At 45.4% G+C, this 58039-nt stretch overlaps 6 protein-coding genes across 11 annotated transcripts in view; 4 read left to right on the top strand and 2 right to left on the bottom strand.

Moving 5' to 3' along the window:
- Nucleotides 1–4141, bottom strand: part of LOC146566354 (uncharacterized) — a 6291-nt gene extending 2150 nt beyond the window's left edge. The window contains exons 1-5 of one of the 4 annotated variants that reach the window (XR_014894208.1): nt 3720–4141; nt 2736–2800; nt 2418–2613; nt 810–922; nt 1–39 (exon numbers count right to left, since the gene is read on the bottom strand). The exon at nt 1–39 is cut by the window's left edge and continues 43 nt beyond it. Coding sequence is in view for 3 of the 4 variants with exons in the window: in XM_085289981.1 (XP_085146107.1) it covers nt 1–39; nt 810–922; nt 2418–2696 (431 nt within the window). In the remaining variant the exon portion in view is untranslated. Of the gene's footprint in view, nt 40–809; nt 923–2417; nt 2697–2735; nt 2801–3719 lie in introns of those variants that run through there. The other 3 variants (XM_085289982.1, XM_085289983.1, XM_085289981.1) reach the window with 3 other exon arrangements.
- Nucleotides 4142–6334: 2193 nt separating this feature from the next.
- LOC146566355 (P2R1A-PPP2R2A-interacting phosphatase regulator 1) lies at nt 6335–14183 on the top strand. Of its 2 annotated transcripts, none has more exons than XM_085289984.1 (9): nt 6335–7183; nt 7886–7970; nt 9081–9137; nt 9276–9322; nt 9394–9451; nt 9698–9762; nt 9841–9896; nt 9980–10064; nt 10149–14183. In XM_085289984.1, exons 1-9 carry the CDS (start codon nt 7095–7097, stop codon nt 10345–10347), a joined length of 741 nt encoding a protein of 246 aa, XP_085146110.1. In that variant the 5' UTR covers nt 6335–7094; the 3' UTR covers nt 10348–14183. The 2 variants fall into 2 exon arrangements, with proteins under 2 accessions (XP_085146110.1, XP_085146111.1); XM_085289985.1 differs by having other exon boundaries at nt 6336–7183; nt 10139–14183.
- A 329-nt stretch (nt 14184–14512) lies between these two features.
- Nucleotides 14513–17918, bottom strand: bacc1 (BPTF associated chromatin complex component 1). Its single transcript, XM_085289986.1, has 6 exons — nt 17597–17918; nt 16836–16930; nt 16502–16603; nt 15854–16083; nt 15510–15614; nt 14513–15428 (listed from the first exon to the last, which is right to left on the bottom strand). Exons 1-6 carry the CDS (start codon nt 17615–17617, stop codon nt 15364–15366), a joined length of 618 nt encoding a protein of 205 aa, XP_085146112.1. The 5' UTR covers nt 17618–17918; the 3' UTR covers nt 14513–15363.
- Nucleotides 17919–17970: 52 nt separating this feature from the next.
- rnasekb (ribonuclease, RNase K b) lies at nt 17971–20016 on the top strand. Its single transcript, XM_085289987.1, has 3 exons — nt 17971–18196; nt 19161–19243; nt 19397–20016. The coding sequence occupies exons 1-3, from the start codon at nt 18119–18121 to the stop codon at nt 19539–19541; spliced, it is 306 nt and encodes a 101-aa protein (XP_085146113.1). The 5' UTR covers nt 17971–18118; the 3' UTR covers nt 19542–20016.
- An 881-nt stretch (nt 20017–20897) lies between these two features.
- LOC146566358 (uncharacterized) lies at nt 20898–32409 on the top strand. The gene is made up of 9 exons (XM_085289991.1): nt 20898–20981; nt 23107–23401; nt 28383–28442; nt 28552–28614; nt 29499–29527; nt 29781–29801; nt 29899–30321; nt 31161–31391; nt 31862–32409. Exons 2-9 carry the CDS (start codon nt 23107–23109, stop codon nt 32120–32122), a joined length of 1383 nt encoding a protein of 460 aa, XP_085146117.1. The 5' UTR covers nt 20898–20981; the 3' UTR covers nt 32123–32409.
- Nucleotides 32410–42191: 9782 nt separating this feature from the next.
- On the top strand, nt 42192–45282 carry LOC146566359 (apoptosis-associated speck-like protein containing a CARD). 2 transcript variants are annotated; one of them, XM_085289993.1, is made up of 5 exons: nt 42192–42227; nt 42357–42490; nt 43236–43533; nt 44414–44461; nt 44888–45278. In XM_085289993.1, the coding sequence occupies exons 3-5, from the start codon at nt 43236–43238 to the stop codon at nt 45139–45141; spliced, it is 600 nt and encodes a 199-aa protein (XP_085146119.1). In that variant the 5' UTR covers nt 42192–42227; nt 42357–42490; the 3' UTR covers nt 45142–45278. The 2 variants fall into 2 exon arrangements, with proteins under 2 accessions (XP_085146119.1, XP_085146120.1); XM_085289994.1 differs by lacking the exons at nt 42192–42227; nt 42357–42490 and adding an exon at nt 42562–42852 and having other exon boundaries at nt 44888–45282.
- Nucleotides 45283–58039: the final 12757 nt, after the last annotated feature.

The raw sequence follows: 58039 nt of genomic DNA on the forward strand, positions 1-58039 counted from the left end.
TTGATGAAGCACAGCTGCAGGTTTCTGTGGTTGTGAAATCTGTAAACAAATAAAATGCTTTATTTTCTTCACAAATGAGAGGGGAAGAAACGGTCATCAGCTAGCTGCATCTCATGGCCGAATCCACAGACGGTAACGGCACGGCCACGCTCGAATAAAAACAGGACGGCAACCTCCCCGTGACTACGGAAACTCAGTGGTTGCCAGGTGACCAAACTTATAACTTCAGACTGCCAACATGTTGCAGTCAGTCTGTAACAACTGTTATTACAGCACAGCACCACTAGGGGGTGTCATTCTACTATCGTGGTAGGAAGAGAGACCCCAGAGTGAGTACAGCCCGTAGCCCTTACAGTCGAGCTGGCTACTAACTTCTCACCTCTTTGTGAGGAAGACCATATCCCTGCAACGGGCTGACGCCAGCATCTGCCTCACCACAATCATTTATGCGACGCCACACGTTACCGGACGGTAACTTTAGCTGGAATTTACCGTGATTTGAAAACGTTCTGCTGAGTCATCGGATTATCAGAGTTTGGAAGAATTATCCGACCGTATGCATCGATTTGATGCTGGAAACAAAAACATCGCTAATTTCTTGCAAAGATGATGAAAATGCATCTGGAGGCTTCACGGTGGGACCTCGCTAACCAGCAAGTGTTGCTTCCTCCATCCTGCATGATGGAGCACCGGTGTAGGAGCGAGCTGGCCTGCGAGGTCACCGTCATCACTGGGCAACACTTTGACAGATTCAAACCAACAAACACGAACTCAACAAAAAACAGAGATTATCCACGACGCTTCATTACCGTGATGTAACAACTGCCACTCGACACCTCCTGAAGTCTTCCTCCTCCTCTTCCCCCCAGACGTTGCTCCACACTCCATCTGGATTTCCCTCCGTCCTCAGCCCCGCCCCTCTCTGCAGGAAGACAACATAACCTGAGGATAATTCTCCACCGATCACCTGACGACTAACCATCAACATCCAGGACTGAAAAATGAAGCATCAAAAGTTGCAGTTCCCCCGATGACCACTAGATGCTCTAAAGGTGCATCCAGGACTTGGACCGGAAGGTTTAGTCTTATTGGTTGCTGTGTTTGGTTGCCTTAGTTTCAGTATTCTGGTTTAGTTACAGAAGTTGACATTTAGTTGCAGGCATTGCTGGCTTTGCACTGGTTTTGTTGGTTCAGTTGCACAAAAACTTAGTGTAGCACTGTTGCTCTAGTTGCAGCAGTTGGTTTAGTTGCTGAAGCTGAGACTATTTTGTGTTGCTGGTTGCAGGGGTTGGTTTATTAGAAGACGTTGCTGTGTTTAACTGCAGGTGTGAAATAATGTTAAATTGTTATGAAACTACAAATATGGTTCCTACTGGCTTTAAAAACCAACCATGAACTAACGTTGGCCTTTCAAAACTTAGTGAGTGACGCCACAGTGGTCACATCCATCTTTTATATACAGTTTATGTTGACAACAAACCACTCAGACTGGTTTCAGATTTTTCTGTGCAGCAAAGCAAGGGTGAAAGAAAAAAGTACTCCAGCAGCAGCAGATTCTCACCAATCACAGGAAATGTAGTAAAAACTAAAGTGTGATGGGTATTAGCCCAAAAAGCAGCACAGATAAGAGGCTGTCGCCCAGAGCAAACAGGAAACTGATGTTGGGAAGTTCTGAGTGATCGTCGTGTCACCAGAGAACGTATAAACATGCAGCTGTGACACCAGGTCGTTGAACCACCTCCTCCTCCTTGTTTTAGCTCGGTGTGGATTACGGCAGCGGCTCTTCAGACACAACAAACACGATCTCATCCTGTTCAGGATCGAATTAAAAAACAGGGGAAACGGCAAAGACTATCAGGAACAAGCTCCTCAGAGACCTGAAGTAAAGAGCAGAGGGGGGGGCAAACCATGCTGGACACTACATTTCCCACAATGCAACTGAACAGCAGCAAACTAAAAATTTGAAGTGAAGCTTCTCTTTCAACCGGCAATGTTTACAGATGGGCAGTTTCCTGCGCTCAGCTCTGCTGGTTTAATTCTGCTCGTATTCCTGCAGATTTTGCTCTCAGGCTCTAACGCTTAGTTCCAGGTTACAGCCTGAAACTATGGAAACCACAGCTGGCTACGGATTGTGTGTGCTGCCCAACCTGTTGCCCAGTGGCTGCTGAAGGTGGCTGGCTGCTGCTAGGTGGTCGCTAAGAAGGCGATGCACCAAAAACCGCCTTGTTTTTGCTTGTTTTTGTTTTTACTTTAAAATTCGAACTAACTGCTGGAATCTCTCGTGGACATTAGATGAACTGCAGGTTTTGGTGCTTGATTTTTCCTTCTTTGTCCAGCGAAGTGCATCATGGGAAATGTAGTCTTTCCCACTGACTGAGAAACAGAGCCTCAAACTCTGAACATTATCTATAGCTAACCTTTGACCTTTCCCTCCGCTCCTGCTCCTGTTTCTCCAGCTCAGCTATCCGCTGGCTCAGTTCCTCCCAGTGCATGATGGGAAGGTCCTGGTCCAGAGAGGATGCCTCCATGGGGTGATCCTGATGAAGCTCCTTCTCCTCCCCCTCCTCTTCCTCCTCCTTCTCCTCAGACGTCTCTTTCTCTCCCTCCATCCTCCTTGAATGAACCAAAGCAAGATCAACAAAAAGTAAACAATAACATGTGTAAACACAGAAAGCAACAAACAGCGTTGTTTTCATTTTAAAACTCTGAAGACCAAAGTGGAAACTCAAACCTACAGAATGTCTGAGACGATTTATCCACAACACTCATTAACATGTTGCAGTTTTTTCTACTCCTGGATCTGTAAGAAGTCACACAGAGAAATACCTTATATGGTTATCTCAGGCAGCAAAGCCCCACCCATTTGCATTCTGTTTATGAGTGGCAGCCAATAATATGGAAGTGGCTTAAAGAGGGAGGGGCTAAAATGCTGTGCCACCGGTGCATATTTTTGTATCTATTTGATATTAAGCAAATATTGGGCCAGTATTGCCGATACCAATACTAATAATGTGGCAACCTCTCAGTGTGTCATAACATATTTGATAATTCTGGACATAGTTTAATGATCACTAAATCACAGCGAATTTAACTTTCCACAACAAAAGTAGTAGTTTGAAGTAGTAGTAGTTTGAAACTGGGATTTTTTAGAGCTGGAATTTGAATGGTCCTGTCAGTGAAGCCCTTTGGCTCAGCTTCTGCTGTTTAAAGGTTTCACAGGCTGTTAATACAATATACAGTCAAAACACAAAGATATTTATCGATACAGTATTAACATCAATGCTATTCTGTACGTTTGATGAACTGAAGGTCCAGTTTAAGATAAAGAGGGCTTATTTTGAACTTTAACTCATGTTAAGCTACTGTAGAAACCCAGGATAAACATCTGGAGCTGGGACTGAGCAGTGGTGTGAGCTAAAGTTATTAATATCATTAATAACCCAGCAATAATCATGTAAAGCTGCACACATGCCAAATACAATCAATAGAGAGCAATAATTAAGGAATAGTTTCAACAATCTGGTAACGTTTAAATATGTTTACGGAAGATTTATTGGTTGTAAATGATCTGCCCATGTGGTTGCGGGTAGAGGTGAATGATCAGAGTTGTGACTGCTGCTCTCTGAGCCCTCCCGGCGGCTGTGGCTCCGCAGTGTCCCGCTGCTGTCGCGCTGCTCTGGCCGCATGTTGTTTAGGAGCAGCGGGGACACCCCACCTACCAGTCACATCCAGGCGGCTCCGGTTCTCCCCGGCATGTCGCCGTCCGTGTGCGGCCCCCCGGGTGCTCCGTGTGCGCCTCCCGCGAAGCTTCACAGTTTTTTCGGGAACCTCGAGTAAAGCAGCTCAAAGTTTCCTGAAACTATTTTAACTCCGTCTGAGGAAGGAGCACCTCCTCCACCTCCCCTTCCGCTCTCCCAGATTTAACCTCTCGTCTGATCGTTAAAGTGACCGACGGCACGAGCGCTAACGGTAACGGGACGGTACTTGGAGTACTCCGGTGTGCGGGTGCGTGCGTGGGGACTGTTAGGTGCAGTCAGGAGCGCGGTGTGGTTGCTTTAGTTGCAGGAGTTGCCCCATCTTGTTGCTGCTGCGATTAGCTTGGCTGCAGAAGTTGCTGTGTTTAATTGTACACTGTTGTGTCAATGGTTGCCTTGTGTGGTTAAGGTTGCAGCTACTGTTACTATGGCTACTTAGTTGCACCAATTACATAAGCTTGTTTTGCTTTAGTTGCTTTTAGTTTTGGAATATTTGCCATCTTAGTTGCAAATTGTACTAGTTGGTGGTGTTGCTGTGAGTTGCATATGCAGGCATTCTCACTGTGGTTGCTGAGGCTGGTTACAGGTGTTGCTGTAGTCGTGTATGTTGTGCTTAGATATTTGGTTTTGGGGCAGAAGTTGCTGCATGCAGAGGTTGGCCAACTGAGGATGTTGCCGTGGTTGCCGTGGGATGTTGAAATGATCTTTGTTGCTGGATGTGGATCAGAGTTGAACGGAGATTCGCTGAAACACACTCTGGGTGCTTTTCAGTAAAATATTGGAATCTTTTAATAACTTCATGTCTGTGTTGGACTCGGTCCAGGTGCGACTCTGGTCCAGGTTCAGGTCCAGCTGATTCTCTCCTCGTGGGAAACATCTGCACAGCGGCAGTGAAGGGGTTACGGTTGCCGGTGTCCAGTTTCACCATATTTTGGAGATGACGACTCAGCGCAGATGAAGAATTCACAACAACAGAGGAAACACCACAACATTCCTGCCATCGAAGCTCCGTCCTGACGCTCCGTGTTACTGAGCTCAGTCATGAGAACTTCCTGTCTGAGCTGATGAGCATTTAAACATAAAATACTAAACACTCAGTTTTTATGACTTTAACTGAGTTTAACTGCTTGAAGACGCCACCCTGGATGTATGACTGCTTCCTGAAAGTTTAGAGACCAGATTACAGATGGTATAAAATGAATAAATGAATGTCCCTCATTTCTTTTCCATCCATCTGTTAAAGTAAACTCAGGAAAAACAGAACTAATGATAATTAATAAAAAAGACAAACGTGCTTTGTTTAAACAGTTACACCATTTTTTAAATTCATTTTTAATTTTTTTAAGAAACAAATTTTTACATTTATTAAGCAAATAAACGTAGCTTACTTTAGCTTCACATTCAAAGTGTGGTTGTCTGGCTGCACCACGGCAGACAAAAAGGCACTTCAGAGGGTCATTAACATCAATCATTGGACATCCTGAAGGACCTGCGCAGCTGTCTCAGTGTACTCAGAGACCAGGTTACATCAAAAAACTATTTTCTGCAGTATTCGCTTGATTGTTACACCCCAGTCTACCGTCGTGTTTTTTTTCATTGACCACTGACAAAAAAGCCTCATTTCTGCTGTTCAATAACAAAGAAATGTAAACTTTTACAAATGATTGCTTAGCTGTGTCTCTAATCAAACCTCTGTAACTTTGCTCTGCTTCATCTTCAGCAGCATCAGGTAATGTTCAGATGTTGATTCATGGTTTTCTTCTGTTTTTCATCTTTCTGTGTTACCTCAGTTACTTTGACACAAAGACATCTGCTGTGATGCTCACACCTCCGAAGTCTCACAAGTGCCAGCTTTGTGTTTATACATGGATATAAAAATATAGACTGTACGGATAAATGACCAGAATTATAATATTTCTCACTGAATCTGAATTGAATCAGTTATAGAAATCGATACCCAGCCCTAGCAATAGCCCTAATCAGTGCTAACAGCTGGCATGACTGCCTCCCTGGACTTTTGGGGAGCAATAATGTGCAACAAACATCCATTCTAGAATTTATTATGTCATACTTTTTTGCACTTTTATCCACTTTAAATTTTACTGCGTTGTGTTTATTTCTGGCGTGGGACAATTTTCCAATGTCATTGTACTATTGTACTAAATATGACTGAAACGACAATAAAGAGTTATCTTAAAATTGTTTTATTTTAAAATCAGAACCAGACAGTAAAGGAAAACTAAATCACTGATCAAAACCAATACCAATGCTTCATTTTACCACTATAAAATTTAAAGTCATCACTGTTAACATTACAGTCATAAATCTTTTAAGAGATAATTTCACACAGAACTCAACTTCAATTTCAACACCCAGTGTGACAAACACTGATATAAACTACAGCTACATGCTATGATGTCACGCGTTGTTCTGTAGATTAGAATAATTAAAAATGATAATAATGATAAATCGGTGTGAGCTGGATTAACCATTGGACAATAAGAAAATGACCAATTCTTCACTAAATTAAAGGCATTTAGATTTTTTAGTGTATTAAATATCGGTGGACCTTATGTTAAAGTGTGGAAACGCTTGTCATGTATGATAATCTCTGAGTTTTGGAGGAAGAAACAGGACAGAACTTTTTATGTATTTGCATGGCAGGCTGCAGTTCCCCCTGTGGCCGGCCGGCGGCGCTGTTTCCACAGTTGGCGAACTGCCTGTATTTGGTTGAAGGACTATGTTGTAAAAATCTTTCAAACTGTTAATTTTCGGAGTTTTCGCGACTCCTCCGCAGGAGTGCTCGGTGGGTTCGGGGCCGGCGTGACCGCCTCTTCCCGGGGACAGGCGGACCGTCCCGCCTAGGACAGTGTGGCGCGGGTGCTTAGCGGTTTTCTGATCTCTGGAGGTTTTTGCTGTTAGCTCCGCAGCTAATCCTAAAAGTCGCATCAGCTGTGCGGATTAAAAGTTTCCCCACAAAGCCGGGCCCAGGAGGAGGCTCTGCTGGGCACATTTAGGGAACTTCATCGCGGCTGTTTCTGCGTATTTTTCGCGGTTTACGCAGTCGTAAAAAATAACGTTAGCGGCGCAGCAAGTGAAGCCAGCTGTGGGTCATAAATGTCGCCGTGGCCCGCAGTCACACGCGGATAATAAGGTTTTCGTAAGGAGATGCGGTAAAGAGAGGCGAGCTTCGCTGTTCAGCCCGCTGACTCGGCGGCTCTGGGTTTGCCGCTAGCGAGGCCTGCGGGTCGGGCTTCCACCGGGCTCGAGTAGAGCCCGTAGCCGCCGTCAAGCGGTTGAAGGCCGGCAGACGGCGCAGTCGGGCCTGTGGACCAAAGTATGGAACGGATGGAAGTGGACCAGTGCGCAGGCGCAGGAGGCGGGGCACTTCGCAGGTCGAACAGCGCCCCCATGATCACGAGTGTCAGGTTAGTGGTTCTACACCACACGTTGAACTCCGTCCAAAAGAACTTAAATTTTAATGTATTGATCACAGAAAGCTCGAAGGTATTATTTTAATAGATAAAGTAAGTCATCTTAATACAACAGTCCTGGTCTTTTATTCGGCTTAATGCCAGGTGTGATGTAATAAAATTAAATGTTTATTTTACTTGTGCTTATTTTCACTTAGATAATAATAGAACTATACAGAAAGATTGTAAACATGGCCAACTTATTACTGTTTTTATGTTTGTTAATCTCCTGCTGTGAATACTAATGTCTTAGCTTGAAAGTAGCAGCCACTATAGTCCATATAATAATTAGTTTAAACTACAGTTTATTTACACATGAAATAATTTGCAAATCTAAAAAATGTAAATATGAGAAATTAAAAAATTCTGTGGCTACTTGGATAAAAATAAAAAACACTCCTGGCATCCTTTTTGATTTTTGTACTTTGAAAATCATTAAACAGATTTTAAAAATGACACGTACCATGAGGGCAGCAAGAATCAGTTTGAACCCTGAACATACGAGAACAAAATTTTAACATAATTGTTCATAATTGTTTAAGATACTGATGCCAATAAATAGTTATTTATATATTTAAATATCCAAACCTCGGCTCTGTGAAAATTACACGAGAGGTTATTGATTATCTTATTTATCACGTTATTGCTCTCTCTCAGTGACGGGATGACGGTCTTCAGTCCCGTGTCCTCGGCTCGGTACAGACGCAGCAGCATCTCCATCAACCCCAGCTGTCCCTCGCAGGTCAGTAGTGCTGCAAAAACTTTATTTACCGGAAAATGTTCATAAGCAGTGCGATAACACAGTGTTTAAGCACACCTGATCTGAAGCGTCAGGTGTTTCCTTTGAGCTGTAGAGGTCGACCGAAACTTAAACCAGAAGAGACAGAGAGCTGCACAGGAACCAGATGTGACAGCTGCACCAGCTTTGAGAAAAACCCTCTGATCTGGATATTAAAGTTTTTATCGAGGGCTGAAACTGGAAGGTCTCATCAACCAATCACAGCTCCCCTAACTGCACCCCATGCCGATGTTTATGACTGCTCGTACGCTTGCAGAAGGAAACAAGGAGCCAACTGCACTCATGTTTTACTGTTCAACATACTTTTAACTCAAAATGTTCAAGTACTGAGGAGAAATTATAAGATAAGCACCACATTTGACCTTTTAATCTGCCGTTGAAACACAGAGCAGAGCTAGTCTCTAATCTGACGATCATCATAGACGCTGGGCCAAACACCACGTTCTCCTCCGACTTCTCTGTAACTTTGTTTTTGTACTTTTGTCTTCACCACAAAGATCAGCAGCAAATATCCAGTCAGGACTTCCTGCTTGGATCCTTGAAGAACTCAGCAGGACTACAAACAGTGATAAAAGTCAGACTAAACTGTGATGAGCACTTTGACTGCATCTGTTCTGAAGTTAAAGGATAAACTGTGGAGATCACTCAGAGTTGGAAAAAATCTCGAGACAGTTTTCAGATCTAATAATAAAACGTTTATTCATGTTGCACCTTTTTAACTTAAGTTCAGACAGCAGGGCCAGAAATACACCAGGATGTAACATAGAATAAAAAGGGTCAGACAATCGATTACAAAACGATCAGTGATGATAGAATCAAATCAAATGACCTTCTCTCTCGACTCAGCCTGATGGAAAAGCACAGTTCCAGCCTTCAAACAAAGATGGCAGCACGGCTTACAAACTCACAGCTCGTGACCTCTGACCTGCACAGTCTGAAGCTTGTCCTTTAAATGATGCTCTCTTCATTTCAGCTTCACGTAAACCTTTCAGTCCACTTTTTATCCGTTTTAGCCTCTTTGAGCTCCTGTTTTACACATTTTTCCTCTTTCAGCTCGTCCCTCTGTCTCCTTTCTCTCTGACCGGATACAGACTCGACCACAAGAGGCAGGTGAGGACAGACTTCCTGCTCTGCTTCCCGCCAGCACGCCACTTTCTTTCTCTTTTTGCTCAGCATCGTCTACAACATGTTTAAGCTATTTTTAAATCAAAGAGCAGTGCTTCAGTGTCTGTGTTTGCTTCACCTCAGGAGGAGAACACGGAGATGACGCTCAGAGGGACTCTGCAGAGACTCGGGTAATCCAGAAACTCTACTTCTATCTTTGAGGTTTAAACAAGCAGTCGGTAACCCTCTGTCTCTCTTCCAGTCCTTCCAGTCTGGTCCCAGTTCCTCCAGGCAGCCAGTGGCACAACCACACATCAGTGGTGAGCTTCTCCACTTCAGCTTTCATGCTGCCTCACTCTTATTTTGATGGTTTACAACTGCACTTCCTGTCAGGATGCTTTATTCTTTTCTAACCTGCTGAGCCTCATGGGTATTGTAGTTTTTAGACCAATAAGAAAGAGCTTTAGTTTCGAATGTAGTTTGAATCTCCTGACTTGGAGCCCTGAAACTAAACCCGATCAAACAGTGAATGAAGTTCATTTAAACTGGAGCTTTTTTTTCTTCAGTGGTTTCCGTCACACGACAGCGGCGTCACGCCCAACTCGTCCCCGAGTCCTACCAGGAGGTTCAGGTTTGTCTAACGCCTAAGCCTGATTTATTGTGTAGTCATTGCGCCACTGTGCTGACGAATGTGTCGATTGCCCCGCAGACCTGCGGTCAGCACCACGGTGAGGTGGCCGGCGTTGACTCCGCTGAAGAGGAAAGGTAACCAACATTTTACTGTGGATCATTCTTATTCTGCAGTCTTGAAACAAAAGTGTGTAAATCTGTGAAAACTCATCCCTCAGGGGGGGTGGAGTCAGATGGACCCCCAAAGAAGCTCTTTGTTGCTGGGGTGACAGACCCCACCCACCACAGCAGCTACACAGTTAGGTGAGGATGACCTGAGAGATGCATTGTGTTCAAAACCTAAAACGTGAAACCTGATCTTCCTCCTCTCTTCTCAGCGTGTCACAGTCAGCGGCAGACTCTCCTCCTGTGGGAGGGTCCATTCCTCAGTCCCACCCCCTGTCTCTCTCGCCCCCACCCGCCTTCACTCCCTTCACCTCCCACCAGCACCCTGGACACTAAAGACCAGCTCACCTCCCGACCCGTCACAGTGGGCACAGACCGCCCGTCAGCAGCTGGAGGAACTTCAACCTTCATCACATCGTAGATCTGTTCCAGTCATCCACCAGTGTCCCTGTAAGCCCCGCCTCTGTAGATTTCCAGCTGTCCCCATTGGCTGATTGAAGATTCATCTCCACAATCATGTCACTTTGTGGCTCCACCCCACTGCCATCAAACAGTGCCGAGAGGACTCGACATCAGTGTCATCGTGACATCATGAAGTAAACTCGGGAAACTTTGTAGGACTGAAGACACGCTGGTTGTGTAATCGGGTTGAACAAGCGCAGCTTGGAGTGAAGGGGTTTGTGGGTAATCCTTACGTGAACATGGAGCAGAAATTAGGACTGAAGAAGAAAAAGGAAAAGCCAGAGGATGTCCCATTCTTTTGCTTCCTTTCTTTAAAAACGCGTTGAAGACGGATCTCGGCTCGTGGAAGGATGAAACCTGGAGGCTCCTGTCCAAACGGACCAATCAGCTGATGCTGTTCATGTTCAACTTCCTGTTTCTCTGTAGTTTATTATTGAGATAGTTCAAATGAGGTCCTGAGTTGTATTCAGGACTTAAACGCAGACCGCTGTCCGGACGGTCTTCGGAGGCACTTCAGGAACATTTGATTTCCTCTTCAATCGACGGGATCGGAATCAAACTTGGAAACTTCAGCACAACTTTTGTTTCCTGAAGTTGCTTTTGTAAAATCTCAGAAATCTTTCTGTAAGGAAGACATAGAAATGATGAGGTTTATTTAGAGGAATTCATGAGTGTTCATGATCATCTGGACTCACAGCCCTTCATCGAATCAAGGATCATTCCCGATCCCAAAACCACATGAAGGTGGGCTGAAGCTCTGCCTCTGAACAACACTTCAGCCTTCGAAGGCTTTTTGTGTTTTAATGAAAACTTCCAGTTATGGGTGAGACTGGATCCTTCTGGTTTTGTCAGATCTCAGTTGGAGGCCGTTTTTAAGCCGGTCTCCAGTAAGAGGAAAGAGGTGGTTTCTTGTTAATAGTGTATCTATATGTGAATACTTTGAGCAGCTGGTGTGCGCTGACCTTCCTTCGGCCTGCAGAAAGAAGCCGTGCTCTTCCTCCTCTGATATACATTTATGATTGAACTCGTTCAACCCACTAAATGTCTGTGAAGGTTCTCAGTCATCCAGGTCATCGTAGTCAAAGGAGCTTGCAAAGAAAAGCATCTGGACTTCTTTAAGTTGCTTTAAGTTGCTTTTCAAGCAACTTAAAGAAGTCCAGACGCTTTTCTTTGCAAGCTCCTTTGACTCAACCCACTAAAGTTAGTTTGCTTGAGTCTGCTCTGATTTATCAGCCACACCTGACCTACAGAGAGTTTAGAGTGTTGAGTGCTTCCTGAGGCCGTTTGACGGGGGAAGCTAGACTGTGCAGGTACAGGCCCCCATAAAGAGAGGGGCCGGTCAGTTCTTCAGCGTTAGCAGCATTTAGTTACATGAAAGCTCACTGACACCAAAGCAACAGTTACCAACATCAGTTGACTTGATGTGGTTTTGGATGTATGTGCCGTGTGGTGTTACCGTGAAGTATTATCCATGTGGTGCATGGTTCAAAGTTCACGCCGCATGTCAGTGAGCAGGTTTGTGCTGTAAGAATATTACAGCAATAAATAAAGGTGATATGGTATTCCTGCTGGAAGCACCAGTTCACCGGTCTGGATATAATGATGTTCCTGTGATGATGTGAGCACAAATCTGAGGTCAGAGGTCGGAGGCGATGCTTTATGTGGACGAGCTGCAGTTCTGCTTCCAGCGTTTGCACAGTGCTGTACAGTTTCCTACGATCACTCATCGTGCCTGAACATGTCTTCATTTGGGAGGAGCAGCGGTCGGGTCAAAGGTCAGGCCTGAGGTTCAGTGAGACATGTTTGTAAATAGTCTCTATAAGCTCTTTGATGAAGTGTCTTTATTCCCAGTTAAAGAGAAAGACCCGCTGAGCGTTGGTCGCCATCGGCGACGCAGACACAAAAGCTTTGTAGTTTTTTTTAGAGGCAGATTATATTTTGCCGTCACCACTTTGCACAGTTTGACCATTTTATCGTCCTTTCATTCAGAGACTGATGACATAACCTCGTGGAAGGATGCTGTCCAGTTCTGCTGCTTTTTCTGTTCTTGCTTTATTGTCACGACTCTGAGTCTGTCCTGTTCCAGACGCTCTCACATGGCGGCTCGGGGTTCGTGAGCAGGCCCACACCAAAGTCTTCACCTGCTAAAATGTCTAAAACAGGGGTGGGCACCTCCAGGCCTCGAGGGCCCCTGTCCCTGCAGGTTTTAGATGTGTCCTTGAAGCAGCACAGCTGATTTAAATGACTAAATTAGCTCCTGCAGTTCTCCAGAGGCCTGGTAACGAACTGATCATGTGATTCAGGTGTGAGATCTGAAACCTGCAGGACACCGGCCCTCGGGGCCTGGAGGTGCCCACCCCTGGTCTAAAAGGAAAAAATAAACTATTATTTAACTTTTTAAAAAAGCAAAACGTGTCAAAAAAGATGTAAATCAGACATTTACTGATTCTTCTGCTGCGTTTTTCATGCAGTTTGTCTGAATCAGGATTCATTTCCAGTTTGAAGCGTCTGAAGCAGGACAGACTTTCCTCAGAGGTCACGACACGCTGCCAAATTCTAGTCGCTGTTCAGACAGACCGTAGCTTTAAGACAACTTCCTGTGTGTGTGTGTGTGTGTGTGTGTGTGTGTGTGTGTGTGTGTGTGTGTGTGTGTGTGTGTGATAAACTTTGCACAAGCGCCATCCCATGCTGTCAGTAGCTCTGGTGAGAGGTGGTGTTATGTAGCGGGACAGAAATGTGACGGACTCTGGTTTAAACGTCTTTGGTGTTTCGTTGTCGAGACTCTCGTCCTGCAGGTGTCTGAAGTCCAATATCATGTTTTTATTTTTATATGTGATGCACGTGTCCCGTGTGATTGGAGGTTTTCGTGTTGGACATGAAGCTGTTATCCGTTACATCCTGACACGGACGGATTTTTATGCAGAGGCGAGGATGTGAGCGCTGTTCTCAGAGGTATTTGCTGAAAGTTTTTCAGTATTGAAGGAGTATTTCACTCTGGCAGAGCGCCGAGAGTCAAACGTCAGAAATGACCCTGGGGGGGCCCCGTAGTTCCCCCGCCTCCATCACACTGTAGAGCTTCAGTTTGACAGCAGCTCAGGCTTCACCTTCATCTGAGTCTCCATCAGTGGATGGAGTCCTCTGAGTTCCAGCAAACAAAACATCCTGTGTGGGAAATAATGTTTTGGCTCAGCCTGACACCACAGCGCCACCTTCAGGGCCCACACAAACTACGCCTTACCTACTGGGTTTTCAGACTGCAGAGGCGTCGCCTGTGATCATGTGACCAAGACTTCCCTGTCAGTCACATGGTAACAGCTGGCTGATACCTGTGTTTCAGTAAACAGGCTCCGCCTCCATGAACATCGAGAGCGACCTTCAGCTGGTTTCATAGTTTTTACTCACGCTCATCAGCAACATTAAATATTTAACTTTGTAATGAAGAGAAAAGCCTGTTTTTATTTTTCTGAAATTATGAAAGTCGGCGAAGGACCAGAGTGAGATACGACTTTAACAAAAGGGCTGCTAAGAGTTTTATTGTTGAGGACAAAGGGAACTAAAAGCACATCACACGTTCACGTGTAAATACTTGGACTTGTCTACGTGGATGAGACGATGTATTTTTATGCAACTGAAACATTAAAGTCTATATTCAAGTGTTCATTCCCTCGAGACGTTCTCACGGCTGTACGAGAAAAAGAACGACTTTAGTGGAAACTGTTCATGTACACACTATAAATATATATAAATATTATATTGTATATGAAAAATACCAATAAAAGAACGTCTGTACCTTCACATCGGCGAGTTTGTTCTCGTCATTGTTACGAGACTCTGGTGTCAACGTGGCAGCGTCACAGAGGGACGATCGCTCAGAGAACCTCTGCTCTGCTCGAGCGACGCACAAAATGAAGCTTTAAAAACAGATTTACTCATTTTATCAGCTTCGATTTCTTCCAGCTTCGACACACTTTAGTAAATATCAGGCGTCTGAAAATCAAGTTATAAACGTTTAAACTTCAGCCTGTCCCAAACCGTCCTCATCAGGTTACGAAACAAACTCGTATCCTCAGATTTGTGTCTGTTGTCCAAAGTTTGCCTCAAAGCAAAGGAAGAAAAACACGTCAAACAGTTGTGAGTCAAGTTTATTCAACATAATTCAAACTGCTTTTACATCAGACCCTCAGCGATAAGGTCACAAAGCTCGCTGCGGATACCGTCGTGGTTGCCATCCACTACCCTAAGGCGACTGAAGGAGACTTCCTGTCACCTGACCCCATGTGCCGAGTCATTTCAAGCCCCTCTGAGCCTTGAAGCTCCACCCACACCACCTCATCAAAAAGCCAGCTGACAGCCGCTCTCCTCTGAACAGGAAGTTGTAAATGCGCGATGATGTCAGCACGATGAGCAGAGCTCAGCAGGACGCCAGCTCAGAGCAAACCGAAGCTTCAGAGCGGTGGTCGCCTTTGTGGGGGGGTCAGAGTCGACCCTCTCAGTGCTTCACACTGAAACGAGCCAATCATGAAAAAAATCACGGCCGCCTTTTTGGTCGGCTTGTTGTCGTAGTGATGATGCTGGTCAGCACTCATAATGCTGGTGTGGGAGGGGCCACGCACTGTGTAGGGGCGTTCACACATCCAGGAGAGCGCTGAACCTCCTACCATCAAATCATGTTTACTCTGAAGGTGGAGGTTGGCCGCTGGCACCACGTCCTGCAGATTCAGGTGGGCGGTGCAGGTCAAAGTCAGGGGTGGGGTCAAATTTGGAGGCTCAGAGGTCAGAGGTGAATCTGCACATGAGTATCTGCAGGCAAACGTCTTCACGATAACGACGCTCACAAACTGACCTGAAACTAAAACTGACTGAAAATAAAAAAAATATCTGCGTCACTACAACAGAAGAAAAGTCCGACTCGAGCTTCATCAGGAAAAAAATAAAACAAAGTGAGAAAGTGAGGCGGCTCTGGAGAGGTCAGAGGTCAGCGGGACAGGAGGGGGAGGTCACTGGAGTTCATGATGAGGCTGGAGTCCAGGTTGAGGCTCTCTGAGGAGAGAAGAGGAGTTTATGGACAAACTGACGTGAGTCTGCAGGAGCTCCACCCCTTCACACCCGCGCCACACTGACCTTGATCAAAGTTCAGCTTCTTATTGGACGAGCCATCTCCGAGGCCTTCGATGTCCACCAGGTCACTGTTGACGTCCGAGTCGTTCAGAGCGCTGAGCGTCACGTCTGCAGGCAGAAGGACAGCTCGGATTAACAGAGAGAACCTCGGAGCGTCTGAGGCCTCGGGGGTTAAAGGTCAGCACACAGTGGCAGGAAGTCCAGAGGTGCACGGTTCTTTATCTGCTCCTGGGCCTCAGCTCAACCTGTCTAAAACCAGCTGCTTTAGCTCCTCCCCCTCTTTCTAACCATCATCGTCCCCTCTCTGTGACATCACACAGATCAAAGAAAAACGCAGCGGATCTCACCTGCTGTCTTTTGCTTCTTGATGGGCGGGGCCAGGGAGGGGCTGCTCTGCATTCCAGTGGAAGCCACGACTTGCGAGGTCGGCACGGAGATGATGGCGGACGCGGCGGGCGCCGGGGTGGGTGTCATGGCGACTGGAGTTTTCTTGACGCTCTTCTTGGGAGACTCGGAGGAAATGGGCACCCGGCTGTCCTCATACAGCTTCCTCTTCACCGTGCTCTTTATCTGAGCTCTGCAGAGGAAGAGGAGCGGCCATCAGCCAATCAAAGTTCATTCTGCCTTTTACATCCTTAAAGGAAATGCTTGAAATTTTTTAACATAAAATATTCAACAGTGAAGCCTTTAAACGTGTCACGTGAGCATTTATTGGCGTATCTATGAGTTTTGCGTCTGCAGTCCTACAACAACAACCCGACACCAAAGAGTCTCACTCGTGTTTCCTACATTCATGTCCTCCGTCCATTTAACACAAACAGCAAACATGAAGTGACCTCCATGCGTTAGCGGAGCCCTCCTTTACTTTTGATTCCCTTCGTGTTGTCACGTTTCCTCCGGCGACCTCGTCTGATTCTCGTTTCCTGTTTTTGTTGAACGATTCTAAAACTAAACGTCTTCATTAATAAAAGGCAAACTGCTCCTTTAACACTCACACTGTGCGCTCTTTGATCACCGTGCTGATGTTGTTGAGGTCGTCTCCAAACCGACGCACAGCCAATCGCAGCATCTCGATCTCTGTCTCCGTCCACTTGGCCCTGAGGACACAAACACGGCATCAGTTCACAGAAAAACTCAAACATGTCGACAAACCGCTCACGTCCAAACACGTGAAACCACGCTGCTCGTTTCCAGCTGTGTTTTATCCCCCCTGCATGTGTGTGAGGCTCACATTCAGTTTATAGTTTACAGTTAGCTGTAGTGTTTGGTCACAACCAACTGACACTGTGTCAGTAATGCAGCCACTTCCTCTGTGTGTGTCTGTCTCACCCTGCAGGGCTGGAGTCGGACACTGGGTGGAGCTGCATGGTCAGCTCTCCCAGCTTGGTGAAAGCTGCGCCAGCTGCTGAGAAGATCTCGCCCACCTGCAGGAAACACAGCCATCAATGCTCCGATTTAAACGGTGACCGTAGACATGATCTACGCTGCACACCACCTTTAACTGCACACTCAGGTGCTACACCACCAGCTGTGTTTCCCTCACTGTAAACATGGAGACCTATCACAACCTGGATCAGGTGTGCACCACATACATATACACTCATTCACTGCATTTCTAAACAATCTGAGGAAAAAGTGAAGCACAAAGCAGATTTACTCTGAGCTGAAACAGTGAGCTGATTTATCAGGACTCTCTCTGCAGTACAGTGGGTGCGATGTGTGGCTGCATCTGAAAGCTGTTTCTGGTTCATCATTTGTCTCTGATAAGAACAACACAGCGTCACTTTTAACACATCTTGCTGTCATGGTGAGGCGATAGTACCGCACTGCTTCTAATCAACTGGATTTCTGCGCAAAAATAAAAAAAAGCTCTGAGTGTTCAGTATGTGCCGAATTTGCCTCTACTTTTTATAATTTAGGGGTGAAAAGATATTAAAGTATATTTCATGAAGCTCTTCTTCATGATGCAGCAACTGAATTAAATTGAGTTATGTGTGCAGCTACATGACCGGTTCTCTACAAGTTGGCTGTTAAGCTCAATTTTTGCACTTACGTAAAAGAAAAAAAAACATAAGCAGGTGAAAGCTTACCTTAGCAGAGGCTGACGTCATTTCTGAGCCTCAGGTGAAAAAAAATATTATTTTGAAACAAACGGTAGCTAGCTGTTAGCTACAATTAGCTCCTATGATCTTAGCTAGCTGACTTCCGTTAGCGGGATTCCCAAGATTTAAGATCCTAAACTCGCGAAGCTGTGCGGGACTCGCGTCCGATGAGAAGTTGCGATTTAATTTGGTCATTTATGAATTACATATTCAGAAAGAAAAATTATAAATATCACAACAAAGACAAACGGGAAACAGAGAATGATGCGCGACTTTGCAACTTAAACGCCATTGGCCAATTTGACAGGAAAAGGCGGAGTGTATGGGCACAGGATATTTCATTGGTCGCTGGCCTGCGGCTTACGAACAGTAGCGACATTCGCCGAATAAAGCCGAGCGGTGAGATCAGCTGACCGAGAGGCTTCGTTCTTCGATGGGTCCTCTTTCAGTTTAGAGTATAATAATAGTAATAATAATAATAATCTTTTGATCGATCAAAGGGACGCGGACATGCCGTCGCTGCTGTTCTGCGGGCCGAAGATGGCCGCGTGCGGGATCGTGATCAGCATCTGGGGCGTCATCATGCTGGTAAGATCACGAAGGGACCGACTATTTCCTGGAAGGCTAAGGAACTACCAGTGGGGACTCTGTATTTGGATTAAATATAATGTTATTATGAGCAATTTCTTGCTGCTAATTTTATTCGAAGTTGGTAAAACTCTCAACGCATTTCAACGCTGACTGGCTAATCACTGAATTCCAGTACTTCTCGGGTACATAGACGGAGCCCACGTAGGCCGATCTGAATGTAGTTCTGCTGGTTTCACCCTCCTTGACCTCCTAAGACCCGAACTCTTCCATGGCATGGATTTTTAATTTCTCTTTGAAATTTGGGCTGATTGGGACCTGATGAATGTAAAAACAAAGAATCACGAGATTTGTTTATTTTTTTACCTGAATTTTGTTTCTAAGAAAAATGAGAGCCACATATGAGGATATTCGTTTAAAATTTTGATAAAACAGTAGCACCATAATGTCCTCGTAAGTGGATATCCTCCCAGCCCATTGTTCCTTCAGTGGGCTGGTTTCAGTCATTATGCAAATGTCCTGTTTGTAAGAGTAATGTTTATAACTTTCCTGGATGACTGAGATGCATCAACACATTTTGCGACTCATTTTATTTCTGTCTGATAAGAAAACTATTCAATCAGATATTTCATTCACCACAAATAACTACAGTTACACTTCCAAGCATTTTTAAGCACCACATCTGAAATTCAAGCACTTTTCAAACCTTGAAAAGACAATATTAAAATTCAAGCATTTACAAGGATTTCAAGCACCTGTACGAACCCTGTTTAAAGGTTCTGAGGTCTCAGGTCTGTCAGTTAAAATATTTAGCAGATCACTTCCTGCTTTTCTTATCAGAATAAATCCTCGGTTGAAGCAGTGAACAGAAAACATTTAAACTCAGTGACGAGGTTCGATTCGTAGCTGTGGCCCTGACGGGTCCCCGAGCCTCATGTTGACCCCGTGTCTTGCTCTCTTGCAGGCGATGTTGGGAATCTTCTTCAGTGCCAAGTCAGCCGTGCTGATCGAAGACGTCCCGTTCACCGAGGATGACATCCATAACGAGTGAGTTGGGGGTTAAAAGCTGCTCGGTCGGTTCGACCCGAGCTTGAGACGCTGCGACGCGTCATAGATGCGACGGCAAATCAGAGGAAGCAGGGTCAGTCTGACCGATGACAAACAGCAGATAAACTCGTCTTCTCCTTTTTTTCCCCGCAGTAAAAATCCCCCTCAGAACATCTACAGTCTCTACAACCAGGTCGGCATCAACTGCTTCATCGCCGCTGCCGTCTACGTGGTGGTGGGCGCCATCTCGCTCTGCCAGGTCCGACTCAACAAGCGGCAGGAGTACATGGTGACATAAAGACCTGCGGCGATGGCCTGACCTTTGACCTCGAGCACCTGGTTCCTGTCCATAAAGTTTATTTATATCTCAACGCTGGAAAATCTGATTGGCTAAGATTAAAAAGGGGGCGGGGTCAGGTATCACCTGGATTATTTATTTTGTATTTACGTGTTTGTTGTTGTTGTTGTTCTGTTGTTGGGTGAATTGTTGTTTCATTCCTTTCCGTTGGACATGAAAGTGACCAAAAGTGTGAAACACTCACGTCTGCTCGCCACATTAATCACATTAACAAGGAAACGGGGGGGCGGAGCCCCGAGGATGCCTCCACCATCAGCTGAGGCGGTTTTATCGTGTCACAAGAACAAAGACGAAGGCGTCGCTCGGGCGTCCTCTGCTCGAACAGATCGGAGGACATGAGGCGGTGCTGTGTCTCTGATGTGGGTCTGTGTTTGCTGGAACATCGTTTGCAATAAAGTGTGTGAGTGGAAAACTACAGGGAGTCGTCTTCATTTCAGTTACTGTGGAAAAATGTTCCTCATGGATTTAAATGGGGTTCGTTTTGTTTGGTTTGGTTTTAATTATGAAAGAAAATTTTTAAGAAACTTCTTCTGTGTTGATCTTTAGTTTAAATTATATATTTTTTACTGGAGTATTTTCAGAATTTGCTTCAGAACAATCTTTAGTTGCCATTAGTTCACATTTTTTGATGCTAAGATGGAGACTTGATGCGTTAGAAGATACCTTAGTGTTAATAGCGATAGGAATTTAAGCTTTCCTTTAAAAATAAAATGGTGTCACCTGTCCAGTGTGTTGAAACAAAATTAAAAACCTAATTAAAAACCGATATGGGGGGAAAAGGATGTCGTCAATGAATTCCTCTACAAATATTAAACCTGGGTTTTAAAATACCCACCAAATCCAAGTTGGGTTAGTGAGTGTGGAATATAAAGCTGTGCTACAATATATCTACTGTTACTCTGTAAACATCTGAAACTAAAATAAGTCTGTTCTTCAAAAACGTCAGGGTAAACCAAACTGAGCCTTGTGAGGTTTTTTTTAATAAAACCTGAATGTGAGTCATCAATATTCCAAAGTCCAAAATTGAATTTCATCTTTTTACTAAAGTGAATGCTGGAGTTTTATAACAGCTAGTTTCCAGTATTAGAGAAGTTAGACGGTGAGTTCGGGCTGTGGAGAAGTGCAGTATCCACACTGTCCATATAAACATGTAATAGAAAGGCAGCTGCTTTACTTTGGGTGTATTTCTACACTGAATAATCTAAGCAGAGCTCTGGTAATAATACTATAATTATTATTATTATTACTAAGTTTTTTAAAAGGGCAGGCACGCGGACGTTGACTCCGCCCCGGTGCGAAAATACCGCCAAACTCAAATGTACGGAGACCGGGAAGTAGCGACAGCAACAGGAAACAGGCTGAGGACGAAAACAAAGAAAGGTGAGCCTTCTTTCACTACTTTATGATTGTTTTACTGCTGGAGAATGAACGAGACGACGCTATGTTAGTGCTCGGTTTCGCGAAAGTCGCTTTTTCTACAGTCGTTGCTTTTTACCCGCTAAATCATCGTGTTACCCTGAACACGTCGCGTCGGGAGCAGGTCGGAGTGTCCGTGTCTGTTTTCACGGACTCTGACGGAGGGCATGCTTTCCGTGTAGACTCTCTGTAGGCGAACACGTTTTATGTGTTTGTGTGTGTGCGTGTGTTAATGCTGTTACTGGAACACAGAGAAAACGCGTTCAACAAAACTTACTTCATTTGATCTGCGATAGAAACTGAAGCGGTTTCCACTTCTCTAAAACCGGGCAGTATGAAAGCAGCAGTGAGGGTTTGTTACGTGGTTAAAGTGTTTAAAACACGTTCAGCGAATCTTCGGTCAGCGAAGCGTGACGTCATCGGGTCGGCCGGTTGTTGCTAGTTTTCTTTGTTTTCTTTGTCATATCGTTAGCTTCATAGCATAATTGCCTAAGTCATTTGACTAAGTCAATGACTTAGGCACTTATGCTATGAAGCTAACGATATGCAAGTTAGCACACGGTCAACATTGCAATGACGTGTTTGATGAGCAGGAGACAGTTACTCAGCAGTATAGCACCGTAATTAACAGTATTAACAGAGTAAATCTATATAAATACACACATGTATAAATAAATGTATCTTGAAGTGGCAGGAGTGAGCAGCACTACATCCTGAGCAGTGCAAGATTTTAGAGTGGCAGACTTAGAATAATAGATTACTTTATGTTAGCTAAATAGTGACAGAATCGATAACTGAGAGGAAAACAAGGACACCAGAACTAAAACTATCAGTTTAAGTCAGTCCTTCTCAAATAGTGTGACCCCTGGGAACAGGCTTTTTTTCCTGTTCTAGAATAAAGTGTAATTGCACATAGAGTACAGTAGGTGGCAGGGTTTGGGTTTTTTTGCACCGGGCATGCACACAGACAGAGCAGGAGATCTGAAGTGCAGTAAACAAACCCTCAAGAAAAATATTTAATAGTGATGAAAAGGCGGAGAGATACGCAGATAATGAAACGAAAGTCCCCCGAAGGCTAAGACGAGGACATATGATGAAGCGTATGTAGCGCTTGTACAAAAGTACAAAGTTGCAAAAGCGAGTGAGAGTTAAAGAATTTGAAGAAAAGCTTTGTGGAGCAGTACAGACTGATATTCATCTTTAACAGGGCTGTCAAACAAAAGAACTGCTGCCTCATGTCCTCTGCTATCTTAGTTTAATTGGTCACATGACTGCATCACATGACTAAAATGTGTCATCGTTTTCACAAAGTCTCCGGTTTCGCTGTCCACACTGCAACGCAAAAGCACCGTTTTCAAACGTGTGCGTTTTTGAGAGCGTTTTCAAAACACGGCGTTTTCCTTGAGCGAAAACGCCGTCTCAGTGTGGACGGGAGGCCAAGAGAAAAGATGCGTTTTCTAAAGAAAACTTATTATTGTGGACGTAGCCTGAGTTTAAGACTGTTGGCAATGCGCAGCACGAAGCCAAATAAATTAACTTTACTTGAGTAGTTAATGCTGCTGATCGATTTAAATGAGCTCATAAAAGCATCTTTACTTTTCGTTTTAAAATGTTCGTGTAGATTAAGTTGCAGCTCAGATGCTTCATGTTGTTCAAGTTCAGTTCAGGAATCTAGATTACTTTGAGTAGGGATAGTGTATCTTGAAATCATTGTAATCTCTTCCACTTTGTGTAACTCACCAGATTCAAATTAGAAAATTTCCAAGTTGATGACAAATTTATTTTAATTTGTAGCATTGTTCCTAAACTTGTTACGGTGCTTGACCGGCAGAAACGGCAGATTCATTGTCTGTTTCACATCGACTTCATCATGCTTTTTTTTTTTCCAGAGTTTTTGAGGTACCATAGTACACATGATATATACATACAACATGTATTCACACTACACAGAGTGGAATAAGAAGCATCCAAAATATAGACTACAAAGGCTCTGTGCTAGTCTATATGTTTTTACAAGGTTTTAGAGGCTTTAATATGCTACATACAACAGTATTAGTATGTTTTGCTTATTATTTTCTCTGTGCCTCAGATGTCATCAATTTCAGAGTCAGAGTGGAAAAAAGCACTGACCTTCATCATTGAGGATTTGGATAAGTCACAGCTCAAAAAGATGCTGGGATGTCTGGATATCCCCAAAGGGAAGAAGACTATCAAGTGCAGAGAAACCATTCCTCAGACAATCATCGAGTGCTATGGAGTGGAAACGTCTATCCAGATAATCGATGAAGCAATGCTCTGGATACCAAGGAAGGATGAAGCAGTCCAGGGCCAGCTGCGCCCCTTTGTTGAAAAACTGAAGAACAAAGAAGACGAGGGGGGAAAAGGTGAGTTCACTCATTGATATTTCTTTTTTTTTTGGTCAGGTGTGACAGGTTTTCCAAAGAATCTCATGTGTAATAGAATAAATCATGTTTAAATATATTCAAATTTGAATCTAACATTTTATTATAATTGTCTTTATTACTTTGTCCTACCAAACTATTCATTGTAAAGCAGCAATTGAACAAATTCCAAATTAGCAGGAGTGGATCGAGCATTTGTGGAAGTTTTTTGTGTTATTCTGGTCAAAAGTAGTAAAGCATAGTACAAAAAGCAATTGGAGTTAAAAAGAAATCGTGGATCGTTACATGGAGAAACCTTTGGAATGCAAGCATGCTGATCCACACAGGTGTTCACAGACGCGGACTACAGCTTTCTTGGCTGCTGCCTCAAAGCACATTGTGCGCTGTCTATCTTGCGTGCTGCACAATATCGTTTATTATTTAGTATCTACTGATATCTACTGCTAGCTAGTTTATTGTGATGGTGCTGTTTTTATTATGTTGCTCTTTGTTGTTTGCTTTCTCTTCTGTTTTTTTTCTCCATACAGGTGACCCAGGTGTTTTTTTTTTCTTTCTTCCCCCCCTTCTCACCGTTTCTTCTCCCCTCTGGTTTTCTTTCTTTCTCTCCCCCTCTTTCTTTCATTCTTTACCCCTGTCCTATCCCCCAGTCATGTCTGTCCCGTTTGTAGCAACCGAAAATAAAATAAATTCATAATTATAATAAAGGTCAATCGAATGGACCAATATGGCAAGGCCATGATGATCCACTTGGTAAAATAAATCCGCTTGGCATCTTTCTTGGCCTTAAGACAACAATTCTGATGCTAAAGATCCAAACGGGACAAAAAAAGAAGAAAGAAATTGTGGAATCAATTCATAGAATAAAATCTATTCTAAACTTCTGACTAGAGCTGGGCGATAGAACGATAACAATATGTATCGCATTGCCCCAAACGCAATTTCATTGTTCTTGACAATGACAATAAATAAATAAATACTAAAAATACTAAATACTATCGCGATATAACTTTTTCTCGATAAAAAAATTAAACTATCGCGATAGACCTCGCCGCTCTTGTCCTCTTAAAAAAAAAAAAAAGCCAATCCAAATTACGTAGCGCAGAGCCGAACCAATCACAGCCGCAGTGTCACATCACGTGACTTGTTACGTACAGCACAAGTGCCAAGCCGCACATGTGTTTGTTTGGGAAGCAGCCAGCCACCGTTCCGCCCGGATAACGGAGGAAATGAGTGTGCCGACTAGAAAAATCAACCGAGCGTGACCAAAGAGAAAACAGATGATGGTTCCAACGCCGGAGAGATTGTCGAACGGAAGAGCCATAGAAGTTCCGTAGTGTGAAGGTATTTCGGCTATTTCAAGTCTGACAAAAAACAGAGTAGCGTGCACTGTAAATGTGCCGAAAGCAAGTCTGGAAATACAATAAACTGGTGCATGTGCTACGTCCACACGTACCCGGGTATTTTTGAAAACGCAGATTTTTCTATGCGTTTGCACCTTTCGTCCACACGTAAACGGCGTTTTTGGTCACTGAAAACGAAGATTTTTGAAAACTCCGTTTTTGCATTTACGTGTGGACCAGAAAAACGGAGAAAACGCAGCGTCAAAGGTGTGCGCATTTTTTGACGTCACACTGTGCGCCACGTTATTGTTTCGGTGAAATGAATTTCTACAATACTGTTAATTCTACTCTCTGCAGTGTTTAAATGCTTACATATACACACAGTTACTGTCCCTCCACACATACGACTCGGTTCTGCTTCTATGCCCCAGCTTTGTTTACTTTTTCCCACCGAGGCTTCTAGACTTCTGATTGGCCAACATTTCTGCACGGTTAGGAATCTAGCTCCACCTGCTGCTTTGGCATGTTCATAGCAGCGTTTTCCTTCATTTCTGCCTTTATGTGTGGACGGGATTATTTTTTAAAACGAAAACGGAAAATCTCCGTTTTTTCAAAAATACCCGTGTACGTGTGGACGTAGCCTCAGTCTCTGACTGGAAGCGCTAATTCGTCATTCGGCTTTTGTCAGACTAAAGTAACTGTTTGAAAAGCTAAGCTATACTACCCCCCCCCCCAATTTTTGCACATGTCGAGGAGCGTGTCAGGCTACATTTCACTGTGTGTTATACTTGTATAACTATGCATGTGACAAATAAAGAACCTTGAACCTACAACAAGGAGAGATTGAGAATTTCCTTTTAGTTCTCAGTTTATTTGATATTGACAAAAGTTAGTCAGTTTTGTCTGTTCTTCTGTAAAACAAACTAAGATTTATTTTTAGAATTAATATTTTGTTTCTAAGTGGAATTGACAATTTAGTTTGTTTCGTTTGTTCTATTTTGAAACTTAAACGCTTTAGCGGCTGCCTTTTGTGTAGTTTGCAATATTTGCCTTTGTTTATCTGAAAAAGTCTCATGTTCCTTAAGTACATCTACCCTGTTGAACTTATTATGGGAAATAAATATTTAAATAAAAACAAGCTGCTGATTATTTCACATTTTACTTGTGAGCAACGGCACATTTAAATCTTACAAATATAGTTATTTGGCTGATATCGTGATAGATATCGTTATCGCCTGAAATGAAAAAAACATATCGTGATATGAAAAAAATCTCATATCGCCCAGCTCTACTTCTGACTCATCAGAGTAGCCGCCTTTGGCAGATATAACAGCTGAACACAGCCGTGGCTTCTTTCTACAATAGAAATCAAATCTTCTCCCATATCTGTTACAGAAGTTCATAAATGTGCGACACTTGTAGGTTGCGTTGCTTTCACTCTCCTGTCTAGTTCATCCCAAACCGCACAGTGGCAAAAGCAGAGTTTTTTTTTTAAAATATTTATATGTATGTATAAAAAAATTCCCACTCGCCCCTGTGGGCGGTTTATCCTTCAAGCTCGGGTCCTCTACCAGAGGCCTGGGAGCTTGAGGGTCCTGCAGTATCTTAGCTGTTCCCAGGACTGCGCTCTTCTGGACAGAGATCTCCGATGTTGTCCCCGGGATCTGCTGGAGTCATGTCACTCTCACTCAGACTCTGGGACCACAGTGTTGTTCCTGTGCAGCAGTTTTCCTTGTTGCTGGCTTTCAAAAATGACAGTTTTGATTTTCAAATGACTCATCAACCAGACCAGCCAATCAGTGGCTTGCAATCTGTTGACATCACATTTTCCAGATGGCCTTGGAATGTTTAGAAACCGCGGCGGAGTTGGTACTAAAAGGTACCTGGTACCATAACCTGCAAAATGGAAAACTTAGCGTGCCGAGCCAAGTAGGTACTAGTGGAAAAAGGCTGTGAGTGAAGGTGCCTATCAGAGTGTGAACGTTACCATGAAATCTGATCGGGGCTGAAACTGATTCTGTTTTCTAAGGAGCTGTTTTGTTGTAGTCGTGAAGAGAGAGACCACATCAGAGGACACGGTGGTTTCATCTGGGTCCAGTGCAAGTTTGTGGATCTCATTGGTGAAATTATTGGAGGTTTTGATGTGATGGGATGTGTTCTCACAAATGGAAGTAAAGTGATGATAAGGTGCTGGGAAACTTTGTAGGTGACTGAGTTTATACTGTTAACAGTGGGTCTGAGTGGGACCGCTTCTTTGAGGATCTTTGGAAGTCCATATATACGGGGTGTAACCTCTCTCCTTGTAGTTGCTGAAGGCAGATTATGACTTTCGTTGGTAAGATATTCTTACCAAAGTGCTTAAATTATGTATTATTTATAAAGCTGCTGCAGATGCAGAGTTACATGTGAGCAGACTGAACAGTAATCACTGCTAGTGTTTTTACGTTTGCTCTGTGTAGGTATGAAAGAAACTAGGGCTGGGCGATATGACCCAAAATTCATATCTCAATATTTTTTAGCTGGATGGCGATATAAGATATATATCTCGATATATTTTTTTAAAGCCATAAAGTAAGAACAAAAAAAGAGTTCTTAGTCAAAGCTGTGTCCCAGATGTCACACAGGCACTTTTATTAACATAGAGCAGATGTACATGAAAAAAACTACTCAAAAATAAATTATGAGCATTTATTAAATAATAATGCTCCATAAATAAAAGAAAACAATGTTGTTTTTGTGCATAACAAAAAGCTCACAATTGTGCAGTCAAAATGTAAACTAAAAGACGCCGAGCACTATAACAAAGACAGATTTCACAGCTGCTCTGTTCCCAACTTGTACTGCGTGACTGACAGCATTGAGTTTGAAATCCGCTTCGCAACCACGTCTCTTAACAGGTGCCATTTATGGTCCTTATACACAGTAGGGTAATATTACGTTGAAGCACAGTACGTATCACTCCGCGAGGCTCAGCCGTAATGCTCCGACAATCCATCAAGCGGTGCAGCTCCGTAGCTTACTAAAGTCGTACTAAAACATTTTTTGACAGATTGCTGAGCGCCGTGTTCCGCATAAAATCGGTTCGCCATCAAGCACAACCAGAATTCATACATAAGGCGCGCTGTCAACTATTGAGAAAATGAAAGGATTTTAGTCCGTGCAGCGCCTCTGGGCTGCATGGCGTTAGCGTGGTTAGCTCGTTAGCGTGGTTAGCTAGCTAACACGTTGACGGCGTCCAGCCCCACGCACGGGGCGATGCGCAGTAACTCGTTAACGGAGATTTGCCGTCTCAATCTTGTCGCTTCCTGCAGGTGAAGCGATGGGGGAGGAGGGGGAGTTGTGTTCAGTGAAGGAGAGGCGAGGCCGAGTAACGTTGCGTAAAGATGAAAGTGGACGAAAGAGAGGCAAACTTGCGGCTCCACAAGTATAATTATAACGTAACATAGATATAAAGATATAAAGGATATTGTCACATCTTATATCTCGTATAAAAACATATCGATATTTTTTAAAAACTCGATATATCGCCCAGCTCTAAAAGAAACAGACTTTATGTTGACTGACTCTTCAGTGAAAACCTGACACACACATGCTCTCACAAGTTGGATTCATTTCTGTTTCAGGAAACAAGAGGAAACGCAGTGAAACTGAATCGGAGTCAGCAGAGAAAACGGCTGAAGCTGGTAGGCAAACACACCCTGAAACTGTGGCAGAGCCACTGAGCTGTGGCCACAATCATGAGAATAAATATTTTATTTGATGTAAGTCTGATGTTGAGCTGTGTGTGTTCAGGCTTTAAGAAGAACAACATTGTGAGTGATTCAAGTTCAGATGAAGAGCGAGAGGCTGAAACTGGTAAGTGCTGGAGGAAACAGTGCTGCTGGATTTTAGTGCTGCTTTCCATCTCAAGAGCTAACTATCCAACACACAGTGATGTCATTTGTTTAAAATGCTCAGTATAAATTTTTTAGATCCATTTCAATTCAGTTTATTTATACAGCACCAAATCACAATGAGTTGTATCAAAGGACTTTATATTGTAGTGTAAAGGCCCTACAATAATACAGAGAAAACCCCAACAATTACATGAAACTCTATGAGCAAGTGGTTGGCAATAGTGGGAAGGAGGGCATCTGCTGAGACCAGTTTGGCTGAGGGGGGAGATTGAGAAACAACACGCTGTGCATGAGGCCAGAGATTAATAAAAACTAATAGTTAAATGCAGAGAGGTCTATTGACACATAGTGAGTGAAGGAAAAACTCAATGCATCATGGGAATCCCCGGCAGCCTACGTCTATTGCAGCATAACTAAGGGAGGATTCAGGGTCACCTGGTCCAGCCCTAACTATATGCTTTAGCAAAAAGGAAAGTTTGAAGCCTGATCTTGAAAGTAGAGATAGTGTCTGTCTCCTGAATCCAAACTGGAAGCTGGTTCCACAGAAGAGGGGCCTGAAAACTGAAGGCTCTGCCTCCCATTCTACTTTTACTGGTACAGGAACCGGTACAAACAGGCTGCAGCCTGACTGTTACCTGTTAAAGTTCGGCTCTGGCTGCTGGACTGGAGTCTGCATACGCTCACCTTTGACGTGACTCTGGGTGTTTGACTAGCTTAGCATTAGCATGCTGTCTGTGCTTGTAAAGAGCTGGCGTTCTGTTAGCAGCATCACGCAGCTGTTTCTGTCCTGGATGCATTTTACACTTTACCTTTGTGCTTTTGTCATTTTACTTTGTTTTACAGATGGACTGAAGAGCCCTCAGTCTGACAAGGTAGAAGTTGTGATTTTTTTCAAAGTTAATGTAATACTGCATGTCACATTACACCAAGTTTTACATAATTTTATTAACTTGTGGACATTTATGCTTTCTGTATGATAGAAGTAATTACACCAAAGAGATCAGCTCTGTGGGCTGGTAGGGATTTGATTCCCACATAACTGTTTGCACATTTCTGAAAACAGTTTCTTGAACATTTACAATATTCAGTCTATGAGTGACTTACTGTTTAACTCTTTCTTTTCAGGAGATAAAAATCCCTTCATGGGTGAGTGAATTTTTGAGTTTTCATTGGATGATCACAGCATCTGACTTGTTTTGTGATGTAAGTTTTGACTGCGAGCTGACTCTCCATCTGCCTGCAGAGGAAATCCATCCATGATGTAAAGATCAGCGGTGACCTTGGAAACAAAGTCATAGCTGGCAAAGTTGTGGCGAAATCTGGTCTGCGTACATACGAAACCAAAAAAAAGGAGAAGAAGTTTTTCTTTTACCTGGGAGTGGCTGATGAAACAGGCAGCATTAAAGTGATGGTGTATGGAAGAGAGCGCTATCAGCGTTTCCAGGAGAAGAGCTGCTACCTGTTCAGAGAGATCATCATGGACGAAAATGTCATGAAAGTGACCAAAAAGAGCGTCATATCAAAGACACCAGCTATTGATGTTCCTGAGAACCTGGAGATGGAAGCTCAGATGTTCGTTTATTCCCAGACTCCAGTTTGCTCCATCGGACAGGCCATCGGATCAGCGGAGAAGACATCAGTGAGTGTTGAAGGAACAGTAAGAGAGGTAAGTGTGACCTGAATCTGCTGCAGTGAAGCTGTGAGGGCGCTCGTCATGTTTAGCTTAGTGTCCTGCTGAAGGCTGTGAAACTCTGATGACATCAACCTTTAAACTAACCTTTAATAGTCTTTGAGTGAAATGGACGGAGGTAGGACTGGGTGATATGACCCAAAATTCATATCTCGATATTCTTTAGCTGGATGGCGATATACGATATATCTCGATCTTCTTTTTTTTAAAGCCATAAAGTAAGAACAAACAGAGAGTTTAGTCACAGCTGTGTCCCAGATGTCACACAGGCACTTTTATTAACATACAGCGTAGATGTACATGAAAAATTACTCAAAAATAAATTATGAGCATTTATTAAATAATAATGCTCCATAAATAAAACAATGTTGTTTTTGTGCATAACAAAGAGCTCCCAACTGTGCAGTCAAACTGTAAACTAACAGACGCTGAGCATAATAACAAAGATTTCACAGCTGCTCTGTTCCCAACTTCTACTGCGTGACTGACAGCCTGGAGTTTGAAATCCTCTTTTATAACGTAACATAGACAATATCGATATAAACGATATTGTCACATCTTATATCTCATAGAAAAATATATCGATATTTTTTAAAAAACTCTATATCGCCCAGGCCTAGATGGAGGTTCTTGTTATTACATGAGTCAAACTCTGGCGCCGAGCAATGAAGCCATCACAGTGGCAACAGCTAAAGTTCCTCTAACAGCAGCTTGAGGCTGAATTTGTGATTCCAAACTTCACAGCAGAAATAAACATGCACAGGAGAGTTGTTGGTCTCTGAGTTGTTGTCATGTTGTGTTGTTGGTTTGTTCAGATCGGCTCCGTTGAAACAGTCAAACTGAAGAACAAACGAAGAAAGAAAGACAAGCGAGAGTTCCAACTTGAGGACAGCACAGGCTCCATCTGGATCACTTTGTGGGGCGAAGACATCAAACAGCTCAGAGGAAAATCACCTGGAGACTCTGTCAGGGTGGTCAATGTAAAGACGAGTCACTACTATGATTCAGTATCGCTGAACTCAACAGATTTCACCAGAATTTCAAAGGTAATTTCTGATTCTGGCTTCAGTTTGAAATGTGTTTTATATTTGGTATTGATTCAAAGCAGAGACTGTCAGCTTTGACCTCCTACTGGAACATTTCCTCACTGTTGTTGAGTCTCTGCTCTCTAGTTAATCCAGCCGTACCTGTTCTAAGTGTCCCCATCAGGTGGTTCACTGTGAGGGTCTCCCTGTGGTCCGACAGACTCATCTCCACCATCTTGGACTCCAGCTGGTGACATCAGTCTTTGCTCTGCTCTGTGAGCTGGAGGGTGACTCCAGAACACGTTCATGTGCTGTTACCTGAGCAGAACCAGGACTGTCTGCTGCAGGACAAGATGGTGGATTTGGAGTTCTTCTGCAGGATGAGACTCACTATGAAATCATCATTGCTCACTTTTTTAAATAACAAGTTCTTCAGTTTTATTGGTTCAACATGATCTCCTGATCTCTACGGTCAATCTGGTGTTTTGCAGGTTCAAAGTGCCACAGTCGAGAACGTCACAATCGAGATCATTGGGATCAAAGACACCAAGAAGACTGAAACAGAGGTGGATGCACAGATCGGCAGCGGAGAGGTGCAGTCCTTTGTGGTGACTTCATCCCTGCTGGCAAAAGCGTTTGGTGTCAGACTGGAGGGCGACTTTGAGGACAGACTGCTGGAGAAAATGCCGTTCTCAGCAGATGTAGAAATAAAGGGAAACAAGATCATGAAGATTAAAGCGAAGGAGAAGTAAAGATGAGTTCCAGTGTTCAGGCTGCAGATTTTGAGTTTCAATAAAAAATGTAAATCTCTCTTGAATCAGTTTTATATTCCAAATCATGAAATGTGTGCTGTTTCTTTCTTCTTTCCTAACTGGTTATTCTTGATTTTTCTTGTCCTCTTTTTTCCTGTGTGTAAGAACTGTACGCTTATATTCATGTTGTCAGTGCTGTAATGCAGTAGATTCTCATAATCATAACTAATGGCTCTGATGTTGAGGATGATGGAATGTTTATGTTGGAATAAAAAAGGCTCTGATTTAACTGTTTGTTCTGTAAATCTGTTTACAAAATCCTCCTGTGTCTGATTTCCTGTCACAGGAAAAGCAACAGTCAGCAGTAAAGTGACACAGATCCTCGTGCAGACAGAAAGCAGGGCGAGCACTCGTGGGGCTCAGAGGCAGTGAGCTCAGCTCTGTTGTGTGACTTTCCCAGCTCTCTGCTTCCATGGAGTCTCCTCATGGGGCCGGCCCACCGTGGATTTTCCACCATGAAATATCATTACCATCCTTTATCTCAGTCTTGCTGTGTGTTAAGCTTCCTCCTTTAGTTGTTTTGAGATTAGTCAGGAAGTAAACACTAAAAAAGACAATATTCAAAATACAAAGATGCAGTTATAACGTAAACTGGGACAAACAGTAAAGGAGCAAAACTAGAGGAGAGTGAAGCCGTCAAAGAAATATTCAACCTACAGGGTGGGCCACTTATATGGATACAGCGTAATAACATGGGAATGGTTGGTGATACTAAAGTCCTGTTTGTGGCACATCAGTATATGTGAGGGGGCAAACTCCTCAAGATGGGTGGTGACCATGGTGGCCATTTAGAAGTCGGCCATCTTGGATACAACTTTTGTTTTTTCAACAGGAAGAGGGCCATGTGACACATCACACTTATTGGTAATGTCACAAGAACAACAATGGTGTGCTTGGTTTCAACGTAACTTTATTCTTTCATGAGTTATTTACAAGTTTCTGACCACTTATAAAATGTGTTCAATGTGCTGAACATTGTGGTGAATTGTCAATGCAACCCTCTTCTCCCACTCTTCACACACTGATAGCAACACCGCAGGAGAAATGCCAGCACAGGCATTCAGTATCCGTAGTTTCAGGTGCTGCACATCTCGTATCTTCACACCACAGACAATTGCCTTCAGATGACCCCAAAGATAAAAGTCTAAGGGGGTCAGATCGGGAGACTTTGGGGCCATTCAACTGGCCCACGATGACCAATCCACTTTCCAGGAAACTGTTCATCTAGGAATGCTCGGACCTGCACCCATAATGTGGTGGTGCACCATCCAGCTGGAAAAACTCAGGGAACGTGCCAGCTTCAGTGCAGAAAGAGGGAAACACATCATCATGTAGCAATTTCAAATATCCAGTGGCCTTGAGGTTTCCACTGATGAAGAATGGACCCACTATCGTTGTGCCCCATATACCACACCAAACCATCACTTTTGTTGGTCCAACAGTCTTGGAGGGATCCATCCAATGTGGGTTAGTGTCAGACCAATAGCGGTGGTTTTGTTTAACTTCACCATTCACATATAAGTTTGTCTCATCACTGAACAAAATCTTCTGCGTGAACTGAGGGTCCTGTTCCAGTTTTTGTTTTGCTCATTCTGCAAATTCTGCGGCCGATCTGGGTCGTCCTCGCTGAGATGCTGCAGTAGCTGGAGTTTGTAAGGGTGCCATCTGTGAGTAGCTAATATCCACCGAAGGGATGTTCAACTAATGCCACTCTCCAGTGACATGTGGCGAGTGCAACGCTGTGGGCTCCGCTTGCTGCCTTTTATTGGAAAAAACAGTTACACAAGTTTGCACAAGCACCTCCCCTCGTAAAACCCCCCTTGGTTACAAAGACAAGGTACTGTGTGTGTGTGTGTGTGTGTGTGTGTGTGTGTGTGTGTGTGTGTGTGTGTGTGTGTGTAAAAGCATGTGCAAGAACTTGTGCGTGTGTGTATGTGAGAATGTGTGTGTGTGTGTCATGGGGGTGCGTTTGTGTGACCTCCTGATCACAACTGTTTCTAACAACATCCTTGGTCATAAAGGGGGTAATCTCCCCCACACCCAATATATGCTTCAATTCCTGTATTGGTTCTCCATACACAACACAGTGAAACCATAAAAAGGGCAGGAAGCTTACCAAATATCAAACAAACCTTCACAAGGGATGTGCCTGTGATAAAATACTACAGCCTCCCCCCAGAACCTCGAGAGGCTGGGGAGGGGGACAAAGGAATGCCTTGATCACAGAGTTTGTGACCCACACCTGTTTTCACAGAGTTCTTTCAATCAGCCAGGGTTTCGGGTTTTTTCACACCTTGGCTCCTGTGATTAGGTAGAGGATCATCAGGGGTCCTTTGTCCCTCTTTGGGGGGAAACTCCTTCTGGGTTTAAATCTGGGACTCTCCACCATTTGACCTTAGAACTGAAGAAGCTTCTCGGATGAGAGGTGAAACGTCTTCAAGCAACTTAAAGAAGTCCAGACGCTTTTCTTTCCAAGCTCCTTAGACTACGATGACCTGGATGACTGAGAACCTTCACAGACATTTTCTTGCTTCCACTTTTTGGCAAATCCAACACTGAACCAGTTTCACGAAACTTAGCAAGCAGTTTGCTGACTGTAGCATGGGAGATGGGTGGTCTCGTAGGGTGTCTTACATTGAAATCTGCTGCAATGACCCGGTTACTGCGTTCACCAGATATCAACACGATTTCGATCCGCTCCTCACGTGTTAACCTCTTCGACATGTCAATGGCTGTGAACAAAGAGAAACTTGTAAATAACTCATGAAAGAATAAAGTTACGTTGAAACCAAGCACACCATTGTTTTTCTTGTGACATTACCAATAAGTCTGATGTGTCACATGACCCTCCTATTGAAAAAACAAAAGTTGTATCCAAGATGGCCGACTTCCAAATGGCCACCATGGTCACCGCCCATCTTGAGGAGTTTGCCCCTCACATATACTAATGTGCCACAAACAGGACTTTAATATCACCAACCATTCCCATGTTATTACGCTGTCTCCATATAAATGGCCCACCCTGCACATCAGTGACAGCTGGTGCAAAAACACAAAGACTGTAGGAAGCTCCGGATTTGGAATATTTGACTGTGAAGTGCAGACCTGTCTACATACCCTGTGAGTTTACTGTTGTTATGGTAACAGCCATGACAACAGACTGTCAGACCGTGTACAGAGAGTTAAAGTGGGGCCTCATCTTTCCTCAGCCCTCAGGCTTTAACATCGGCTCTCCACAAGACTGTGTACTGAGTCCCCGACTGTACACTCTGTACACACATGTACAATTTTGCAGATGATACCACTGCGGTGGGGCTCATCTCTGGGGGAGATGAGACGGCGTACAGAGCCGAGGTTCAGAGGCTGTCAGATTTGTGTGCAACAACAACCTGGGGCCTGGGGCTCGCTCGGGCCCCTTTGGAGGTGGGGTGCCCCCGGCCTCTCGGCCTAGGGCTCGGTCACTCAGGCGCAGCTGGGGGCCGGCGGAGCTCACGGGCGCGTCACTGCAACCCCCCCTGGCTTCTGCTCCGCGGCTGCTGGGCGAGCCCTCATCTGGGACTCTCCTCAGCTCTTACTGGGACAGTGGCGCGGCTGCCCCTCTGTTGGTCTTCCATGGTCTCTTGTGTTCTGGGGGCCTCTGGATGTCTGGAGTTTTGATCTCCTCCATACCCGCTTCACACCCTGGAGGATGGGGCTGTGGCCCCCCCACACTCCCTAGCAGATCATTACATGGAGAAACCTTTGGAATGCAAGCATGCTGATCCACACAGGTATGCACACATGGGTATTCACAGACGCGGACTAAAGCTTTCTTGGCTGCTGCCTCAAAGCACACTGTGCGCTGTCTATCTTGCGTGCTGCACAATATCGTTTATTATTTAGTAAATATTGATATCTATGACTAGCTAGTTTATTGTGATGGTGCTTTGTTCTCTCTATTATTATGTTGCTCTTTGTTGTTTGCTGTCTCCTCTGTTTGTTTGTTTGTTTGTTTGTTTTTTCTCCATACAGGTGACCCAGGAGTTTTTTTTTTTTTTTTTTTTGTCTCTCTTCCCCCCCCTTCTCACCGTCTCTTCTCCCCTTGGGTTTTCTTTCTTTCTCTCCCCCCCTCTCTCTCATTCATTCCCCCTGTCCTATTTATTAAAAAAAAAAAAAAAAAAAAAAAAAAAAAAAATGACAAAGGATGAACTGAAGCTCTGCCATCACGTAATGTCGCATACTGCTGTTTCTGATGTCATTTAAAAAAAAAAAAAAAAAAAAAAAAAAAAAAAAGATTTGTGTGCAACAACAACCTGGACTTCAATACCACCAAGACAAAAGAACTTCAGAAGGAGGAAGTCTGAGCTGCAGCCCAGAGTGTGTGGAAAGGGTGTCCAGTTCCATGTCCCTGGGTAGACACAGACCTCCAACAGAGCTCAAACACCTCTGTGGTTTTGGGGCTGTCCCACATTGTGCAGTTTCTAATTTCATTGTACTGGGTACGACTGTAAAATGACAATAAAGAGTTCTCTCTTATTTATGAATATTTTTTATTTCTATTTATTCTATTTATCCCCTTCGTATATTTTATTTTTATTTATATTTGTCTCTGTATTTATATATATGTGTGTGTGTGTGTGTGTGTATATATATAACATTCTGTAACTGTAACTTCTGTCGGTGCTGTGCTTTTGGAAACCGAATTTCCCAGAGGAACCCACCCGAGGGATTAATAAAGTTCTATCTTATCTTATCTTATAACTCTGCTTCATCTCTGCTTACATGTTTGTGTTACTTTAAGAAGAGACAGGAAGTGTGCTGTACAGCCGTTGTGGGCCAAACCATTCTGTATGAGGATGGGGACTGTGACTCTGAAACTGCCTGTTAAGAGGATTAAAATTTATTTCTGAACAAACAGGGATGCTATAATGTGTGTGTGTGTGTGTGTGTATCTGTTATGATCAGTGTGTATTTGACAAGCAAACGATATAAAAGGTAAGTTGGTATTGTAACGTTCACAAGAACCAGACGGTTGGGTCTCAGTTTGTCCGTTTATTCGCCACATAAGCAAGCGGGTTGCTAACTCAGGGGAGAGCGCCCTCGTGCTACACCTCTCTTCAGCCTGGCACCCACACAACACAGAACCCAGGTCCCCCCTCCCCTTCCTCCACACCACCCTCCCTACTTCCTGCAGCACAACCAAACATGAATCTTAAAAGAACAACAACAGTGTGCAAAGATAACCAACATGTACAATAACACTTAACCATCGTTACACTGCCCCCCCAGCAATAAGTTCCTCGTCCCCGAGGGAACGACACAGTCTCTGAGGCGGGGTGGTAGCCTACGTTCCCTCCTTGACCTCCTGAGCCCCTGAGGTGGGCGCGGAGCGTCGGGGCTTTGGGGTGAAGAGTCCGAGGGAGGGGAACGCAGCCCCGGTCGGGGGCCCCTCTGAGCAGGGTCATGGACGCTCTGTACACGTCCCTCTGGAAAGGAGGGGAGGGACTGCCCTCTGTAGGGGGCCATCCGGTCTCTGTGCAGCGCTACTATCCTCCCCCTAGGAGGCAACTGCACCCTGTAAACAACCTCCCCCACTCGCTCTAGGACGCTGCAAGGCCCCACCCAGCTGCTATCCAGTTTAGGACACCGTCCCTTCTTTCTCTTTGGGCTGTAGACCCACACCAGCTCCCCAGCACGGAAGTGCCTCCCCTTAGTGGTGATGTCATAATTCCTCTTTTGGCGCAGGCCTGCCTTCGCCAGCTGCTCCCGGGCGTAGGAATGTGCAGAATCCAGCCGGTCCTGCAGCTTCCTTGCGTAGTCCCGGCCTGGTGGTGCTTCTGGCGCGTCCGGGGGCTTCCCAAAAGCCAACTCTGCAGGAGTTCTCAGCTCTCTCCCTAACATGAGCAGGGCAGGCGTACATTGGGTGGAGTCTTGCACTGCCGACCTGTAGGCCATGAGGATAAGGGGAAGATGGTAGTCCCAGTCCCGTTGGTGTTCTGAGGTAAGGATGGCTAGCTGCTGGGCCAGCGTCCTGTTAAACCTTTCCACCAGTCCATCGCTTTGGGGGTGAAGTGGGGTGGTGCGGGTCTTCTTGATCCCAAGGCGTTCACACATGGCAGCAAATACCTTGGACTCAAAGTTACGCCCCTGGTCACTGTGGAGGATCTCTGCTGTTCCAAAGCGGCTGAACATCCCCTCCACTAATACATCAGCGACAGTCTCAGCCTCCTGATCTGGGATGGCGTATGCTTCCGGCCACTTGGTAAAATAGTCCATGGCCACAAGAACATAGCGGTTTCCTCTGTCTGTGCGAGGAAATGGGCCCATGACGTCCACAGCTACTCGCTCCATTGGAGCCCCTGCTGGTTGCTGCTGAAGCTGAGCCCGGGACTGGTCCTGTGGCCCTTTGTGTGAGGAACATGCATCACAGCTCCGGCAAAAGTCCTCCACATCCCTCCGCTGTTGACCCCAGTAATAGCCCTGGCGGAGGCGGCGGAGAGTCTTAGAGACCCCAAAGTGGCCGGAGCCAGTGCTCCCATGGCAGGCTTCCAGCACCGCTGACCTCAGCGACCTTGGCACCACAACCTGCCACCTCTCCTCCCCCGTGGCAGGATCCTTCCAGGCACGCTCCAACACCCCCTCCTTCAGCCTGAGAGCTGCAAACTTGGCCCATAGCCCCCTGGTACAGATGGAAAACCCAGTGACCTCGTCCCAAAGGGGTTGCTCCCCCTTCTCCAGCCACTGCAGGACCGGCAGCAGGTCAGTGTCTTGTTCGTGCCGTGCCCTCCACTCCACTGCATCCACCACCAGAAGAGCCCTGCAGGCGAGCTGTGCTGCTCCGTCTATTGTCGTGAGTTCCCGCTCTATTTCCTCTCGCTTCTCACAGTAACGGCAGCCAGCTGCAGCACATGGGCGGCGAGAGAGGGCATCTGCGTTAGAATGGTGCGTCCCTGCTCTGTGCTCCACAGTGAAATTGAAGGCCTGGAGCTCCTCCAGCCAGCGAGCCACCTGTCCCTCTGGCTCCCTGAAAGACATCAGCCACTGAAGGGCAGCATGATCAGTTCTGATAACAAATGCTGTGCCGCACAGGTAGTACTTAAAGTGTCTCACCCCTGCCACCACAGCCAGCAGCTCTCGTCGTGTGACACAGTAGCGCCGCTCACTCCTGTTCAGGACCCGACTGAAGTACGCCACCACCTTCTCACCTTCCGGCCCAACCTGCGACAACACAGCTCCCAGCCCCACATTACTTGCGTCAGTGTCCAGGACAAAAGGCAGGGTGGGGTCAGGGGGGGCGAGGACTGGGGACTCTGTCAGCGATTTGCGGAGGGTGTTGAACGCCTGCTGACAGTCCTGGGTCCAGATGAAGTCACGGTCCTTCTGCAGCAGGTGGAAGAGTGGTGCGGCTATGGAGGAAAAGCCCTTCACAAACCTCCTGTAATAAGACGCCAGTCCTAGGAAGCTTTTGAGCTGTTTCTGGTCTGCTGGTGTGGGCCACTCGGTAATGGTGTGAATTTTTTCCTCCAAAGTGCTGATGCCCTCACGACCCAGCTTGTGGCCCAGAAACTCCACCTCCCTCCTCATGAAGTGGCACTTGTCGGGATGCAGCTTCAGGCCTGCAGCCGCCACCCTCTCCAACACTTGTCTCAGGGCATCCAGGGCAGCATCAAAGGAGCTCCCGTGCACTAGAAGATCATCCAGGTAAACCAGACACCGTTGCCGTGGGACGCCAGCCAGCACACTGTCCATAAGCCTCTCGAAGGTCGCAGGAGCGTTGCAAAGACCAAAGCTCAGGACTTTGAACTGCCATAGTCCCCTGTTAGTGCAGAAGGCTGTCTTCGGTCTGGATTCCGGGGACAGTGGCACCTGCCAGTAGCCACTCCGCAGGTCCAGGGTGGAGAACCAGGAGGACCCGGCTACTAAGTCGAGAGACTCATCAATCCTGGGAAGGGGGTAAGAGTCCTTCTTCGTCACTTTGTTGAGTGGTCTGTAGTCCACACAGAAACGCATCCTAGGACTTTTTTTCTTAGGCACCATCACCACCGCGGAGGCCCACGGGCTATCAGATGGCTCTATGATGCCCGCCTTCATCATTTCACACAACTCTCTGTCTGCAGCCTCCTGATGAGCCAGGGGCAGGCGGCGGGGGCGCACTTTAATAGGCTGGGCATCCCCGGTCTCAATGACGTGCTCTACCAAGTGTGTCAAGCCAACATCACTTTCTTTCAGGGCAAAAATGTCACTAAACTCTTTTAGTACCTGCCATAGACTCTCTTGCTGCTGTGGAGTCAGCCCCTCACAGTTCTTTGACCAGATACTCCTCACTGCTGAGAGCCTCTCCTCCTCCTCCGCTCGCTGTTCTGCTGGCGGGTCTGCAGGGGTCTCTGCGGTGGAGGTGGACGCCGCGGCAGATGCTGTGCAGACCGGGGGGGGAATAAGCGGCACCTTCTTCCCATCAGGGAGTGCGAGGAAGCCTTTGCCTAAGTCCAGTACACCACCAATGGCTCGTAAAAAATCCAGCCCAAGGATGCAGGCGTCCTGCACGTCAGCCACCCAGGCAGCATAAGACACACCGAGGTCCCCCACCTTGAACTGGAACACTCCCCTCCCTCTCATTGGGGCCAGATCACCGGTCACAGTCTTAAGTTGCACATTAGTCGGTTGCACAGCAGCTCCGGGTGGGACAACATCGGGTCGGACCAGCGTTGCATTGGACCCCGTGTCCAGCAGGGCCGTACAGGACACCCCCGCAATCGTCACTGGAACATGGCAAAAGCCGCCAACCTGGGTCCAGCCCACAGCGATGGCCGCACCAGGTGGGGGTGGCGGTGGAGTGGGGATGTCGTTCTCCCAGGCCCGTGTACTCCCGCCTACACGGGCCCATGGGCGTTTCCCTGAACCGCTGCAAGCTTGGGGCACTGCCTGATGAGGTGTCCGACTTGTCCACATCCCCAGCAGCTCTGCGGTCGGCGGTGTGGGCCAGCCCGAGGGGAAGGCGACTGCAGCGAAGCCGCCTGCACCAAACTGCACAGGCCCGCTGGCGTCTCCGTCTGTTCCACAGGTGCTGACACAGCCCTCACCACGTGTGCGTCATCAGCGCCCCCAGAGGATCCCGCAAGCATCTCCCTCTCCAATGCTAGCTCCAGGGCTGCACTGAGTGTGGCCGGACGAGCAAGCTGAGTTTGCATGCGGAGCTCTTTAGGGCTCAGGGCCTGCAGGAACTGGTCCCGAGCTAACTCCGCCTGCACTGATGGTGGCATGCTGTCATACGCCCTCCGGCAAAGGCACTCGACTTCATGGGCCAAAATGCGGAGGGGCTCACCTGGCAATCTGCGTCTGTTGTGGAACTCCGACCTCAGCAGCACTGGTTGGTTATACTGCCCGAAGCGCCTCTGAAGTGCTCCGACCAGAGCATTATAATCTCCCCTCTGCTCCTCGGTTAGCAGCAGCAGGCATGCAGCTGCATCCTCACACAGGCACAAAGCCAACTGGAGAGCTTTATGTTCCTCAGACCAGCCAGCTGCAACAGCTAACAGCTCGAACTGTGCGATAAACACTTCCCATGGCGTCTTGCCGCTGAACTTAGGCGTTTTTATATGCGCTGCAGCTTGCTGGGCGCCGCCATGTTTGTTTACATCACGTGACGGCGCGCCAAGCGAGGTCGACTCCTTCCCGCCGGAATCGCGGCCGCTGTGCGAACAGTTCCCGAGCCTAGTCAAACCTGGAGAAAATCCAGCCTCGGCAGACAGCCGCAGCGCCGTTTCCCTCACTCCATGGGCGGGCGAGCGCGGACGAACCTCCCTCTCCTCCGTCTCCTTCTTAATCCTGCCCGGCAACATCCTCGTCTCGTAACGGCAAGCGTCGCCAGCAACAGGGTGTCGGGCGTTCTGGGGTTCTTTTTTCTTTCTTCACTTCTGACACCAATGTAACGTTCACAAGAACCAGACGGTTGGGTCTCAGTTTGTCCGTTTATTCGCCACATAAGCAAGCGGGTTGCTAACTCAGGGGAGAGCGCCCTCGTGCTACACCTCTCTTCAGCCTGGCACCCACACAACACAGAACACAGGTCCCCCCTCCCCTTCCTCCACACCACCCTCCCTACTTCCTGCAGCACAACCAAACATGAATCTTAAAAGAACAACAACAGTGTGCAAAGATAACCAACATGTACAATAACACTTAACCATCGTTACAGTATGTTCGACCTGCGCGCTGACATCACACAGACGCCGAGTAGTGAAATATGACACTGAGCAGCTTTCCCGCCTTCCTCAAACAGTTTGCTGCTCTGAAACTCGTAAACTAAGCTGCGGCTGAAAACCAGCAGGAGTGAGTATTATTTAAATGCTTTTCCCTGAAAGCTGTTACAAAAGAAATGTTTTATAGTTAAGAATTTTACATTTATAAACTATTGTTGATCTTGTGGTTTGAACAAAGAAATGTGAGAGCAGATTATCGCCTGTTACGGGTTCTGTTTCCTGGTAGTGCGTGTCATTGGCACAGCAGCTCTGTCCTCGGGCAGCATCTCCTCCCATCAGGAAGTTTGTTTCAGGGAAGCTTTTTTTTTCTGCAGACGATGAATAAAGCACCTCTGCAAAAGCCTGTATACAGTGTGTGTCGTATGTACCTGCTCCTTAGTGCAAGGAGGAACAGGATGAGCAGTGCCGGAGCTACAAAATGACCTGCAGCAGGTCAGTGGTGTGACAGACGGGGTCCTCGGGTCCTCCTGGTGAACAACACCCGCCCTCATGGAGAATAGAAAGGCTCAGTGCAAAGGAAACTCTGACTATAGAGCCTCTGTGTAAATGTTGTTGTTTGTGATTCTGATCTGCTGCCGAGTCGATTTCCCACAGCTGGAAGCAGAACACACAGATCACTCTGCGTTTACATGACAGCTCTCAGAGGGCGGGGCCTTTAAACTGCGTTTCAATAAGTGTTAAAACAAGGCTGAAAGTAGAAATGAAACTTCTCAGATGAATGTGAGGTGCAGTGAAAACTGCACAGTGTGCTTTCACCTCTCAGTGTGTTGGGTTCATGGAGCTGGTGTAACAGAGCGTTTCTGTCCGTGTGTCAGATGTCAACGATTTCAGAGGAAGAGTGGAAAATAGCTCTGACCGAGATCCTCGAAGAGCTCGATGGGTCACAGTACAAGAAGATGATGCTTTTTCTGTCGGGTATCCCCAAACATGTAAGGACGGACAAGCCCAGAGAAGAGATGCCCCAAGTAATCATCGAGCACTACGGAGTGGAAACATCTGTCCATGAAATCAATAAAATAATGGATCGGATACCTCGGAGGGACACAACAGTTCAGGACCGACTGCGCCCCTTTGTGGAAAGACTGAAGAAGAAACAGGAGAGTGAAAGAAGAGGTGAGTTCATCCTGTGACCTGATGTTTATGTGAAGTTTCTACAGATGGTCTGTGAGCAACAGCAGAAGCTTTAAAGGTCAGTGCAAGTGATAGTAAAGAGGTTTTTACAGATGTTAAGGTCTTTTTTTCTTTCTTCGTGTTAAAATGAGAATCTAAGATTTAATTATTCATGTTTATTCATTTTATTGTAATTCCACATTTCTTGAAAGGTCGAAAAATGTTTTATGAAAGTGCCAGATACACAGCATCACATGATTAAACCAGGGACCACTGGGAGGGTTTCATGCTTACTTTGTGGAGAAAACTGGTAAAGTGTCTCCAGACTCACAGCTCTCATGTTGCTGAAGATGCAGATAACAGTGAGACTGGCAGGCAGGTTACAAATATAGAGTCATCAGTTCCAATCTGAGGAAGCAACAAGAAAGTATAATTCCACAAACCAGGAGCAGATTTTAGAATTTAAGGAAGATGAAGCTGAGCACATGCAGACTACACACACCTGTAAGAGGGATAATAAAGCACTGGTGAACTCAGTCATAAAGAACAGCAAATGTAGGGAAAGGTTTTCCTTTCAAAAATATTGAACTTTGATTATAATGAAAGTGACACTAAATATACTTCGACATGCTCTGAAATCAGATATGCTAAGAAATGACTGGTACAACATTTATTCAGCTGACAAACCATTAAATTAGATTCTGCAGGCAGCACGTAAGACCAGGATGCAAAACCTCACATTTGCTGGAGTTCCTTCAGGTAGAGCAGGAGTGGGCAGAACAAACAAACTTGAGTCTGTTTACCTGTGTGGGTTTTTGTTGTTGCTATAGTTACAGCGGATGAGAGCAGTTGATTTGTTTAACAACCCAATTTTATTTTTCAGATGCAGGACCATCAACAGGAGCAACTGGTGTCAGAGCTCTGGCTGATGGTAGGCACACAGCTGTCCTCAGTAAATGTGTTTGATTAGAAACAGAAACGTGTCACAGCATTTGTCACGTTCCTGAAGTTCAAACTGCAGACAGCAATGAGACGGTGATCAGGTGAAAAATAAAGAACTTTAATCAAAACTCCTGGGAGGCGAATAATACAGCACAAATGAATCACTGATCAATCACAGACAGTAATGACGATGGAAAAAGGAACAAAGGATAAAATCAGTAAAACACAGGCAGGCCACTCATATAATAATCCTCTGGTCTCATTACCAGAGAACCCAAACAATGACATCAATATTTCTGGATTTTTCTTTAACAAACTTCAGTGATTTATGTTTTTAAATAAAAATGTATTCTTGCATTTTGATATAAAAGCAATGAACCAAGACTCCAATCAGTCGCTGTCATTTTCCCCTCAGGACAAAAACACTTTGTGGATGCACATGAAGCCGAGCTGATCCAGAGAGTGAGCAACATCGAACCGATTCTGGAAGAGCTAAAAGAAAAAATCATCCAACAAGAAGCTTATGATGAAATCAGAGCTCAGCAGACCCCTCAGGAGAAGATGAGGGCGCTCTACAACGGCCCTCTGAAAGCTGGCGATGCCGCCAAAGAAGCCTTCTACCAAAGCCTCAAGAAACATGAGAAGATGCTCATTGAGGACCTCAGCTGAAAGAACTTTGTGTTTTTAACATTTTATATTTGTGTATCTATTGTACATCTGTGGCACCTTATGTTGGGCTTCAATAAATTAAAAATTGTGTGGTAAATCACACACCAGCATGTCAGCGCTTACCTTTCTTTGTTCACAGAAAACAAGTTTCATCCAATAAAACACAAACTTCTACTCAACCAGGAAGTTACCAGACAGTTTTCAGTAAAATCATAATTCACGTCGGCAGTAATGACACCCGGTTACGCCAATCGGAGGTCACTAAAATCAATATTGAATTGGTGTGCAAATTTGTAGTTTTCTCTGGTCCCCTCCCCAATCAGACCAGGGGTGACATGTTTAGCCGCATGTTCCACTAATTACAGTAATACTTAGGCTACGTTCACACTGCAGGCGAAAGCGCATCAAATCAGATTTTTTCTGACCCTCTGCGACCATCTATCCCATCATGCTGTGACAGTGTGAACGGCACAAATCCGATATTTTCAAATCCGATCTGGGTCACTTTTGTATGTGGTCCTGAATCCGATACATATCTGATGTTTCAGAAAGCGACTGCTGTTTGACGGTCAAGTCGCATTAAATTCGTCTTTTACGTCACCGACACAAGACAGGCGCCAATTATCAGCGCCGGAGAAGACATCGCGAACGCTTCCTGGCCATCCGGTGAAACTGTTGGGAAGACAACGTTGGAGAAACGTGAACATTTCATTTGTACTGTATAATCTGCAGATTCTGACAGAAATCTGTAACCATCCTTTGAAGCAGCGCTGCTCTAAAACAGCAATAAGGATCATTATTAGGTTATTTACATTATTATGCAAATAACAAAATAACTTAAAGCAAAAATCGTGAAACGTGAAGTCCGAACTCTTTATATTAAGGCTTGGAGGCCTATCTCCACCCACCACCACTTCCCCTGCCGGTGGCGGACTCCCTCAGGTGTCGGTGTGTTGGTGGTTCTTTGTGTCTGGGGGTGGGCGTCCGGGTGCACACCGGCTCACTCCTTGGCGGCCGCTTGTCGGGGCCTGGGGCCTGGGGCTCGCTCGGGCCCCTTTGGAGGTGGGGTGCCCCCGGCCTCTCGGCCTGGGGCTCGGTCACTCAGGCACAGCTGGGGGCCGGCGGAGCTCACGGGCGCGTCACTGCAACTCCCCCTGACTTCTGCTCCGCGGCTGCTGGGCGAGCCCTCATCTGGGACTCTCCTCAGCTCTTACTGGGACAGTGGCGCGGCTGCCCCTCTGTTGGTCTTCCTTGGTCTCTTGTGTTCTGGGGGCCTCTGGATGTCTGGAGTTTTGATCTCCTCCATACCCGCTTCACACCCTGGAGGACGGGGCTGTGGCCCCCCCACACTCCCTAGCAGATCATTACATGGAGAAACCTTTGGAATGCAAGCATGCTGATCCACACAGGTATGCACACATGGGTATTCACAGACGCGGACTAAAGCTTTCTTGGCTGCTGCCTCAAAGCACACTGTGCGCTGTCTATCTTGCGTGCTGCACAATATCGTTTATTATTTAGTAAATATTGATATCTATGACTAGCTAGTTTATTGTGATGGTGCTTTGTTTTCTCTATTATTATGTTGCTCTTTGTTGTTTGCTGTCTCCTCTGTTTGTTTTTTTTGTTTGTTTTTTTTTTCTCCATACAGGTGACCCAGGAGTTCTTTTTTTCTTTCTCTCTCTTCCCCCCCCTTCTCACCGTCTCTTCTCCCCTTTGGTTTTCTTTCTTTCTCTCCCCCTCTTTCTCTCATTCATTCCCCCTGTCCTATTTATTTAAAAAAAAAAAAAAAAAAAAATGACAAAGGATGAACTGAAGCTCTGCCATCACGTAATGTCGCATACTGCTGTTTCTGATGTCATTTAGAAGAAAAAAAAAAAAAAAAAAAAAAAAAAAAATATATATATATATATATATATATATATATATATATATATATATATATATAAAAACACCCAGCACGCCCCTGCGGGCGGTTTATCCTTCAAGCTCGGGTCCTCTACCAGAGGCCTGGGAGCTTGAGGGTCCTGCGCAGTATCTTAGCTGTTCCCAGGACTGCGCTCTTCTGGACAGAGATCTCCGATGTTATTCCCGGGATCTGCTGGAGCCACTCGCCTAGCTTGGGAGTCACCGCACCTAGTGCTCCGATTACCACGGGGACCACCGTTACCTTCACCCTCCACATCCTCTCGAGCTCTTCTCTGAGCCCTTGGTATTTCTCCAGCTTCTCGTGTTCCTTCTTCCTGATATTGCTGTCATTCGGAACCGCTACATCGATCACTACGGCCGTCTTCTTCTGTTTGTCTACCACCACTATGTCCGGTTGGTTAGCCACCACCATTTTGTCCGTTTGTATCTGGAAGTCCCACAGGATCTTAGCTCGGTCATTCTCCACCACCCTTGGGGGCATCTCCCATTTTGACCTCGGGACTTCTAGGTTATACTCGGCACAGATGTTCCTGTACACTATGCCGGCCACTTGGTTATGGCGTTCCATGTATGCCTTGCCTGCTAGCATCTTGCACCCTGCTGTTATGTGCTGGATTGTCTCTGGGGCATCTTTACACAGCCTGCACCGGGGGTCTTGCCTGGTGTGATAGACCCCAGCCTCTATGGATCTTGTACTCAGAGCTTGTTCTTGTGCTGCCATGATTAGTGCCTCTGTGCTGTCTTTCAGTCCAGCTTTGTCCAGCCACTGGTAGGATTTCTGGATATCAGCCACCTCCTCTATCTGCCGGTGGTACATACCGTGCAGGGGCCTGTCCTTCCATGATGGTTCCTCGTCTCCCTCCTCTTTCTTGGGTTTCTGCTGCCTGAGGTATTCACTGAGCACTCGGTCAGTTGGGGCCATCTTCCCAATGTATTCTTGGATGTTCCTTGTCTCATCCTGGACTGTGGTGCTGACACTCACCAGTCCCCGGCCCCCTTCCTTCCGCTTAGCGTACAGCCTCAGGGTGCTGGACTTGGGGTGAAACCCTCCATGCATGGTCAGGAGCTTTCTTGTCTTTATGTCAGTGGCTTCTATCTCCTCCTTTGGCCAGCCTATTACCCCAGCAGGGTACCTGATCACGGGCAGGGCGTATGTGTTGATGGCCCGGATCTTGTTCTTACCATTCAGCTGACTCCTCAGGACTTGCCTGACCCTCTGCAGGTACTTGGTGGTTGCAGCCTTTCTAGCGGCCTCTTCATGGTTCCCATTTGCCTGCGGGATCCCCAGGTACTTGTAACTGTCCTCTATGTCTGCAATGTTGCCTTCTGGTAGTTCAATCCCCTCAGTTCTGACTACCTTCCCTCTCTTTGTTACCATCCGACTACACTTCTCCAGTCCGAACGACATTCCAATGTCATTGCTGTATAGCCTGGTAGTGTGGATCAGTGAATCGATGTCTCGTTCACTCTTGGCATACAGCTTGATGTCATCCATGTACAGGAGGTGGCTGACAACTGCTCCGTTCCGTAGTCGGTATCCGTAGCCAGTCTTGTTAATGATCTCACTGAGGGGGTTCAGGCCTATGCAGAACAGCAGTGGGGACAGAGCATCTCCTTGGTAGATCCCGCACTTGATGGTAACTTGTGCTATGGGCTTGGAGTTGGCCTCTAGTGTTGTACGCCACATCCCCATTGAGTTCCTGATGAAGGCTCTTAGGGTCCCATTGATCTTGTACAATTCTAGGCATTCCAGTATCCAGCTGTGGGGCATTGAGTCATAGGCCTTCTTGTAATCAATCCAGGCAGTGCACAGGTTGGTCAGTCTGGTCTTGCAGTCTCGGCTGATTGTTCTGTCTACCAGTAGCTGGTGTTTTGCACCTCTGGTATTCTTGCCAATTCCTTTCTGTGTCCCGCTCATGTATTGACCCATGTGCCTGTTCATCTTAGCCGATATGATGCCTGACAGGAGCTTCCATGTAGTACTGAGGCAGGTTATTGGTCGGTAGTTGGAGGGGACCGGTCCCTTCTTGGGGTCCTTGGGGATCAGGACCGTCCGGCCTTCAGTTAGCCATTCCGGGTGTCTCTCGTTAACTAGCAGCTGGTTCATTTGTGCTGCCAGACGCTCGTGGAGTGCAGTCAGCTTCTTCAGCCAGTAGGCGTGAACCATGTCGGGCCCTGGTGCTGTCCAACTCTTCATACTGGAGACCCTTTCTTGGATATCTGCCACTGTGATGGTTACTGGACCCTGTTCAGGGAGGTCGCTGTGGTCTGCCCTCAGATCCACTAGCCACTGAGCATTGCCGTTATGGGTTGCATCCTTCTCCCATATGCTCTTCCAGTATTGCTCCGTCTCTAGCCTTGGTGGTGCTGTTCTCTTATTGTTCCCTTGCCACTGAGAGTACACCTTTGCTGGTTCTGTGGAGAACAGCTGGTTTATTCTCCTGCCTTCTATCTCTCTGGTGTACCTCCTCAAGCGGCTGGCCAAGGCTGTGAGTCTTTGCTTGGCAGTTTCCAAGGCCTCAGGTATGGACAGCTTGCTGTATTTCTTAGGCACCTTATTTGTCACACCTTTCTGCAACTCCGTTAGTTGGCTAACCTCCCTCCGTGCTACTTTGATCTTGCCCTCTAGCCTCCTTCTCCATGGAGGGTACTGCCCCTTGTGGCTGTTCAACTTGTAGCCAAGCATCTCACTGATCACTGCTGCCGTATTGTAGATCAGCTTGTTAGTGTCGGTAATCGTGGTTGTAGGTATCGTCCGTAGTGCTGCATTAACATCATCTAGCAGACCTTCTGAGGGTACTTCACGTAATCTTGGTAACCGGCTACGGGGGATCCAGGTTTCAAGCTTGGCCATGATCCTATTTTTCAGGTCAGTTCCTCTCGCACTCAACGATCCTTCTCCTATCGCACTTGGGGCTATGTACCCAATCTCGGGTGGGGGTGATGATATCTCCCCCCTGACCTGGCGTCCTGACTCCTCCTTGCCGTAGCATTTGTGTTGTACCTCGTCAATCTCTAGCTGTGAGAGCAGTCCCTTCTTTCGAATGTTGGAACACTGAGCTACTAGTTGTTTCGCCGTCATTGTGGATGTTGGGTATCGAAGAATCCATAGGTCCCTCATCCTATTCATGTAGCCCCTTCCGCCGGGGTTACTTGCGTAGTAGCATTCCAACAACGCCCTGTTTTCGTCCCTTGCCCACCGATGCCTTCTTGTTCCAGTAGCCCACTTTTCGTCAGGGTGCCCTGGTTCCTCAACACCTGACGCGGACCTTGTTGATCCGGGCGACGTCCGAGCCGGCATGCCTTCATATTTATCTGTCTCGCTCATGTCTGCGGTAGGCTTGCTTAGCATAGGGGGTCTAGCCTTAGGACCCTTACTGGATACAGACGCCCCAGGCAGGAATCGAACTTGCGATCCTCTGTTCCAAAGGCGTGTAGTCTAACCACTACGCTATCCATATATATATATATATTTATTAAGGCCATCAGTCAAACAATGCTGTTGCTCTGGGTCTAAACAGAGCCCGTTGTGTGTGACGTCTTCTTTTGCGCATGCGCCGCTTTGAGCGTTCACACTAGAGCGCGTTTGCTGTCGCATTTTATTTGTAGTGTGAACGAGCAGACAAAAAAAATCGGATTTGATCAAAAAATCGGAATTGAGCATCAAGACCTGCAGAGTGAACGTAGCCTAAGTGTCGAATTATTATTCATTGAAAACCATCTATTGACATATTCAACCTTTAAAATCTTTGTTCAACTTTTCAAAATGTAATTTTCAGGGAAGAAGAGGAAACGTGGTGAAGGTGATTCAAAATCAGCCGACGGAGCCTGAAGTCGGTACGTAAAAACACCTAAAGGGGTCACAGTGGGTCCGCTGTGGTTTTAGATACTTTCAGTGTGCGTTGGAGCTTTCATGAGATAAGAAGTCTACCATTACCTCCCGTCATGAGCTCTGGGCCGGGGCCAGTGAACTCCTCCCCAGGCTCGCCTCTTGGGGAGTAAATTACATTTAAACAGCAGAAACTCATTTGACCTTTGAAAGTTTACCTCAAAACAAAAGTAACAGTTTCTTCTTTTAAAGGACGGTGGAAAAGCTTCCAGCCTGACAAGGTAAGAGTGAAATCACATTCATCCAGACAGACACATCTGTTAGAGCAAAGAAGTGGAATATTCTCCATGGCCCAGTCACTCACTGATCTTAACCCGAGTTTAGTCTTCACTTGTTGAAGAAAGGCCACCAAACAAACAGCAGCTGAGAGCTGCTGCAGAAACGCCCTGGCAGAGCGAAAGGAGGAAACCCAGCATACGCAGAAGAGTTCAAGACTTCAGGCTGTCATCACCAACAAAGGGTTTTCCACCAAGTATTAGAAATGAACATTTTATGATTACTTATTTGTCGATTACTTTTGCGCCCCTGAAATTAAGGCATTGTGTTTAAAAAAAAAAGAAAAATCAAAGCTGAAAGTCTGCACTTCAACGGCATTGGAGTCGTTTCATTTAGACGTCACTGCAGCGATGTACAGAACCAAAACGAGAAAAAAAAAATATTTTTGGACCAGACTGTATATCCAGCACTGGCAGGGTGACGCCATGGCAACCATTTATTATTTTTCTGTTTACTGCCCGTTTACCATCCCTGCACATGATCTGGTGTTTTAGTGTTTGTGCTGGTGTTCTCAGACTGTTCCTGCTCTCATATCTAAACCTTAGAGGTCAGTTGGTGTTCGCTCGCTCTGTGGTAGAGTATCACTTCCTGTTCCTGCTCAAACACAGTGGTGTTTCTGAGTAGCTTATTTGCTTAGCGATTTAATTAACAACTTTTAAATACATTCTTCTTTCATAGTATAATCTTCACGTGCTTCCTCCGAAGCACACTTTCTGTGTACTCACTACCTAATTTATAGCCAAAGTATTCACTCACTGTCTCTGTACTGTCTCGCTAGCCTAGCTTAGCTCGTAGCCGACTCATTAGCACCATGGCTACTTCACCTGTCCCTCCTGCACTTTCTTGCTCATTGTGTCAGATGTTTAGTTACTCCTCGGCCTCCTTTAGCAGTAATGATATCTGTAACAAATGTAGCATATTTGCAGCGCTGGAGGCCAGGATTACTGAATTGGAGACTCGGCTTCGCACCCTTCATTCACCCGCAGCTAGCCAGGCCCCTGTAGCTGGTGCAGCCGAAAATAGCGTAGGCCCCGCTAGCTGTTCCCCGGCAGGTCCCAAGCAGCTGGGGAATCAGGGCGGCTGGGTCACGGTGAGGAGGAAGCATAGTCCTAAACAGAAGCCCCAGGTACACCACCAACCCGTTCATGTGTCTAACCGTTTTTCCCCACTCGGCGACACACCCGCCGGGGGTCAAACTCTGGTAATTGGCGATTCTGTTCTCAGACATGTGAAGCTAGAGACACCGGCAACCATAGTCAATTGTCTTCCAGGGGCCAGAGCAGGCGACATTGAAGGAAATTTAAAACTGCTGGCTAAGGGTAAACGTAAATTCAGTAAAATCATAATTCACGTCGGCAGTAATGACACCCGGTTACGCCAATCGGAGGTCACTAAAGTCAATATTGAATCGGTGTGCAACTTTGCCAAAACAATGTCGGACTCTGTAGTTTTCTCTGGTCCCCTCCCCAATCAGACCAGGAGTGACATGTTTAGCCGCATGTTCTCCTTAAATTGCTGGCTGTCTGAGTGGTGTCCCAGAAACGATGTGGGCTTCATAGATAATTGGCAAACCTTCTGGAGGAAACCTGGTCTTGTTAGGAGAGACGGCATCCATCCCACTTTGGATGGAGCAGCTCTCATTTCTAGAAATATGGACAAATTTATTAAACCCCCCAAAATATGACTATCCAGAGTTGGGACCAGGAAGCAGAGTTGCAGTCTTACACGCTTCTCTGCAGCTTCTCTCCTCCTGCTACCCCCCCAAAAACCCATCTCCATAGAGACTGTGTCAGCTTCCATAAAGACAAAAAACAAACTAAAAACCAGCAACAAACAACTTAAACATAAACAATCACAAAGAAAGAACAATACAGTATCCACATCTGAACCAAAGAGTAAAACAGTGAAATGTGGATTATTAAATATTAGGTCTCTCTCCTCCAAGTCTCTGTTAGTACATGACTTAATAATTGATCAACAAATTGATTTACTCTGCCTTACAGAAACCTGGTTGCAGCAGGATGATTATGTTAGTTTAAATGAATCAACACCCCCGAGTCATTCTAACTACCAGAAATCTCGAAGCACAGGCCGAGGGGGCGGTGTGGCAGCAATTTTTCACACCAGCCTATTAATTAATGAAAGACCAAGACAGACTTTTAATTCATTTGAAAGCCTGATGCTTAACATTGTCCACCCCAGCTGTGAAACTCAGAAACCAGTCTTACTTGTTATCATCTATCGTCCACCTGGGCCTTACACAGAGTTTCTGTCTGATTTCTCAGACTTTATATCTAATTTAGTTCTGAGCTCAGATAAAATAATTATTGTGGGTGATTTTAACATCCATGTAGATGCTAAAAATGACAGCCTCAACATGGCATTTAATCTGTTATTAGACTCAATTGGTTTCTCTCAAAATGTAAAAGAACCCACCCACCACTTTAATCACACTCTAGATCTTGTTTTAACATATGGCATCGAACCTGAACATTTAACAGTGTTTCCTGAAAACCCTCTCCTGTCTGATCATTTCCTGATAACATTTACTTTTACAATAATTGATTACACAGCGGTGAAGAGTAGACTTTATCAAAGTAGATGTCTTTCTGAAAGCACTGTAACTAAGTTTAAGAATATAATCCACCCACTGTTATCATCTCCAATGCCCTGTACCAACACAGAGCAAAGCAGCTATCTGAACGCTACCCCAACAGAGGTCGATTATCTTGTTAATAATTTCACCTCCTCACTACGTACGACTCTGGATACTGTAGCTCCTGTGAAAACTAAGGCCTCAAATCAGAAGTACCTGACTCCGTGGTATAATTCTGAAACACGTACCCTAAAGCAGATGACTCGTAATCTGGAGAGGAAATGGCGTGTCACAAATCTAGAGGATCATCATTTAGCCTGGAGAAATAGTTTGCTGCTTTATAAGAAAGCCCTCCGCAAAGCCAGAACATCTTACTATTCATCACTGATTGAAGAAAATAAGAACAACCCTAGGTTTCTCTTCAGCACTGTAGCCAGGCTGACAAAAAGTCAGAGCTCTTTTGAGCCAACCATCCCTTTAACGTTAACTAGTAATGACTTCATGAACTTCTTCACAAATAAAATTTTTATCATTAGAGAAAAAATTACCAATAATCATCCCACAGATGTAATATTATCTACAGCTACTCTTAGTACCATTGATATTAAGTTAGACTCTTTTTCTCCAATTGATCTTTCTGAGTTAACTTCAATAATTACTTCCTCCAAACCATCAACGTGTCTTTTAGACCCCATTCCTACAAAACTGCTCAAAGAAGTCCTGCCATTAATTAATTCTTCGATCTTAAATATGATCAACCTATCTCTAATAATCGGCTATGTACCACAGGCCTTCAAGCTGGCTGTAGTTAAACCTTTACTCAAAAAGCCATCTCTAGACCCAGCAGTCTTAGCTAATTATAGGCCAATCTCCAACCTTCCTTTCATATCAAAAATCCTTGAAAGAGTAGTTGTCAAACAGCTAACAGATCATCTGCAGAGGAATGGTTTATTTGAAGAGTTTCAGTCAGGTTTCAGAGCTCAGCACAGCACAGAAACAGCTTTAGTGAAGGTTACAAATGATCTTCTTATGGCCTCTGACAGTGGACTCATCTCTGTGCTTGTCCTGCTAGACCTCAGTGCAGCGTTCGATACTGTTGATCATAATATCCTATTAGAGCGATTAGAACATGCTGTAGGTATTACAAGTACTGCGCTGCAGTGGTTTGTATCATATCTATCTAATAGACTCCAATTCGTGCATGTAAATGGAGAGTCCTCTTCACACACTGAGGTTAATTATGGAGTTCCACAGGGTTCAGTGCTAGGACCAATTCTGTTTACATTATACATGCTTCCCTTAGGCAGTATCATTAGAAGACATAGCATACATTTTCACTGCTATGCAGATGACACCCAGCTCTATCTGTCCATGAAGCCAGATAACACACACCAATTAGTTAAACTGCAGGAATGTCTTAAAGACATAAAGACCTGGATGGCCGCTAACTTTCTGCTTCTTAATTCAGATAAAACTGAGGTTATTGTACTCGGCCCTGAAAATCTTAGAAATATGGTATCTAATCAGATTCTTACTCTGGATGGCATTACCTTGGCCTCCAGTAACGCGGTGAGGAACCTTGGAGTCATTTTTGACCAGGACATGTCCTTCAACGCACATATTAAACAAATATGTAAGACTGCTTTCTTCCATTTGCGCAACATCTCTAAAATTAGAAATATCCTGTCTCAGAGTGACGCTGAAAAACTAGTTCATGCATTTATTACTTCCAGGCTGGACTACTGTAATTCATTATTATCAGGATGTCCAAAAAACTCACTGAAAAGCCTTCAGCTAATCCAAAATGCTGCAGCAAGAGTCCTGACAGGGACTAGAAAGAGAGAGCATATTTCTCCTGTTTTGGCTTCCCTTCATTGGCTTCCTGTTAAATCCAGAATTGAATTCAAAATCCTGCTCCTCACATACAAGGTCTTAAATAATCAGGCCCCATCTTATCTTAATGACCTTGTAGTACCATATCACCCTATTAGAGCGCTCCGCTCTCGCTCTGCAGGCCTACTTGTTGTTCCTAGAGTATTTAAAAGTAGAATGGGAGGGAGAGCCTTCAGTTTTCAGGCCCCTCTTCTGTGGAACCAGCTTCCAGTTTGGATTCGGGAGACAGACACTATCTCTACTTTTAAGATTAGGCTTAAAACTTTCCTTTTTTCTAAAGCATATAGTTAGGGCTGGACCAGGTGACCCTGAATCCTCCCTTTGTTATGCTGCAATAGATGTAGGCTGCCGGGGGATTCCCATGATGCATTGAGTTTTTCCTTTCCAGTCACCTTTCTCACTCACTATGTATTAATAGACCTCTCTGCATTGAATCATATCTGTTATTAACCTCTGTCTCTCTTCCACAGCATGTCTTTATCCTGTCTTCCTTCTCTCACCCCAACCAATCACAGCAGATGGCCGCCCCTCCCTGAGCCTGGTTCTGCCGGAGGTTTCTTCCTGTTAAAAGGGAGTTTTTCCTTCCCACTGTCGCCAAAGTGCTTGCTCATAGGGGGTCATATGATTGTTGGGTTTTTCTCTGTATCTATGAAGCGCCTTGAGGCGACTTTTGTTGTGATTTGGCGCTATATAAATAAAATTGAATTGAATTGAATTGAATTGAGTTTTAGAGCCCTCCCCATCAACCAAAATATTTCCAATCTTATATCCTGTGAGGGCCTTTTTTAAAATTCTGGCTCATTACAGGATCATGGTTTTATTTTGGCGGGGCTGCAGGAATAAGTTTATGCCTTAATATTAAAAACAAACTGGTCTGAGTGCCAGGTTAGCTCATGGTGTGAGCAGATCACCGTTTACCACAGAAGGTGAATGCAGCTGTCCGGGTTGGATTCAAACCTGCGGCCCTTTGCCGTCGGCTCTCTGCCATCAGATCCAATAAAAGGCAACAACTGTCTCAGAAGATAAACCAGAGGGCCCGCTTGGCTTTCCCCTCAAACTGTTCTGGTTGAAATATCTGACAACTGAAATATCTGATCTGCCAGCTCATCTTTTAACCTTGTGATGGTGGTTTGTTCAGGCTGCACTTGGTGGACCATCAAAGCCCAAAAAGAATAAGCGATCCAGCTCCAGCTGCTTCCAGCCTCAAAGCCACGTCAACTCGTTTGTACATTTTTCCTGTCTGAAACAATAAAGCTCAGTTTTTCTGGTCATGGTTTAATTTGAAGGTTGGTTCAAATTAAACCATGTGGGTCATTCTTCAGAGGCGCCATCACCTGACCAACCACACGCAAGCTCAGGACAAACCGTGCTCCTCACAGGGACCAATAAAGAACGAGCTCTGTGGTGAGTTCAGGTTCCACGGAGAACGTCAGTCTGACGGGGACGCTCGCAAGGCTGGACTGGGACAAAAAAATCGGCCCAGGCATTTTGACTAGAGACCGGCCCACCAGGATAAAGATTGAAAATGTGACGTCATTCAGGGGTAAAACCGCAAAGGATTCTGGGAACTTGTGGCAAGAGGTACTAGCGCACGCAGGCGTTCAATTGAAATCAGTTACACAGCGATAAAAAGAAACACAAAAAATGGCAAGAAGCTGTTGTATTATTAACTGCAATAGCCGGTCGCATGACAGCCACAAGAAGCCGACGGGTAAAGAGATCGTTTTTTTTAATCGGATTACGTCGTTGAAGAGAAATTTTTTAAGCCATGTTTCCGAAGTAAGAGCCGACGGATGGTCTGGATATACCAAATATAACGTCTCAGAACACTCCAGCTCACAGGTTAGTCTGCTCCAAGCATTCCCACAAAGGTCAGAGTTTTGTAGTAGTTAATACGTCATTTTTCTTATAGGTTACAAGCAAGTCTGGCGCTGAACAGAAATTGTCGCGCTATGCTCCTTTGTTTATTGTGCATAAATAGTGAATTGTCCTGACACAATATTGTGTTTCGCTTCTGTTATTACCATGGTACACTGACAAAAACATACTTTTATTCACAGGATAAAACAGTTTTGTATCACTAATAGCCCAGTGCGATTACAGCATACAGTATTATTGTCACTGCTACATTTCTGTAATGAACCAGAAATTATTTCCACTACTAATTAATTACCGTTGAGCTCAAAGGTTATATTAATAAACGGTTAACGAATGTGTATTTATGACGACGATTTGTGAGACTGGTAAACTTATGATACGTACGATGGTCTTTACTTTCTACACGGTGCATTTCAAGGTCCTGCACCCATCCGTCG

Source organism: Mchenga conophoros, linkage group LG10, assembly GCF_057382185.1.
Source record: "Mchenga conophoros isolate Kocher_MC1m ecotype Shallow Benthic linkage group LG10, M_conophoros_male_GT1.1, whole genome shotgun sequence".
NCBI classification, from domain to species: domain Eukaryota; kingdom Metazoa; phylum Chordata; class Actinopteri; order Cichliformes; family Cichlidae; genus Mchenga; species Mchenga conophoros.

Excerpts from the sequence above, each read along its gene's own strand:
- LOC146566355 (XM_085289984.1), top strand. The coding sequence starts at position 7,095 with ATGGAACGGATGGAAGTGGACCAGTGCGCAGGCGCAGGAGGCGGGGCA. Across the intron at positions 7,971-9,080 it reads ACCCCAGCTGTCCCTCGCAG|CTCGTCCCTCTGTCTCCTTT; the intron begins GTCAGTAGTGCT and ends TTCCTCTTTCAG. Across the intron at positions 9,138-9,275 it reads GACTCGACCACAAGAGGCAG|GAGGAGAACACGGAGATGAC; the intron begins GTGAGGACAGAC and ends GCTTCACCTCAG.
- bacc1 (XM_085289986.1), bottom strand. The coding sequence starts at position 17,617 with ATGACGTCAGCCTCTGCTAAG. Across the intron at positions 16,084-16,501 it reads GTGATCAAAGAGCGCACAGT|AGCTCAGATAAAGAGCACGG; the intron begins GTGAGTGTTAAA and ends CTTCCTCTGCAG. Across the intron at positions 15,615-15,853 it reads CAAGAAGCAAAAGACAGCAG|ACGTGACGCTCAGCGCTCTG; the intron begins GTGAGATCCGCT and ends TTCTGCCTGCAG.
- rnasekb (XM_085289987.1), top strand. The coding sequence starts at position 18,119 with ATGCCGTCGCTGCTGTTCTGCGGGCCGAAGATGGCCGCGTGCGGGATC. Across the intron at positions 18,197-19,160 it reads TCTGGGGCGTCATCATGCTG|GCGATGTTGGGAATCTTCTT; the intron begins GTAAGATCACGA and ends GCTCTCTTGCAG. Across the intron at positions 19,244-19,396 it reads GAGGATGACATCCATAACGA|TAAAAATCCCCCTCAGAACA; the intron begins GTGAGTTGGGGG and ends TTTTCCCCGCAG.
- LOC146566358 (XM_085289991.1), top strand. The coding sequence starts at position 23,107 with ATGTCATCAATTTCAGAGTCAGAGTGGAAAAAAGCACTGACCTTCATC. Across the intron at positions 28,443-28,551 it reads AGAGAAAACGGCTGAAGCTG|GCTTTAAGAAGAACAACATT; the intron begins GTAGGCAAACAC and ends GTGTGTGTTCAG. Across the intron at positions 29,802-29,898 it reads AGATAAAAATCCCTTCATGG|AGGAAATCCATCCATGATGT; the intron begins GTGAGTGAATTT and ends ATCTGCCTGCAG.
- LOC146566359 (XM_085289993.1), top strand. The coding sequence starts at position 43,236 with ATGTCAACGATTTCAGAGGAAGAGTGGAAAATAGCTCTGACCGAGATC. Across the intron at positions 43,534-44,413 it reads ACAGGAGAGTGAAAGAAGAG|ATGCAGGACCATCAACAGGA; the intron begins GTGAGTTCATCC and ends TTTATTTTTCAG. Across the intron at positions 44,462-44,887 it reads TGTCAGAGCTCTGGCTGATG|GACAAAAACACTTTGTGGAT; the intron begins GTAGGCACACAG and ends TTTTCCCCTCAG.